Source organism: Puma concolor, chromosome E2 (genome assembly GCF_028749965.1).
Source record: "Puma concolor isolate L17-30 chromosome E2, mPumCon1.1.hap2, whole genome shotgun sequence".
NCBI lineage: Eukaryota > Metazoa > Chordata > Mammalia > Carnivora > Felidae > Puma > Puma concolor.
Window position 1 is genome coordinate 52,332,574 of NC_141681.1, and position 68,400 is coordinate 52,400,973.

Genomic DNA, 68,400 nt, shown 5'->3' on the forward strand with positions numbered 1-68,400 from the left:
GGAAGTGGGGGTGGGGGTGGGGGGTGAACCCAACAGGAAGGCGAAAGACAGGAGGGCTAGTTGGTTGCCATGCTAAAGTCAGGGCATTCCACCTCCATCCCCGAGGCCCCCGTTGAATCGAAAAGGATGGAAAGAGTGCGTCTGGAGGGAAAATCGGAGAATGCGCAGACCCCGGGGTCGGCGAGCTGACCATCCGCTCTCCAGCCGGGCTCCCGTCCCCAGCGCCCCTGCCAGCGGCGGCCGGTTGCCATGGCGACCGCGGGAGGCGCGCGGCCGGGCGGCGCGGGCGCAAGTGCGCAAGCGCGCGCTGCGACGCCGGCCTGGGCTCCGCGCAGCTGCAGGGCTCGAGGCGCCGCGTGACCCGTCCGGGGCCGGAGCGGACGCCGGCTCCTCGGCCCTTTTCGCCGGGAACAGCCGGCCTGGGTGGCCCGAGCTGGCGCCTGGCGAGCGGCTGCCTCCCCGGCGGCCTGTCCTCAGCCCGACCCGACCCGGGAGGCCGGGACGCGAGGCTGCAAGGAGCCCTGCCGGGCGGCCGCCACCCGCGGGGCGGGGCGCGGTTTTCGGCCGGTCGCGGAACACGTGTGAGCACCCGGGGCCCGGTTTGGGGAGGAGGGACCTGGGAAGGCGCGAGGCCCGCCGGGAGGCCCGCCGCGCTGGGGGCAGCAGAGATCCCTGAGCCCGGCCGTCTGCCGGGGAATCTGACCTCCCTCTCCTGTCACTTTACAGGATCAGTATTTGGGGCCCGCTGCAGCCCTCGTCCACCTTATAGACGGTTCGGTGCACGTGGGATTAGAGCCGCCAGGTGCCCGCCACCATGGCCATGAACCTTCTGGAGGACTGGTGCCGGGGTATGGAAGTGGACATCCACAGGTCCCTGTTGGTCACGGGCATCCCAGAGGACTGTGGTCAAGCAGAAATTGAGGAGACCTTGCATGGGGTCCTCTCCCCGCTGGGCCCGTACTTCGTGCTCAATAAGATTTTTCTGAGGGAAGAGAACGCCAAAGCTGCCCTAATTGAGGTGGGAGAGGGTGTGAGTCTCAGGGCCGTACCCCGGGAGTTCCCAGCAAGGGGGGGCGTCTGGAGAGTGGTTTGTAGAGACCCCACCCAGGATGCTGAGTTTTTAAAAAATCTGAATGAGTTCTTAGATGCCGAGGGGCGCACGTGGGAGGATGTGGTCCGCCTGCTCCAGCTCAGCCACCCCCCACGGCCCCAGAATCAGCGCCCGGAGAACTGGGCAGAAGCTTTGGGGGTGCTCCTGGGGACAGTGGTGCAAATCGTCTTCTACATGGATGCCGAGATCCGCAGCCGCGAGGAAGTGAGGGCGCAAGAGGTGACTGATGCCCAGGCCGTGGCAGCTTCAGCTTCAGCATCACGGAGGAAGGTCAAGAAGGAGCCAGGATGGGCTGCAGAAGTAGGGTCTGCTTTGAAGACGGAGAATCCCGACAGCTGGCATGACATGGAAGACGAAGGTGACCCCCCCAAACCTCTGGTTCGCAGAGCTGGAGCTAAAAGTCGCTCCAGGAGAAAGAAGCAGAAAAAAAACCCCAAGCAAGAGTCAGTGGCCTGGAAGAAACTCAAAGGCCACCATTCCAAGAGCTCAGCCGCCTTGGAGGGTCCTGAGGCCAATGGCGCGGAAAATATGGAGGCCTCAGAAGCTATCAGGAGCAACAGAAAGCCCTGTGTGAAGCAGGAGGAGTCGGCTTTGAAGAAGCCTGCGGGCAAATGTGCCTGGAAGGCTCCCAGCAAGCCATCCCGTGATGCCCAGTCAGAAGCTGTGAGTCCCGGAATTGCTTCCGGGTCAGACCAAGATGGCGGTCAGGAAGGCCCACCAAAGAAGAAGGCCGTGGGCTGGGCCTTGGCAAAGAGCCCTGCCCCCATGAGAAAGAAAAAGAAGGTAAGCTTGGGCCCTGTCTCTTACGTCCTTGTCGATTCGGAAGATGCCAAGAAAAAACCGATGATGGCAAAGAAAGGGCCAGCCGCAAGAGAGGCATCAGTTCAGAAGGCCCTCCGAGGCCCACAGCCCGCGGAGTTGCCAGCCTCGACCTCACAGGGCCCAGAGGCCGACCCAGAAGGCTCCCCTCGTGCCTCCAGTGGTGAGAACGACCACAGAAGTCATTTGGGGTGCGCCGACAAGTGGATGAGTGGGGAAGAGCCGGAGCGCCGGGTGGGGGCAGGTCAGGGGGTGCATGAGGAGGACCCCAGTGCAGTGGAAGAGGCAGATGAGGTTTTAGAGGGCGAGAGCCCTGACCTCCCTCCTAGGAGCCCCTGAAGGCCAACATGGGGGACACCGGTGGGCAGGCGGTGGCCACGCAGATCCGCCACCTCTCCTTTGTCGGTGACTGTCGCTGTGGTAGTCTCCATTCTGCCACTCCATCTGACCCAGCTCCCTTAATAAAAACCCAGTGGTTTGGAGTGATAATGATCAATGGGTCGTCAAGGTAGGTGGCTTTGAAGGTGGAGTTTTCTGGAGGCCTGGTTGGGGGATAGGAATGTTCAAGCACTGAAAAGGACCAAGGGAGTGAGAAGAAAACAAAAATTCCACAGGACACCCACTTCCCCTTTTGAGCTCTTCTAATCCACAGAACCCAGAAAGCTTTGATTTGGAGGACCACCCGTAGCTGGTTAGTTGAAAGGCGTCCAAGGAAGAAGTATCACGTTGGGAACAAAAGTTTTTTCTTATTGAGTGAACTTTTGACTCTTAAAGGACCCCGTTTGTAAAGATGTGGCTCTCAGAGGGGAAGTATCCGTGAGCTCTTAGGTGAGAGAGATTAAGGGAGGGAGGTACATTGCTCTGCTCTTTTCTCTGCCACGCCTGCTTTTGCACCTCCCCTTGACTCACCTTCAGAGGTTAGAGGGTCACTAAGATTGGGAAAATTCTAGAACATTTACCTTTACATACACAGGCGGGATCCCTGTTAACGGCCACCCGTGTTCTGCCTTTCTTCTTCATTCCCTGCTTTCTGGATGGCCAGCCAACCTCTGCATGCAGGGTCTGGCATATTCTCCCACCTTCTCTGTGTTTCCATCATGGGTAAGTTAAGCTGAGATCGTCCAAGCGGACCTGCCCGCCTTGCTCCTGCTGGTTTTCAGCTTCCATCCTCCAGTTAACTGGCCAGAGGGTGAGAAGGTCCCAAGAGTTAGTTTTAGGGGACTTAGGCCTTGACGTACTTGAGCTTTAGATTCTGTTAATAAAAGTGGTATTTGGATTCCCGTTTAGCGTCTGGCCGTCTCAGGACGCCCATGGGGAGAGGGGGTGATCAGTAGGGAAGGACTCAGGCGCTTCTGGCTTCCCAGCCCCTAATTCCATCCAGCGCCACCAAACTCTGTGTCTTTGGGGCTAAAGACCCTTCTCACGTAATCAGAGAGGGAAAAAATTCTTAAAAACTTGGCTGTTAATTTCTGTCATCCGAATAGACCAACATTCCTTGTCTCCCGTGTGTGTGTGTGTGTGTGTGTGTGTGTGTGTGTGTGTGTGTAGGGGGAGGGGGTGGGGTACCTGACACCATTGGTTTTCAAATAGTGTCCTGGGAGGCCCAAAGCATGCTCGAAGATGTAATCCAAACCTTTTTTTTCCCATGTATTTAATTTATTTATTTAATTTATTATTTTTTTGAAAGAGTGTGCGCCCATGCGGGGGAGGGGGAGGGACAGAGGCAGAGAGATTCTTAAGCAGGCTCCACGCCTGGCGCAGAGCCCTATCTCACAACCGTGAGATCATGACCTGAGCTGAAATCAAGTCGTCAGATGCCCAACCAACTGAGCCATCCAGGCTCCCCCATGTGTTGGGAAAATAAAGAAAAAAAAAGGTTCTTGCTTCAGCAGCACATATACTTAAAAAAAAAAAAAAAGCTGGAACTTAAACAGTCGTAAGCCAAACCAATCACATAGGAGACTATCAGAATATTACCTTGTGTTCATAAGTGAACTTGACTTTGTACAGCTCTCCCATGAGTTGTTTCTCCCATCCGTTTGCGTATAATTGAACTTGTAAACGTGGCGGCCGAGAAAGGTCGGAGGTGGGAGAGATTCAGTCACGTGCATGCCCTGTGACGACGTAACCCTCCGGAAGAAGTTTCCCTTTGTAATTCACACGCTCCTGTTAACTTTAGTTGTGTGATACCACATCCGTGTATTTGCCTAATATTGTCACGCGGTTTTAGCCCTTTCTGTGTTCAGGGGCCTCCCTTCTGTTTTTGTGATGGAGAACGTGAGCACTCGTTAGACGTTGTTAGTAATTCCGCTTTGAAAATAAATTTCTTCGTAACAGTTAATTTCAAAATCCTGGAGGAGTCTAACTGAAGGTGCAGGGGGAAAAAAAAGAAAAAAGAACCCGGCTTCTATCTGCAGCCCTTCCGCCGTGTGCCTCGAGGCTTTCCTTGGGTTTGTGCAGAACCGAACACAGGAGTGCACTTGCTCTCAAGCTGGGAAAGCCTGTGACTCTCCAGCACCCAGTTTCAAGGGCAGGTCCATTAAGGGCTTCATTGTGTTAACAGATCGACACCATGACGGGTAAATGTAAACATGTATGGTACAAAATAAAGTTTAGCAAATTAAGTAGCTGTTGGCTCTCTTGTAGGCTATGTCCTGGCTTATTTGAGAACAGGGTTCCCCCCCCCCACCCCCATCACCAGTGAACTACACACAGCGGCCCAGCCTGGCACCAGCTGTCGTCAGTCCTGCGAGGGTTGTCAGTTTTCCATGACAGAAGATGCCACCGAGGTGTCCTTTCTGCGCTATACCCTTCCACCGACGCGAAAGGGTGTCCCGCAGATCTTGGGGGTTTCTAGAAGTTTCGAAAACAGGTAACTGGTGACATGAATTTGTGTGAACATGTTAGTGTATTTTGAAAAGCGGCCGGAAGATGAAAACCCTTCCTTCCCCTCCCTTCAGACAGAGGCAGGTTTTCAGCTTAAAAATTCAGTTTTCTCCTGCCCAACGCCCTCCCCTGCCAGGGCTTCCTGAACCAGGGTGGCGGCTGCATCAGTCACCTGGGGTGTCTGTGAAAAGTACCATTCCTGGGCCCCACCTGCTGATCCGGGGTCGCTTGGAGGTGGCATTTGTGCTGGGAACCTGTATCCTCGGCAACTTCTGAGAATTCTCATGCACGCCCAGCGGAGCGGCTGGTGGAGAGCTCTGGACGGAGAAGTTTGCGCTTGAGGAAAGGGAAGGATCCTTCAGGGGCAAGGTTGGGGGTTTCTGAAAGGTGAAGGGAAGGGTCAGGGAGGGAAGATGCACAGGAGACCGAAGGGGAAACCAGCCTTTGGGGAAAGGGGATGGGGGGATGAGGCCCCAGGGAGGAGGCACATGGAAACCCGGTAATTGATCTGGTATTGACTGGGTGCAATTGATCTGGTATTGACTGGGTGCACCGTTCTCCCTTGGTGCAAAAGCCATATCTGGCCAACAACTTTACCTCCCAAGATGCAGTCAGTTACTCCCTCTAGTTCACCCAGCCCCGCAGCAGAGGCTGAAAGGCTGACACGGCCGGAAGTTGAGGGGACAGCCAGGGATGCCCCCCCCCCCCGCCCCGTGAGATGCAGGGGAAGTCCGCCACCTGCAAGGAAGCCCCTCAGCCCCTCTCACACGTGGGGGCAGCATCCTGTTCAGGGTCGTGCCTGGGAGCCACTGTGGGGGACCGGAGTGATCCCCAAGAGCCTCTGCATACACAGGCCGAGGCCCCGCAGGCAGTGTCTTCCCTCATCCGTGCTGTCCGCCCAGATGTGGTGGGCATCGACTGTGTGGCAGCCAGGAACAAGACAAAGACTCCCGCCCTCCCGGGCTGGCGTTCTGGTGGGAGGTAGACCGCGCATCCAGGGACGCTGACAGGTAAGGGGTGGTGGGTATGACGCTGAAACAAAGCGGGAGGGGGGTCCAGGTGAATGAGTGTGTGAGTGAGACAGAGTGTTGCTGTTTCAACGCAGCGGTCAGGGAGGGCGTCTCTGGGGAGGCGATACCCGAGGGAGGTGAGGGAGCCAGAGAGACGGCTGGCTGGTGGAACAGCATCCCAGACAGAGGGAAGAGTCAGCATGAAGGGGGGCAGGAGAATGCTGGTGTGTTTGAGAAAAAACAAGGAGGAGGGAGGTGTGGCCAGAGGGGGTGGCGAGGAGGACAGGAGGAGGTGAGGTCAGGGCCGTTTGGGAGGCTGATCTCTCAGGGATTGTGGGCTTCAGAAAGGGTTAGATTTTGGCTTCAGTCTGGGTGAGTCGGGAGCCATGGAGGTTCTGAGCAGAGGGTCAGGATCACACTTAGGTTTTCACAGGCTGCCTTTGGCTGCTGGTGGGGAATGGGGCTATGGGGTTGGGGGGTGGTGGGGGTGAGGGGAGAGCTGGAAACCCAGTGAGGATGTGACTGCAAGAGTGCTGCTGGCCCGGCTGGGGAACCCCGGAAGCTCTAGAAAGAGCTGCCAGTTATGTTGTTACAGGTCAAGAATAAAGATGTCAACTTACCCATGATCCATTTATCCTTGTTTTTTTCATTTTTAGGTAAAATGCTGCATATACGGTGAAATGCATACTCTTAAGCGAACTCAGTGGTGAGTTTTGACATAAAATTTACCATCTTCACCATTTTCATCTTTATTTTTTATTTTTTTAATGTTTATTTTTGAGAGAGAGAGAGGGAGAGAGCATGAGCGGGAGAGGGGGAGAGAGAGAATCACAGAATCGGAAGCAGGCTCCAGGCTCTGAGCTGTCAGCACAGAGCCCGATGCGGGACTCGAACCCACGAACTTCGCGATCATGACCTGCACCAAAGTCGGACGCTTAACCGACTGAGCCACCCAGGCGCCCCTCGACTTGTCATATTTTGAAGAAACGCCATGTTGGTTCTCATTGGGCTGCCTTGGTTTTAAAATCCCAGCCCAAGCATGCCCTCTACAATGCAGTTACAGAAGCGAGGGAGCTCAGCCACATGGCAGAAACTTCTCCGGCCCATCTACCAACTGCTTCAGTTTCACTGCCGGGATTATGAGGGAACCTGGAACCAATCTTACTGGCACGGTCTGGCATTATAGCTGACTCTGTGCCAATTGTCAGTTGAGGTGTTCTCCCGATACCGCTTTGTGGGAAGGAATGGAAGCAGTTGTCTGGGTTAAAGATTCAACACTGAAAACAAAACAAAACAAAACAAAACTACCGTGACTCCTCCAAGCCTCTGGATCGGGTTTAACTTGGGCATTTCCTGTATGTCCTGTGATTGCAGGACGAATGGCTTAACATTTTTACAGCTGGGGTAGCCAAGAAAATTCTAGAACAGACAAGGCAAGAGGATGGGCTTGTGGGTTGTTAAAAGATATTATACACATATGTTGTGAATCCAGAGTCACAGATGAACCAGTAGCACAGGAGAGCAAATCCAGGAAGAAACACATAGATTTGGGGCATTTCATTTGGTGGTTTTGCAGATCAGAGCGAAAAGAGAGATAAAGAGTGGTGTTGTGCCAGCAGCGGGGAAAGGGGCTAGTTTCCCTAAAAAAAAAATAAATGTGAGGGATACCTGGGTGGCTCAGTCGGTTAAGTGTCTGACTCTTAGGTCATGATCTCACGGCTTCATGGGTTAGAGCCCCACATCGGGCTCTGTGCTGGCAGTGTGGAGCCTTCTTGGGAATCTCTCTCTCCCTCTCTCTGTGCCCCTCCCCGACTCACGCTGTCTCCGTCTCTCTCAAAATAAAGAAAGAAACTTAAAAGAAAAAGAAACTGGACACATGGAAGAATAAAATACTTAAAGTGACATTACAAAAGTGATAGAAGAAAATATAGGTGAGTTCATCCATCATTCTGGTGTGAGAAAGCCTTTTCTAAGCAGGATATAAAACCTCAGGGCCATGAAAGGAAGAAAATCAATTGTCAACATAAAAATTTTAACCCACCTCACGGCAAACGTTACTATAAACAAAAAGACAAATGGCTCACATGGAAGATATTTGCACTATATATCACAGCAAAGATCTACTTTTTAAACTTTACTGACAACTAATTCAAATTAATAAGCAAAAGACAAACAACCTAATAGAAAAACGGGCAAAGCGTCTGAACAGGCAATCCACTAATGACTGAGAAATTGCCTCACCGCACTCACGTTGCGATCGACACAATCAAAACAAGGTAGCATTTTGCCACCTGATGGGCAAAAGGTTTTACACTGTACATATTCCCTGCTGCAAAAGTATCAGGGAGAAGTCTCATAGAGCATATTTGTTTGCTTAAGTTGAGGCCAAATTTCTGGAGTTTTTATTGACTTCTGACAATTACAACTAATACTTCCAAAGAACACTGGTAAACCTGTGTTGCTTTTACAAAATATCAATTTGATGGTGCTCCATCGGTTGCACCTTATATTTCCTTTTTTTGTATATATATATTTCCCCATATGAAAAAAATGCCACATCACGGACTTGTAAAAAGCACCCAAACGAATACATTATTTACTCCAAACGACATGAGCTAGTGTGGTCGGATTAAATCGTTCCCCCATAGATTACACAGTAATTCTATCTACCACTGCTTATCGATTTGCACTTTTTGTGATGGAAGGGGTGCTAGGGAAGACCAGAGAGCTGTGCTGATCTGTGCTAAAGCTCACCACAGGCCATGTCGGGGCCTGTCATGTTGCCCCCGGGAGTCCTGGCTCTACCCAGCGCATGTGTCCCGCTCAATGAAATGTCAGGTGCAGCTCTCACAGATCCGGTCCTGGCTCGTGTCCAGGCCTAATGGCCACGTACTAGCAAGAGAATGTGGGGCAGGTCTCTGCCAAGCAGCATGGTCTTAGGGATTATCTTAGTGCTTCGTGTGAGATGGGCATTTCTCCTGCGACTTTTGCAATTTCCAGGAAGATAAGGAGTTGTCGGAGGCTTAGTGCTTCCGTTATGATACCACGTTTCCTGGGATTTCCACTTTCAAGCTGCTGGCTCTGTTTAACCAGAGCCATATCCTGGGTTGACAACACGAGCTGTTGAAAGATTGTTCTCATATGAGAAGATACGGAAATGTCTGGGAAAGAATGTACTGGAGAGGAGCCACCCTATAATCCAAAAATACGTACACAACACATAAACGTGCAAACTTATTTTACGTAGTGTAATTCATTTAGAAGTGTAGAGTCTGTGCTTTTGGTCGCTGGAAAGACAGTAGGGGAAAAGAAAAGAGACAAACCACAAATTGGGAAAAATACTCACAGCACATGTAACAGACACAGGCTAGTTTGTTTACCAAAAGCTAATCATGGAGTAATTCGACAACCTGGCAGAAGAATACGCAAAGGACATGAACAGAGAGTTTAGAGGAAAGAAATCAAGATGGCTAATAAATGTGCGAAAACACAACGTTCAACACCATTCTTATTTAAGAATTAGAATCAAAAGCGATGAATTATATGGGGGTGCCTGGCCGGCCCAGTCAGTAGAGCATGGAACTCTTGATCTCAGGGTTGTAAGTTCGAGCTCCATGTTGGGTTTAGAGATTACTTACAAGTAAAATCTTTAAAAAAAAAAAAAAAAGTGTTTTTTAAAGCAATGAATTATACAGTTGTTCACCAATCAGAAATTTAAAAGTTGGGTAAAAACCCACTGCTGGTGAAGCTGTGGAGAAATGGGCAGTCTCACCCACTATTGGTGGGAAGGTGGATCTGTCCACTCTGGAGGGAGTCTAGATGCCTGTGATTTCAGGGCTGATGAAATCAATCATTGGGCATTCTTGGGATGAATTACCATGTGCTGAGGGGAAAAGCTTTCCAGGCCATCGTTTAAGGAGAAATTCACAAGAATGCATATTAAGACTGCATTTGTTTAAAGGTGAAAGATTTGTATGTGAATGCTCATCTGTGGGTAATTTATTCTCCGGAAGTGATAAGTAAATAAGCAGTAATAAGAAACGGTCACTGTTACATTTTGGAGAGAGGGACCACGGGAGGAATAGCGATATGGAGAGTCTTACTTTTCACATTATGCCTTTAAATACTCTTTGAATATTACAATCACACACACACACACAATAACTAATTAAACAATGAATGAATTAACTAATTAAAAGTAACAGAGAGGGGCGCCGGGTGGCTCAGTTGGTTAAGCATCTGACTTCGACTCAGGTCATGATCTCATAGCTCGTGAATTCGGGCCACACGTCGGGCTCTGTGCTGACAGCTCAGAGCCTGGAGCTTGCTTGGGATTCTCTCTGCCCTTCCTCTGCTCATGCTCTCTCTCTCTCTCTCTCTCTCTCTCTCTCAAAAATAAATAAAACATTAAAAATTTTTTTAATAAAATAGCAAGTAAAAATAAAATAAAAGATAAAATAAAAATAAAAACACTTAAAAAAAAAAAAAAGCTAAATTACCCCCAAGCCACATTCACGGATATTGCTAAGTTAACCAGTTTTTTCTACAGTTCTTACACGTGTCTGCTGCCGTTTCTGAACAAATATTTGCACTTCTTATAAAGTGTCTTTGTCTTGGAAAGTGTATCCCTGTGGACACCGGGTTTTAGATTAGGTTTGGGGTCCGCCATGCCCGTGCCTGAAAAACTCCGGCAGCTATTCCTGCAAAACACATGCCTTGTCTCGCTTCATTCAATGACAAGTAAACCGCGGGGGACAGCTGCCGTGAGCGTGATTAGTCCATAAAAGCAAATGGATGTGTAAGAACTGGGTGGGAGCTCATGTGCCGCGCGGGGGGGGGGGGGGGGGGCACAGGCTAGGGGCCTCCCCCTGACTTTGACATTCAGGCTAAGCAATGCGAACGGCTGTCAGTGGTCTTGAGAACATAACCAAAACCCAAAAGGTCTCTGCTACCTCTTCCAGCTCCTGGAAGCTAACGTAGGAGCGCGAGATGAAAACTTGTTGCCATGTGAGAGTAACGGAGAATTTTTGGAAAGGCGTGTAATGGCGAGGGGAGGGGGGTTGGCTGGGGTGCAGAGAAAGCCCCGTCCGACTGTAAGATGCATTATAAACGTATGGGATTCCTAACAACTTGGTGCCCCCATATACGAGATTTTCGGGGTGGATGAAGGCAGTATTGCAAGTCAGCAGGCGAGATCAGAAGCAAGGGGCCAAACCTTTGGAGAACAGAGAAATGAAAACCGGATTCCTGTGTTCCTTCCACGGAAATAAATTCCAAATGGGTCAAAAACTTAAATGCAAACCATGGAGGCTTCAAGGAGGCTCAAAACCAAAGCAAAACAAAACAGTGAATTGTGTTAACTATACTGGAAATAAAATAAAACGATAAAATAATAAAATAAAAGTAAAGCAAAATAAATATGAATTCATAGGCGCTCTTAGAAGTGGAGGAAATATTTTCCCAGGCAGAAAAACAAAACGCAGAAGGTATTAGAAGCAAGCTTGATACATTTATAGTCTAAAGCTTGTACGTGACCAAAGAATTCTAAAGGAAGATTTATTTATTTATTAAAAATTTTTTTTTCATTTTTGAAAGAGAGTGCGAGTGGGGGGAGGGGCAGAGAGAGGGAGACAGAGGATCCAAAGCGGGCTCCACGCCGACAGCAGAAAGCCAGATGCGGGGCTCGCACCCACAAACCTTGAGATCATGACCCGAGCCAAACCCAAGAGTCCGGAAGCGTAACTGACTGAGCCACCCAGGCGCCCCTCATAAAGAACGTTTTAAAAACTAACAAGCTGTGAATGCTGTATTTAAAATACTTCCGCTGATGTGTTTTTCCCCCTCTATTTTCAAAACTCTGTTTCTCTAATGTTTATTTATTTTTGAGAGAGAGAGAGAGAGAGACAGACAGAGCACGAGTGGGGGAGGAGCAGAGAGGGGGGACACACAATCAGAAGCAGGCTCCAGGCTCTGAGCTGTCAGCACAGAGCCCGACGCAGGGCTCGAACTCGCGAACCCCGAGATCGTGACCTGAGCCGATCTTGGACACTTAACTGACTGAGCCACCCAGGTGCTCCTCAAAACCTTTTTTTTTTTTTCTAAAGAAGTTTCTCTTTATTTTAACTAATTTCTGCACCCAATGCGGGGCTCGAACTCACAACCCCGAGATCAGGAGTCACTCGCTTTACTGACCCAGCCAGCCAGGCGCCCCCAAAACGTTCATTTATTGTATTTTTTTTTTTATTGTCTTTTTCTTGAATGTTTAAATGGTTGTTAAACGAGCGGGTCCCATTTTCTTTTCAACAATGTCCTGTCTCGTGCCCCTGGTTTTAACATTTATTTATTTTTGGGACAGAGAGAGACAGAGCATGAACGGGGGAGGGGCAGAGAGAGAGGGAGACACAGAATCGGAAACAGGCTCCAGGCTCTGAGCCATCAGCCCAGAGCCCGACGCAGGGCTCGAACTCACGGACCGCGAGATCGTGACCTGGCTGAAGTCGGACGCTCAACCGACTGCGCCACCCAGGCGCCCCTCGTGCCCCTGGTTTTAAACAGCTGCCTCTTCTGATCTCAGTTGCACAGATCCAGAAGGATTCAAAGTGTGACAGTGGGGGAATGTTTTGTTTGTTTATTTATTTAATTTCTGAGCAGAATTGCAACACTCTTGTCATTTGTTATCACAGATGAAAAAGTCATGAGGGAGATACCCTGACTTTGCCAGGATGGGGCCATTTAGAACAGCAAAACCCTTGTGTTCGAGCTCTTTCCACAGCCACTTGTTGCTATAGAGTTCTTATGTCACCATGGCTGAATAAATCCTGGACAGATGCTCCTGTCATTTCTCGGAGCCTGAGGAATGTGAGCAGGGTGGCAGCTGCCGGCCGGGACAGTCTCACATGTGCGGACGTGTTCGGGCGGGATATTCAGATAGGGCTCTGTGCCTTATTCGGGCAGCAGATTTACAAGAAGCGATCACGCCCGCAGAAAAAGAAAAAAGGAACAAAGAAGAAAGAAAGAAAAGAAAGAAAAAAAAGAAAGAAAGGAAGGAAGAAAGAAAGAGAAAGAAAGGAAGGAAGAGAAAAGAAAAAGAAAGAGAGAAAGAAAGAAAGAAAGAAAGAAAAGAAAGAAAGAAAAAGAAAAGAAAGGAAGGAAGAAAGAAAGGAAGGAAGAGAAAAGAAAAAGAAAGAGAAAGAAAGAAAGAAAGAAAGAACAAAAAGAAAGAAAGAGAAAGAAAAAGAAAAGAAAGAAAGGAATGAAGAAAGAGAAAGAAAGGAAGGAAGAGAAAAGAAAAAGAAAGAAAGAAAGAGAGAAAGAAAGAAAGAAAAGAAAGAAAAAAGAAAAAGAAAAGAAAGGAAGAAAGAAAGAAAGGAAGGAAGAGAAAAGAAAAAGAAAGAAAGAAAGAAAGAAAAGAAAAAGAAAGAAAAAGAAAAAGAAAGAAAGGAATGAAGAAAGAAAGAGAAAGGAAGGAAGAGAAAAGAAAAAGAAAGAAAGAAAGAAAGAAAGAGAAAAGAAAAAGAAAGAAAGAGACAGAAAGAAAGAAAAGAAAGAAAAAGAAAAAAAGAAACACTGTTGCTGCAGCCAGTAACGTGGTCTTGGCTTCTAGCACATTTTATTTTTAGGTTGTGGCGATTTGGTTTTTATTTAATCCGTGTGCCTATAAAGAAGGAAACAAGAAGTGACCCGCAACCCCACTGCCAAAATAGCCCCCCCGTGGACATTTGAAAACAAAATATGCACAGTGTTAGACATCCAAACTGGGCAGAATTGAAAAGAGGGCGCACTCCACCATCGCGCTCCTCTGCCGTCCCCCAAAACCAAGGCTCATAACACGTCCTCGCTTTCCCTTCCAAAGGGGAAAAAAATGCTTGTGTTTATACTAGCACGTCTCTGTGTGGGTGCATGCATTTGTGTGAATGTATATGTATTTATATGTGCCTCTATTTGCGTCTATATGTGTGTAAATGTTTGCATTTATGTGTATGTGTGTATGAACGTCTGTATATATATGTGAGTGTGTGCCCATGTATGTTTTCATGTATATGTGTGTATATGATTGTGTGATAACAGCAAGGCGTCTCAGGACCTCGCCTTGGAACTTACACTCCCTCACCTCTGCTCCCTGCTAGGGGTCAAAGCAGTCGCAAGACCCGCCCAGATCCAGGAGGCAGGAAGCGGACCGGCCCGGTCAATGGCAAAGGCACACAGCAAAGGGGTGTGGCCCAAGGAGGCGCGCTTTCTCCGGGGCCATTATTTTCACAATCCAGCACAGTGAATTATTGTACCGCATTTTCGGTGCTTTACTAGTTGCGTTGTGGATTCAAGGGTGTTTATCATAAACGGAACAAACAGATGGGTGCATACATAAAGCAGAAACTAAAGAGTGCCAGCGAAAACAGAAAGGGGTTTAGGAGTAACTGAATTCTCCGCATCGAGGTCCAGAATTAAAAACAAAAATCTCTATTTCTCGTTCACACTTCGTATATCCAGATCAAAGATGACTCATCATGGATGTTCCAGTTGATTTTGGAGCATCTCCTCCAACTTTTGAACAAGTTTTGTTAACGCTTCTTTATTTTTGAAAGAGACAAAGAGCGTGAGTGGGGGAAGGGCAGAGAGAGAGGGAGCCAGAGTCTGAAGTAGGCTCTAGGCTGTCAGCACAGAGCCCTACGCGGGGCTCGAACCCACGAACTCTGAGATCATGACCTGGGCCCAAATCAGGAGTAAGACACTTAACGGCCACCCAGGTGCCCCTTAAATACAGTTCTCAGTGGTCATTTTATCCAGTCTTTATCGTTTGTTCTTTCGTTACTTTAAAAATTAATTTCAGATTTGGTTGGCGGTCTGCCCTTCTCGAATGTGTGCGACCACATTCTCTGATATTTGCATTTACTACTCTTTTTAAATACGTGTAAGCCTTTCAAAGTTGGCTTCGTCACAAAATCAGCTGCTTTTATAATAATCATCTATTCTTTTAGCGTTTTACTCTTAAAACAAATTTTTTTAATGTTTACTTATTTTTGACAGAGAGAGAGAGAGAGACAGGGCACGAGCAGGGGAGGGGCAGAGAGAGAGGGAGACACAGGAACTGAAACAGGCTCCAGGCTCCGAGGTGTCAGCACGGAGCCCGATGCGGGGCTCGAACTCACGAACTGCAAGATCATGACCTAAGCCGAAGTCAGACACTCAACCGACTGAGCCACCCAGGTGCCCCTAGCATTTGGCTCTTAAACTACAAATTATTCTTTTATATTTCAACTGAAAGAATTTCAACATATAAACAACATGAGGAGAGTTTTTGTCCCTTGTTACACGAAGAGCTAAATTCTAAATGGGACACGGTGTGTTCAGATAACGACAGTCGATGGAAATGACGGTAGTGGCTGGGTCCCCACTACTGATGGGATTAGACGGATGGTCACCTAGGCAACCAGAGCATCGCTGATGCTGCTGGGCTCAGGGTGGGGCAGAGATGGCTGCTTGGCTCTCCAAACACTCAACCCGAAGGCTGGGGGGGCCAAAGTGTCACATCTTTCTGAAAAAGACCATGCTGATCCTGCCGTACATCTCATTGTTCCCTACCCTTTCCCATAGGTGTTTTGTCTCTGAGCTCTGTCCCTGTTGCTGTGTGGAAACAACTATTAAATTCCTATTCTGGAAAGTATTGTAAATGAGAAGGAAGGGACTCTGTCTGGTCCTCCTTCTTAATGATTGGAATTCAGATGTGATGACTGGAGCTTGAGCAGCCATGTTGGGCCATGAGGTGGAAGCTACCTGACAGAGAATGGCAGAGCCACAAGTTAAAAGGAGCTTGGGTCTCTCATGACTGTGGAGCCACATGCAGCCCTGAGCTGTCAGCCTTCAGATTTCTTCCCTCCCCCTCTCTCTCACATTAAGTATTCATATCTTTCACTTGAGTGGTGTACTAAATGCATTTCTTACCGTGCTCAAGGACCGTTAACATGTCCAAAGGAAACATCACAGGCATTACTAAACTGTAATTGGGAGAACTTCAGGGAAGTTGCATTGAATCTTTAGATGAATTGAAGAGAGAGGCACCTGGGCGTCTCAGCAGGTTAAATGTCCGACTTCGGCTCAGGTCATGATCTCACGGATTGTGGATTCAAGCCCCATGTCAGGCTCTGTGCTGACAGCTCAGGGCCTGGAACCCGCTTCGGATTCTGTGTCTCCCTCTCTCTCTCTGTCCCTCCCCTGGCTTGTGCTCTCTCTCTCTCTCTCTCTCAAAAATAAATAAACATTAAAAAAATTTTAATAAAACATTTAAAACCACGGCATCATACACCTTGCTTTATTATGTAAGCAATACCTCTTGAGGATTTCAGCCTATCATTTCACAGAAAAGGAATCTTTCCATGTCAGCATAGAGAGACGCCCTTCCTGAGATATATTTTTTTTTCTTTTTTTCTTAACACAGCAATTTGTTCCATACTATGGATGCTTAACTGTCCTCTATGAATGGATATTTGGTCTAACTGCAATCTTGGGCTAATGCTCTCTTTGCTTTTCAAACTCACACTCTTTGGGTTCTCCTGCCCCTCCGCTTGTACAATCCCTTTCCATGATTCCTCCTCTTCTGCCTGACATTGACCCCTAGTGGGGCCTGGGGGGTTGGGCCTCGACCATTTTCTCTCCCCTCTGAACACCCTCCGTCTAGATGATCTCATCCGGCTCCGTGGCTTAAAATTCCTCCCATGTCCCCATGGCTTCTAAATTTATACCCCACCCTATGTCTCCCCTGAACTCCTGGCTCGCGTGCCCAACTCTGCTTGGCAGTCTGCTGGGCATATCAAATTTAAGACCTCTAAAAATGGGACTCCTGATCTCCCACAATTCGTTTCTCCCTACAGCTTCCCCATCGTGGTGAATGAACCCACCACCACGTAAGCCAAAAACGAAGGCAGTAAAAAAATTTTTTTTAACCGAGGTGAAAGTCACATAGTAGAAAACGAACCCTTTGAAGTTGCACGTGAAGTGGCCTTTAGTGCATTCACAATCTTGTGCAACCATCACCTCCGTCTAGTTGCAAGAACTGTCATCCCCCACAAAGAAATCTCGACACCATGAAGCAGAGGGTCCCCCTTCTCCCCCTGCTCAGTCCCTGGCAGCCGCTGATCCACCTTCAAACTCCGGATTCATCTATGTTGGGTATCTAATCCAAGTGGAATCATGCAAAATGTGGTCTTTTGTGCATGATATCTGCAAAGTTCACCCAGTTGTAGTGTGTCTCAGTATTTCACTCTTTTTGGAGACTGAATATTATTCCATTATGTGGCTATACCTCATTTTGTTTATTCATTCATCCACACAATGGAGAGATCTAGGTCTGTAGGAAGGTACATGTATCATGTGCCCTGTATAACAGGGGCACCTGGGTGGCTCAGTCGGTTGAGGGTCCAACCCTTGGTTTCGGCTCAGGTCACGATCTCGTGGTTCATGAATTCGAGCCCCGCATCGGGCTCTGTGCTGACAGCTCAGAGCCTGGAGCCTGCTTCCGATTCTGTGTCTACTTCTCTCTCTCTCTCTCTCTCTGCCCCTTCCCCCACTTGCGCTCTGTCAAAAATAAACCCTAAAAAAAAAAAAAAAATGAGCAAAGGGTTTGCATCGACATTTCACCAAAGCGGATGTACAAAAAAGCACACGAAAAGACGCTCAACGTTACTAGTCCTCAAGGAAACGCAAATCAAAACCACCATGAGATAGCACTTTGCACCCACTAGGATGGTTATAATAATAATTAAAAAAAAAAAAAAAAAGCAAACAGGCATTAACAAGGGTTGGCAAGGAGGCAGAGTAGTTGGAGCCCTCGTGCGTCGCTGGTGGGAACGTCAGTAAGATGTTACCACAGCTGTGGAATTGCCACGCGATCCAGAAATTCCATTCCTGGGTATACACCAAGGTAATCGAAAGCGGAGGCTCGGATATCATAGCAGCGTCATTCACAACAGCCAAGAGGTGGAAGCAAAAAAAAAAAAAAAAAAAAAAATGTGTTTATTCCACACAATGCAGTATTTTTTTAAGCTTCTTAATTTTGAGAGAGACCAACAGAGAGCATGTCTCAGGGAGGAGCAGAGAGAGACAGAGAGGGAGGGAGCGAGAATCCCAAGCAGGCTCTGCGCTGTCGGCACAGAGCCCAAGGCGGGGGCTCAAACCCACGAACTGGGAGATCATGACGCGAGCTGAAGTCGGATGCTTAACTGACTGAGCTATCCAGGCGCCCCTGTGATGGCTACCTTTAAAAACTAATATATCTGGGGCGCCTGGGTGGCGCAGTCGGTTAAGCGTCCGACTTCAGCCAGGTCACGATCTCGCGGTCCGTGAGTTCGAGCCCCGCGTCAGGCTCTGGGCTGATGGCTCAGAGCCTGGAGCCTGTTTCCGATTCTGTGTCTCCCTCTCTCTCTGCCCCTCCCCCGTTCATGCTCTGTCTCTCTCTGTCCCAAAAATAAATAAATGTTGAAAAAAAAAATTAAAAAAAAAAAAAACTAATATATCTGTTGTAGTTATACGCATCCTTCAAGATCCCACCTCCACCAGGAAGCTTTCCTGGATGAGCCTAGGCAAGATTCATGGCTCCAAGCCCCCGTGGAACTTTAAACTGTGGCAAAACATGCCCCGGTTAGCGAATTCTGTATTTTACGCCCCACACCGGGGATCAGAACACATCTTCATGATAATTACAGGGCTCCTCTGTCTGACTGTCAACAGGCTGACCCAGCCTGTCCCAGCCACCAGACCAAGCTCCTAAAAGCAGAGCTTGTCTCACTCACTCAAGTATGCCCAGCACGTTGCCCAGAGCCTGGGACAGGAAAACTTCTCAGTGGATGTCGGGGGATCGAATCAATGGACCATTCTGCCTCCCGCTTCTCAATTTGGAATGTGCCTAAGCCCAGGGATATGGCGATGGCAATGGCACCCCAAGGACTCACGAATCTACGGCAGATTTTCCTTGACATCCCTCACAACACATAGTTAACGACAGTTTTTTTTTTCTTGTGATGAGAATTTTTCAGATCTCCTCTTAGCAACTTTCAGATATACGGTCCAGTGTTCTTAACGACAGTTACCATGCTGGACCTCGCATTCCCAGGACTCCTTTATGTTGTAAGAGGAAGGGTGTGTACCTTTTGACTACCTTAGCCAATCCCCATCCGTGGAAACCACTAGACTGTTCTCAGTTTTGGTGTTTCTTTTTTGTTTGTTTTTGCGTTTTTAAGATTCCACATATAAGTGAGATCATAAGGCATTCCCTCTCTCTCTCTCTGTCTATTTCACTCAGCATAATGCCCTCCAGATCTATCCTTGCTGTGGCAAATGGCAGGATTTCCTTCTTTTTAAATTTTTTTTTTAACGTTTATTTATTTTTGAGACAGAGAGAGACAGAGCATGAACAGGGGAGGAGCAGAGACAGAGGGAGACACAGAATCCGAAGCGGGCTCCAGGCTCCGAGCTATTAGCACAGAGCCCGACGCGGGGCTCGAACTCACGGACCGTGAGATCATGACCTGAGCCGAAGTCGGATGCTTAACCGACTGAGCCACCCAGGCGCCCCATCCCCCCGCCCTTTTTTTCCCCACGGTGGTTTGTTTTTTGAGGACCTTCCATAGCGGCTGCACCGATTTCCATTCCCGGGGGGGGGGGGGGGGGGGGGGAGCTGGGTGGTTCAGCCTGTTAAGCTTCTGACTTCGGCTTGGGTCATGATTTCAAGTTGGTGAGTTTGAGGCCCCCCTTCCCCCCTCCCCCTCCCCTTCCCCCTTCTCCCTCCCCCCTCCCCCCTCCAGACAGTGCGGAGCCTGCTTGGGATTCTCTCTCAGTCCCACTCTCTCTGCCCCTCCCTCACTGGCGCTTTCTCTCTCTCTCAAAATAAAGAAAAGAAACTTTTTTTAAAAAGTTACCAAATAGGGAGCTGGGGGTGGGGGGGGGGTTGCTAAAAAAATATCTATATGCCAGGTCTGTTCCTCTGTAGCTAGTATTGGGTTTGGGGTTTGTTGTTTTTAATGGGTTGGAAGCTTTTTTTTTTTTATTTATATTTTTATTTTGAGAGACAGAGACAGCGCGAGTGGGGGAAGGGCAGAGAGAGAGAGAGAGAGAGAGAGAGGGAAAGAGTGAGAGAGAATCCCAAGCAGGCTCCGAGCTGCCGGCACCCAGAGCCTATGCAGAGCCTGCCTCGGGGCAGCAAGGTGAGCCGGCAGATCAATGACAGCGTGTAGGAACCGCTGTGGGGCCTGGGGCCTGCGTAGACCTTCCCTCCGTAATGCCCATCTTGCCACCTAAATCCCATGCAAATCTCTCTTGCAGATAACTCTAAGCCAGAGGCACTTGGGGGAAAGGAATTCTGAGATGCATAAACCCAGCTTGGCTAAATGAGAACAAAATCACATGGTCCAGAGAAGGAAAGCCACCTGCCCAACATCACACAGCAACTGTCTGAAAAGAGCAGGAACTAAGCCAGGTGACACCCCCCCCCAGACCCCCTTTTCTCAGGGGACGGCGTGATGTTGTATGAGGTCGGATGTTTGGGCCCGGGAGTCAGGGCGCTGAAGAAGGAAGCCTTGGCTTTGCCATTCATTAGCTGTGTGGCCTTAGGTAACTGAATTAACTTCTCTGATCCCCAGTTTTCCTGACTATAAAACTGGGGACATTAATAGTATCCATGTCATCGGGCTGTTGCAAAATGAAATACATGTGCCAAGCTTAGCCTGGTGCCCGGCACATTATGAGAGTTGTGGGGGGGGGGGGGCATTCCTGTGTTACTGTTATTTCCAAGTGCCCTGCACTGCCGGGTCCATGGGTGATGGCACCTTCCCTCCCCCACCCGCCCTTGAAGTTTCGGTGTGGTCCTGTGATTTGCTTTGACCAACGAAAGGAGAGCAAGAGTCACCTGTGTCCCCTCCCAGTGGAAACATCCGGATGCTCCTTCGCGTGCGTCCCCCGTGCTCTCTCTTCCCTTGCTGTGGTGACCATGGGAACACACGTGACATGGAGATCAAAGCAGCCTGGGTCACTAAACCACGGCACGAAGGAGGTTGTCCCGAGAGGCATCTGGACCCACAGCCGACTTTGCACTTTGCCGGTGAGAAAAAAATAAAGCTTTCTTGTGTCAAACCACCGGGATGTGGGGGCTTAGCTGTTACTAGCCGCAGAACCTAATTTATCCTGACTGATACAGAAGTTAACCAGTGAATGTTAAAAGTACTAGAAACTGTTTTAGTAATTTAGTCATCGTATTTGTGATGGCATTTGTTTTTTACTTTAGAGACAGAGAGAGTACATGCGAGTAGGGAAGAGGGGCAGAGGGAGAGAGATTCTCTCTCTCTCTCTCTTTTTTTTTAAGTTTTATTTATTTACTTTGAGAGAGAGAGTGTGTGTGAGCCGGGGAGGGGCATAGAAAGGGGAAGAGAGAGAATCCCAAGCAGGCTTGTGCGGTCAGCACAGAGCCTGACACGGGGCTCGATCTCACGAACCGTGAGATCACGACCTGAGCTGAAATCAAGAGCCAGACACTTAACCGATGGGTCCACCCAGGCACCTCAAGAGAGAGAATCTTAAGCAGTTTCCACGGCCAGCATGGGGCCAAGCACGGCGTCTGGGGCTCCCCTGACCCCGGGATCATGACCTGAGCCAAAAGCGAGAGTCTGACGCCTAACCGACCGAGCCACCCAGGAACCCCCAGATTCTCTTATTTTGAAGGAAAGCCAGAAATCTGACTTTTCGTCTGATTTGGGAATTGAAAAGTTAGCTATCGATTCAAATTTTTGAGAAGTAGACGGAGCTAAATTAAAACCGGCCTGAAGTCCCATTTCCCAGGCTGAGGCTTGCCGTCGGTGGCCTCGGACCTGAACGATTCCCTCCAACTAACAATGGACCTTTGCCAAGACGTTGTCCAAGGTCATCCTATCACCAGGTGCCGCCCCGCGTTCTCGCTGACGTAACACTCCGTCATTCAGTGTGGACACTCACGGGTGGACGAGGGTGCCGTTGTGAGGTGCTGGGTGTAAAGTCTCACGGAGGGGCCACATTTGGAGTTCAGGTTGATTTCCAGTGAAAGGACTTTTCACATCCCGGGTCACCCCCGGGGTCCCCGCCAGTCCTGCCCTCAAGTTCACACATTCTACTTGTCCAGTCTGCTCCCAGGGTGACCAAGGGGGGGAAATACTTTGAGAGCTGGAGAAGTGTCTTTGAAACTTAAGCGAGAGAGAGAGAAAAATCGCACAATAAACGCCAGCCCAATATTGTGCCCACGTCATATATTACAATATAATTGTGGCCACGACAACTCCAAGGTGTGAAAAAGACAAAGCAAAAGGTTGTATGCAGTAAATACTCGTGACTCTTTCTGTGTTAATAAAGCTGCATTTTGGATGCGAGTTACAGAAGGTCCAGGTCAGATCAGCCTCAAACAATCAAGACAATATGCAGATTACATAAAGAACTACAAATCGATAAGGAAAAGATGACAATCTAATTTAAAAAAACAAACAAACAAGGGGCGACTGGGTGGTTCAGTCCGTTGGGTGACCGACTCTTGACTTCGGCTCAGGTCACGATCTCACGGTTCATGAGTTCGAGCCCTGCACTGGGCTCTGTGCTGACAGTGTGGAGCCTCTCTCTCTCTCTCTCTCTCTCTCTCTCTCTCTCTCTCTCGCCCCTCTTCTGCTCCCTCTCTGTCTCTGTCTCAAATATCCTCAACGTCACTGGCCATCAGGAATATTCAAGTTAAAAACACGAGACTCCACTCCCCAGACACTGTGCTGAGAAACACACCCAGGTTGCCCACGTGGAAAGTTCTGACAGTAGCTAGTGTTGGCGAGGACCCTGAGGGCCCCTGGCGGAGTGTATCTGGTCATAATCTCATAGTTCGTGGGTTCGAGCCCCCTCTCCTGGGCTCTATGCTCTATGCTGACAGCTCGAAGCCTGGAGCCTGCTTCAGATTCCATGTCTCCCTCTCTCTCTGCCCCTCCCCTGCTCACCCTCTGTCCCTCTCAAAAAATGGAATAAACATAAAAATAATTGTTTTAATCCTAAACTTCATTCTGATCGGACTGGGTTGAGGTATCCAGCCCTTAACCGATCTCTGTGAGCTGGGAGATGAAACACGCTGATTGGCTTAGGCCTGGGTTACCTGGGTGACCATTTCTGAACCAATCACTGTGGCAGGGGGGTGGGATTATGATGATTAGTCCAAGCTTATTGGCCCACTCTGGACCTGGGGGTTCGGAGGAAGTCAATCCAACTCAAACTTTATGGCTTTTGTTACTCGGCTGGGGAGGGGGGCCAATGGACATTGTGAAGGTGATCGTATGTGCAAGCCATTTCTTTTTCTTTTTTTTTAAATTAATTTATTTATTTTGAGAGAGAGAGAGAGCAAGTGGAGGAGGGAGAGAGAGAGAGAGAGAGAGAGAGAGAGAGAGAGAGAGAGAGAGAAGGAATCCCAAGCAGGCTCACTGTCAGCGCAGAGCCTGATGCAGGGGCTCAAACTCAGGAACGGGGTGGGGTGGGGGGGAGATCGTGACCTGAGCCCAAGTCGGACACTTAATGGACTGAGCCACTCAGGGGCCCCTCTTGTTTTCTTTTTTAAAAATACAGTTGAGGGGCTCCTGGGTGGCTCGGTCTGTTAAGCATCCAGCTTTGACTCAGGTCATGATCTCACGGTTGGTGGGTTCGAGCCCCGCCTCAGGCTCTGCGCTGACAGCTCGGAGCCTGGAGCCTGTTTCAAAAATGTATATATTTTGAAACAATCACAGACTTACAGGAAAGTTGCAAGTGGGGCACCAAGCATTCTGTTTCCCTCCTGAACCATTTTGAGAGAAAATGGCCCTGAATGTTGCAGTGGGTGTGTCCTTCAAAGACATTCCGAGGTAAAGACACTTATGTTGTTTTTGGTCCCTAAGTTTTAAAGAAAAAAAAAATTTTTAACGTTTATTTATTTTTGAGACAGAGACAGAGCATGAACGGCGGAGGATCAGAGAGAGAGGGAGACACAGAATCCGGAACAGAATCCTCCCCTGGTCCCTAAGTTGTATATGAGCCAACGTACAGCCCACATTCCTCCACCACACCTCCCATTTACTCACGTGTTTGTGTCTACACAGACTCCTGGATTCTGATTTTATCAGGGGGTTATGGTCTCATTTGTCACATCGGTGCTCAAATTGTCCCAGATGGGGCCAGCGGGAGCCCTCCGAGCTGGCTCTCGGTCCTTCCACCTGTTATCCTCATTCTTTGGCCATTTCCTGACTTTCTCGACCCCCCAAAAAGATGCTCCGGGATAACCTTGTATCTCCTCTGTCCCCTCTCCCTGGAATCAGCCATTCTCTCCAAGGAGAAAGGAGGGTGCTATTGAAGGCAGGGGGCTGACCCCTCACCCCTGAATGACCCCCTCCGACTCCGATTTCAATGCGGCTGGCCCCGGCCAATGGCAGAGGCGATGCTCTAGCGGTTGCCATGGAGACTTCTGGGGCGCCCGAGCCGAAGGAGGCGGTGACGTCACTGCGGGAACAAGTGCAGCGGCCACAGCCACATCCTTGTCTTCTCCGGGCCACGGGGCACTGAGGGCGGCCTCTGGGCCAGCCAGCCTGCCTTCTGGGCCCCCACCCACGACACCCCGGTGGCAGCAACCCCAGGGAGATCCGGCCTCCCAGATCCGTTGAGACCGCCAGGGCCGGCGAGACCTTTGGAGACCATCCCCAAGAAAGGACAGCGCATCTCCGGGCCCTCCTCGGTGCGGCCTTGCCCAGGCGGGGGGAGCCCCCAGCCGGCTGGCAGACTGCACCTCCATTTCACTCGGCCTCAGTCCCCGGGATCTCCTGAGAGCCCCCTCAGGGGAAGGTTACAAGAAGCCTGGACGCGGGGGCCCTGTGGGCAGGGCCAGGGGCCTCGTCGACTAGAGGGACCGACCGGGCCCCTTGCGGCCTCTCTCCGGCTCAGCCTTTTCGAGGGGATCGTGGCATCCTGGATCGCCTTCCGGATCCCCGAGGCAGCTCGGGGGTGCCCCAGCGGGCATACTGCTGCCTCCGCGAGCTGGGCAGGATGCTGTTCGGGGTGAAGGACATCGCCCTGTTGGAGCACGGGTGCAAGGCTCTGGAGGTGGACAGTTACAAGTCCCTGATGATCCTGGATATCCCGGAAGACTGCGACCACGAGGAATTCGAAGACATCATACGGGCCCCCCTGAGACCTCTGGGCAAGTTCGAAGTGGCTGGGAAGGCCTTTCTGGAAGAAGAGAGGTCCAAGGCAGCCATCATCAGGCTGGCGGAGGACATCAATTATGCCGTCATCCCCAGGGAGATCAAGGGCAAGGGCGGCCTGTGGAGGGTGGTCTACATGCCCCGGAAGCAGGACATTGAATTCCTGACCAAGCTGAACCTCTTCCTGCAGAGCGAGGGCAGGACGGTGGAGGACGTGGCCCGGGTCCTGAGGCAGGAATTGTGCCCCGCAGTGACGGGCCCCAGAGAGCCACCTGCCAGAAAGTGCCGCGCGCCCGGGGCCGGGGAGAAGCAGCCCGGGGCTGGGGCCACCGCCGGGGCGGATGCGGCGCCGCCTCTGGACTCCACGGAGAAGCCGAGCAAGCCTGGAGATGACAGGAGAGGCAAGAGGAAGCATAAGAAAAACCGGCGAAGGCACCATGCATCTGACAAGCTGTGAGGTGACATGGGGAGGGCGCGGGGCCGGGGGGGGGGGGGTGGGGGGCGCGGCAGAGTGGGAGGTGGGTGCCATCTGAGTGGGTGTGGGTGACGACTGGGTAGCCTCTGAATTCGTCTGGGGAATTTGAGGGAGTGTGGATAATACAAAGGATGGGGAATAGTACTCAAACGTGGAGGTCACTCTGAATGAGTGTCATCTGAGTGAGCCAGGGGGACATCTGACTGGCAGGGAGGGAGGGCGGCTCTTCTTATCCGAGTCAGCTTCTGGGTTACCTCTGCGTGGTGTGGTCCCTGTCCGGTTGAGCCTGGGTCATTCATTCATTCATTCGTTCTCACACACCTACTATGTCCCAGGCGCTGTTCTAGGAGCTGGGAGAAGCGAGTGGACCCAACGCAGATCCCTGCCTTCGTGGCACTCATAGAGGCTGGGGAACATTCGAGTCACGTGGGTACATCTGAGTGGGTGCGGGTGCCGTTTGAGCGGATGTAGGTAATATTTGCTTGCGCAAACTCACTCACTCAACCAATGTTTTCTGGGCACCCACGGGGTCCGAGGCACAGCTTCGGGCACTGGCCATACAGCCGGGAGCAAACGGACCCACGCCTTGCCCTGGCGACACTCACAATTCAGTATCCGAGTAGGTGCGGGGAACACCTGAGTCGCTTGAACAGACGAGTGACCCAGGTACCATTTGGATGTGTGGGTGGCATCTGAGTATGAACGGGATGTGGGCGTAGTGGGGGGCAACATGTAAGTGTGGGGGGAACACCTGGGTATGTGTGAGAGTGTCATTTGAGGGGACGAGGGTAACTTCTGGGTGAAGAAGGGTCTCAGAGACCCTCCAACAACGTCTGACAACCTGGAGACCCCAGAAGGTCGCAGGCTGAGCCCAGAAGCGCCTCTCGGGCTGTTTCCCTGGAGACCGAGGGCCGTCCTCCCCCTCCCCCACCGCGCATGAGCAGGTGTTTACAGGAAACGGAAGAGGAGAAACAGGGCCTGGGAGTCCAAGGTTGTGCAAGAGGTCTCGCGCCAGAATTGAGGAGAAGCCAAGAAGGAGGAACGTGTCAGGGAGCTCCCTGCTCTGGAGAAAGGCCACTGTCCCCTTCAGCACCGCCGTCCCCTCTCTGTGGGCTGAGGTTGGGGGACAGCGAAGCATGTGTTGCCAGGAAGAGACCCAGAACCTTCTGGCTTTCAGCCCTGCTGGAAATGCCGCCATTGCAAAGTCTAGACCCATTTTGGTTTTTCAGCGGTTTCGTTTGGTTTTTGGTTTTTGGTTGGTTTGCTGGGGGGGTTGTTTTTGGTTTTGTTGTTGTTGTTGTTGTTGTTTTGTCTTTTAAAAGGATGTACCTTGAATGTACCTCTGGCAGAAAGTCGTCCAGGGTGGACCACCCTGTTTTATACACGGCAAACAGAAACCATGCCTGACAAAGTGAGATGCCTGCTCGCCACACCTGAGGAGCTCCGTGCTCTGGCGCTTGACTCTCAAAAGCTGTCGCTGTTCCGTACTCGCTCGGTGTCCCTTACAGGGATGGTCAGACGGGGGACTCTTCTGCTCTGATTGGCGCCTGGGCTTGGGATGTGGGTCTCCCCAGATCCACCTCCAGAAGCTCTGACTTGCGCAGAGGGGGCGCTCGGCTCTACAGAGCAAAAGGCAAGACTCCCAGGAAAGAGTCCAAAAGGAGGTAAATAATTAAAGAGGTCACCTTCAAGGGTTATCGATTAACAACATGAACCTTGAGTCCCCCCCCCGTGACGGTGAAGAACAACAACAAAATTGGTCAGGTGACATCCAAATGCCCATGGGGAGACAGAGCTCTCATTCGGGGACGTCTGACCTGTGAGTCTGCAAACTTCCATTGGTTCAGGGATTTGCAAGGGTTTGAGCTGAATTTCTTTTTTTTTTTTTTTTAAATGCAATCTACACACACACACACACACACACACACACACACACACACACATAGAGGCTCAGATTCTTACCAACGAATTGTAATAGTGGACCCAGCCCCCCAATGTATTACTATGGTGGGCATCAGTCATGTCCGTGAATTCCAGCATCCAACCTCTGTTCTCATTTCTATGGGGCTGCCCCCCGTGGCCCCCTTAGCAGAGCCGAGAGGTGGAGATTCTCTCTCTACCCACCCCTTCACCTTGGCAGCCAAGGTGCAGGGTGCAGGACCCACCCTCAGGCGGTCAGAAATTCCTCTCAGGTCCTTGCATTCCCAGCAAGTGTCAAGACCGAAGGAGTTTCTAGAGTTTGCTTGCAGTGACAACCCAAAACCCGAAAGACTCTGATTTCTGTAAACTCCCCAAGCTGACTCTGCACCATCAGCCTCGACATCCCTTTTTGCTGTAAAGATTTCCCTGCCCTCCCCAACGTGTGTATTTGATCTTCTTGCCAAGTGCATCCAGGGTCTAGAAGTTTGTAGTTTTCTATTGATCTTTTCCGCCCTTGTAAGTTTCCAGCCTGGGCAAAGCCACTCACAGTGTATCTTTCTACTGTGTTCACCGTTTCCTTTTCCTCTGAGTCCCAAGTGGAACAAATGCTACACAGACCTCAGGCACGTTTGTTTGTTGCATGCCGTTCTCCCATCGAGGCACAATCATTGCATCGTAACAAGGGACAGCGTGACATTTCTTACCGTCTTATCGCAGTGTCAGGGCTCTTCTTTGTGCTGATTGTGAGGTTCAGGTGTTTCCTCTCCACCGTTCATACTTGTGATCCACGACGTTGCGTGGTCGTTCAACGTGGCCCCTGAAACCAAATCTACCGCTTCTCAAGGTTTTCTGGAAGAATTTCCGGACAGAGCAAAGCAAGCGGTTGTGCAGAACTGTTAACGGTTTGAAGCCAGTTATCTGTGACTCGAGGCATGGCTGGCACACAGCAAATCCTGAGCGAAAATTCCCCAGGGGATGGGACACGCTGGCTGGGAGAAGCCTGCGGCTGGCCTCTGTAAACCCCTCATTTTCGAAAGCGGGTTCAGCTAAAACCCTCCATCATTCTTTGCGGCTCAGGCCCTATTGTACAAATATGAACGTGTAAAATAAACGTTTGCGGATGCACTCACGGCATGCTCTTTGATATGTGGGGGGAATCCATGGGAGATCTCATTTGGAGAAACAATCTATTGCCAAAACAACATTTGGGGCTTGTTTTTTAAAGTTTATTTATTTTGAGAGAGAGCGTGCACGTGGAGAGAGGCGGAGAGAGAGAAAACCAACCCCAAGCAGGCTGTGGGCGCAGAGCCTGATGCAGGGCTCGATCTCACCACCGAGAGATCGTGACCTGAGCTAAAATCGAGAGTCAGACGCTTAACCGACTGAGCCAGCCACATGCCCCTAAAAAAGCATTTTGAAAACTGCGTCCATGAGTTGCCTGAAGTTTTCCAGGGCTGGATGATTTTTGGTAAGGGGCGTCATCCTATCTCATGGCCAACGGAACACAAAACACGCACCGCTCTTCTCTCTCAGTGGCTCCCAGGGGCTGAGGGAAAAGGTGAAATGGTTTATCTGGGATAAAAACAAGATCCAGTCCGTGTTCCAGGGACTGTGCCCAGTTTTCAGTACTCATTAATTCATTGTATCTTCCCAACCCCCAAGGTATGGCAGTATGGATCCACAATCCCTTATCCAAAACCCTTGGGCCAGAGGTGCTTCAGAATTCAGAGAGTTGGAATTCAGGGATTTCAGAAAAGTGAGACAGTGTCTATGTTTTATATTGTGTAATTCACCCCATGGACAGGTTGGGGCACCTCCCATAATCAAGCCTATGATATTCGTGTTCTGCAGGGAAATGTAGGATTTTGACATTAACGGAAATAAATTAAGACTATAACTAGCCCCGTGTCCTCCTAGATCTTGTCTCTAAATGTTTTCCTCCTTCTTGCGGGGGAGGGGGGGGGTGATGCAAAGCTCTCGGCATTTTTTGGACCTCAGAAGGTTAGGGATGATGAGTTGTTCTACTCACACTACGGATAAGGAACATGAAGCTCAGGTTAGATGACCTGCCGGAACCACACACGAAAGCTCAAGAAGGACCGAAGCCCGGGTCTTTCTGTGGACAGTCTGTGCTCCTGACGCAGGGCTGGGTCTCTCTGCGGCTCCTCCAACAGTGCTCCCTGAGGACCACGGATCCTGAAGGAGGGCTCTGAACCTTGGAGAGGCCAAGCTGTATCCGATTCCCATGGGACTGGCGCTGGTGATTCCCCATGGGTTCCCCAGATTGCCTCTCTGTGCTTCTGCACCCTGCTCTGCGCCCTGGGAGACCGACCACCCTGCACTACATTACCCAAGCTCCTTTGCCCATGACTTCCGGATGGGATCAGCCAATGGGAGGCAGCAGCGGAGGCGGGGGGGGGGGGGGGGGCGGGAGGAGAGAGAGAGGTCGGGGTGTTTCTTCCCCGCTCTCTCGCTGCTGGGCTCCCTCTGTTTTCTGGAAATTGTCGTATCCTTGTACGGTGATACATCTGTCTGTGTGGTCACTCCTCTGCCCACACTCCTCCCTGACTTCCATCCCCCTTCAGAAAGAAGCTCGACATCTTCATAACCCGCCCACCTCAGCACGCCATCTGACGACACTAGCCATCCCCAGACACGCTCCTAGCCACCTCAGAACCTTTGCCCCGTGCTATTGCCTCTGCCTGGGACACTCTTGTATGACTCCCACTGACTCTTACCCCTTAGGTCCCTTTTTCCAGGAAGCCTTCCAGGCCACTCCCGGGATAGATTGTTCCCCCTAGTTTATCTCCTTATAGCTCCCCTGTATTTTTCTGGCTTGGTATGTCTCCCGATGGTGATTAATTTATTTGTATAGATCTGTTGAATGCCAGTCTTCCTTGTAAGACTATGAGCTCCCAGAAGGCAGGGCTGGGTCTATCTCGTTGCCCACTATATCCTCTGGGCCCAGCACTGTATCTGGCACATAGTAGGTACTCAAGAAATGCATATACAGGTGTGACTGTTTTCATATAGGTTGTATTTTCATTCAGAAACAGTAAAGCCATGAGATAAGGAGATGGCTATCATTGAAAAGATAGTTAGGGGCACCTGGGTGGCTCAGTCGGTTGAGCGTCCGACTTTGGCTCAGGTCATGATCTCCCGGTTGTGAGTTCGAGCCCCAAGTCGGGCTCTGTGCTGACGGCTCAGAGCCCGGAACCTGCTTCGGATTCTCTGTCTCTCTTTCTCTCTGCCCCACCCCCGCTTGCACTCTGTCTCTCAAAAATGAAAAGCATTAAAAAAATTTTTTTGAGGGGCGCCTGGGTGGCGCAGTCGGTTAAGCGTCCGACTTCAGCCAGGTCACGATCTCGCGGTCCGGGAGTTCGAGCCCCGCGTCAGGCATCTGGGCTCTGATGGCTCGGAGCCTGGAGCCTGTTTCCGATTCTGTGTCTCCCTCTCTCTCTGCCCCTCCCCCGTTCATGCTCTGTCTCTCTCTGTCCCAAAAATAAATAAACGTTGAAAAAAAAATTTTTTTTGAAAGAAAGAAAAGATAGTTTGTTACATTCCATATTCTATCAAGAGGATGGGACATGTCACACCACGGGGTGCCATATGACAAAACACCAGCATTGGTCAGGAGGCAGAGGGAGGAACAGGGGAAACCGTGGGCAAGAACTTTTATTGTGGTTTCTGCGGGAAGGAATGGGTGAGGCAGGGTAAGCAGTTTTATGATTGGCTAGGTTGAATAATTTCAGCAGATTCTGGGGTGTGGGGGCTGTCCCTTCTTGTCCGGGACCTGGCCCCGGGGTGAACAGAGCAGGTGGGTGGTGCCAGAGTGTGAGGGCCTGATAAAGGACATAGCTGGGGGTGTGGGGTCTGGGCTGGTCGGTTTGCATTCAAGGAACATGCTCCAAGGCCGGCACCGCTTACTTTCTCTAGAAATTTCTTAACCCTGGAGGGGCAGCCCCTCAAGAGTCAGCGAGGCCCCAGACATCAGAGAGGCAGAATACGGAAAATAGGGGCACCTCAGTGGCGCAGTCGGTTAGGCATCTGCCTCTTGATTTCGGCTCAGGTCATGGTCTCACGGTAGTGGGATCGAGCCCCACGTCGGGCTCGGCACCTACAGCGAAGAGCCTGCTTGGGGTTCTCTCTCTCTCTCTCTCTGCCCCTTCTCCATCTCTTGAAATAAATAAACATTAAAAAAGAATACGGAAAATAAAAGACACAGTTGTTACGATAACACACATAGAACACAGACAAATATCTATGCACGTCAATAGTGGAACTGAATCTGAAATTCCTCGCATTGGCTCACTAGGCAACCTGCTAGTTCAGGAAGCAGATGCATCTGTCCCGTGTATGGTGAAGAACAGAGTTGGACCTATGGCCTGGGTTCAAGTCCCAACTCCTCCGCTTCCCAGAGCATGGGCCTGGGCAAGCCACCTGACCTCCTGTGTCTCAGGTTGCTTACTTATAAAATGGGGATAGTGGTAACTTAGTTCCCCAAGGGTGGGGAGGAGTGTACCCATGCAGACCTGTGAACGACTTAGCACAGCGGCTAAGAGGGAGAAAGCTGTTGAGTGTTGGCCACTGGGATCCTGGGTCTGGTGACTGTTGTGTTTCGCACGGACAAAGAATGCATTAACCTGGTTTTACATCCCAGACTCCTGAACTAAATGTGTCCCCAGCTTCCTCAGAAGACAATCTGGTCTCTGTGTAACGACAAGTGGCTGCTTTGGAACCTGAACAGAGTAGCAAATACACCGAGGTAATACCCCTCGGGAGACAGTACCCGACCCGCGCCCCCAGCATCAACAGGACACATGACAGAGAGTGTCCAAGGCTTCAGAGCTGCGCAGACAGACCTGGGTTCAAATCCTGCCACCTGGGTTCAGACTCTGCCACCGACTAGCTGTGTGCCTTCAGGGAGGTGACTTCACCTCTCTGGGCCTCGGTCTCCTCATTGGTAAAGTGGGGCTAATATGACCCATGCCACAGTTTCTTTGCAGCAGAGAGAATACAGACCCACAGGCTCTGGGGGCGCCTGGGTGGCTCAGTCGGTTGAGCGTCCGACTTCAGCTCAGGTCACGATCTCGCGGTCTGTGAGTTCGAGCCCCGTGTCGGGCTCTGGGCTGATGGCCCAGAGCCTGGAGCCTGCTTCCCATTCTGTGCCTCCCTCTCTCTCTGCCCCTCCCCCGTTCATGCTCTGTCTCTCTCTGTCTCAAAAATAAATAAACGTTAAAAAAAATTTAAAAAAAAAAAGGCAAAAAAAAAAAAAAAAAAAGAAGACGAAGAAAAAAGAAAACTCCTGAAAAAGGAACCCTCTAGGGACAGAAATCAGATCTGTGGTTGGGAGTAGGCAGAAGGGGGATGCCACGGAAGACACTAAGGAACTTTCTGGGGGGTGATTGAGTCTTCCATATCTTTTCTTTTTTTTTTAATGTTTCTTTATTCTTGAGAGAGTCATAGAAGCAGGTAACACCCGTACCTGATTCTGGGGGTCAGGAGACTACAACGGTAACACCTTCACTTGGGGGATGATGGTTCTTGAAAGACAAGGTCACAGAAGAAAACGTGGATGTTTTCATTTGGAATTTTTCTCATCCGAGGCTGGGGAATTACCCGCCACACCGCCGGGGTCTAGATTTGTTCCTTGTGCCTGTGGTAACAAATTACCACAAACCGGACAGCTCAGAAGAGCAGCAGTTTATTCCCTCGTGGTCCTGGGGGCCAGAAGTTCAACACCAAGGTGTCTGTGAAGCTGAGCTCCCTGTGAAGCCTCTAGGAGAGGATCCTTCCTTCCTTCTTCCAGCTTCTGGTGGCTCCTGGTGTTTTCTGGGGCGCCTGGGTGGCTCAGTTGGTTAAGCGACGGACTCTCGGTTTCAGCTCATGTCATGAGCTCACTGTTCACGAGTTCGAGCCCTGCATTGGGCTCTGTAGGTAGCGCGGAGCCTGCTGGGGATTCTTTCTCACTCTCTCCCTCTCTCTCTGTCCCTCCCCTGCTCACATTCTCTCTCTCAAAATAAATAAACTTTAAAAAAAAAAAAAAAAAGGACACTCCTGATGCCCCACCCAGATAATCTAGGGTAATCTCATCTCAAAATCCTTCATTACATCTGCAAAGATCCTTTTCCAAATAAAGTAACAATTTCAAATTCCAGGGATTTGGACTTGAAATCTGTCGGTAGCCACTATTCAAACTATTACAGGATCTCTGCAACTCCCAGAGTCCCTCTTTTAAGGGTCCCTCTATGTTGCTCAAATGGGAGAAACCCTAATGTCCAACGTGGCTCTTTGCAGGTGCTGTGTGGTATTTCCAAGTTCCTTCCCTGCTTCTGCCCAGCCCCACCAACCATCACCTCTGTCAGAGTCACTTGGAGAGATTTTTTTAAATGTTAATTCATTTATTTTTGAGAGAGAGAGAGGGAGATTGTGAGTGGGGGAGGGGCAGAGGGAGAAGGAGAGCATCCGAAGCAGGCTCCACACTGACAGCAGAGAGCCTGACGAGGGGCTCAAACTCACGAACCCTGAGATCATGACCTGAACTGAAGTTGGACGCTTAAGCGACTAAGCCACCCAGGCGCCCCAGGGAGATTATTTTTTTTTAACACAGTACCCCGCTCCCCACCCTAAGATGTTCTTATCCAATAGGGTGGGCTCGGGAAATTGAGTGATTTCTAAAACTCTCCCCAGTGATTCTAATGTGCAAACCAGATTTGCGAATCACTGCCTTAGAGAAACGTGCCGCGTGAATGAATGAATGAATGAATGAATGATTTTTCAAAAGCACAGCTATTCTAACTGCTGGCTTTGCTTCTACACTTGCCAAACAAACTCCAGATTCTGGGTTGAAGAGGGGAGAGGCAGGGGTGGCCCGATATGCGGCTCGTTCTGGTGGTCAGAACGTGGATCACAAGGCTGCTTCCTGCCTTGTTTGTTGAGCACCTACTACGTCTTGTCAATTAACCCACTGATTAAAAACTGTAGATAATTAACATCCTGTTCATTCCAGACAGGGATCTGATTTCTGGGCATTGGAGATGGAGGACAAGTCTAGTGACTGTGCCAAGGTTACAAATGTCACCTGGGGCGGCCGGGGCGGTGGGGGAGGAAGTCTTCACGGATTGCCCACCAACCTTGTTCCCCATCCCCAACCTGCCACAGGCAACTGAGAAAATAAAGGAACCGTTAAAGGTATAGGGGGTGGAACGTAAGGAACCTGAGTGTTTCAAGGCTCTGTCACTTACTAGCTGTGTGGCTTTCTTTGGCCTCATCAGAAAAATGGGAATAAATACTTTAAGAGGGGTTCTAAGGAGGAAAAGAAAAAAAAATGCATAGGGACAGAGACAATGTAGGTGTCCAAAGTGAATAATTATCAGTATTATCATGTTCCCTGCTTTCGGGCATACCGACGAAGGGGGGAGTTGTCACAAAAAAAGAAAATCAAGATTGATCTGCATACACAGATACAGAAAGGCTTCAAGACAGGCTATGAAGTGAAAAAAGCAAAATTTATAGTTAATAGATCTGGTGCAATCCTCTCGTTCATTCACTCAACAAACATTTTGAGCGCCTGGGGTGCCTGGGAGGCTCAGTCGGTTGAGTGTCTGACTAACTCAGGTCATGATCTTGTGGACCCTGAGTTGGAGCCCCACGTTGGGCTCTGTGCTGAGGGCTCAGAGCCTGGAGCCTGTTTTTGATTCTGTGTCTCCCTCTCTCTTATTCTCTGCCCACCTCCTCGCTGTGCTCTGTCTCTCTCTCTGTCTCTCTCTGACTCAAAAATAAATAAACGTTTGGGGCGCCTGGGTGGCGCAGTCGGTTAAGCGTCCGACTTCAGCCAGGTCACGATCTCGCGGTCCGTGAGTTCGAGCCCCGCGTCAGGCTCTGGGCTGATGGCTCGGAGCCTGGAGCCTGTTTCCGATTCTGTGTCTCCCTCTCTCTCTGCCCCTCCCCCGTTCATGCTCTGTCTCTCTCTGTCCCCAAAATAAATAAAAAACGTTGAAAAAAAATTAAAAAAAATAATAAATAAACGTTTAAAAAATTTTTTTAAATATTTTGAGCACCTGTCAGTACTGTTCCAGGTTCTGAGAATTTAACAGCGAACAAACTAGAAAAATAGCCCACCCCTCATGGGGCATGTATTCTAATAGTGTGAGACAACAAATAAATAAGAAAATACTAGGAAGTGGTAAGTACTATGATAAAAATAATTCAGAATGATGTGGAAAATCCACCCTCCCCCGGGGGAAATTCTGAAATTACACATGTAAGCTTTATTTTATTTTATTTATTTATTTATTTATTATTTTTTTGGAAAAGTATTTTTTTGGAAAAGTACAGAGGTATTTCACTGTGGTTACTTTGGGGCAGGGGGAGGCTGGAGGCTGGCAGAGGGAGACTTGTTTTTCATTTTATACCTTTCTCTAACTTCATTTTCTCTCTTCTTTTTTTTTTTTTTTTTTTTAAGTTTGTTTTAGAGAGACAGAGAGAGGGAGAACAATCGGGGGGAGGAACAGAGAGAGAGGGAGAGAGAGAGAATCCCAAGCAGTCTCTCTGCACAGGGCTCGAACCCAGATCATGACCTGAGCCAAAATCAAGAGTCAGACACTCAACCGACTGAGCCACCCAGGCGCCCCAGGGTTGGCAATTTTTGTAAGAATGTTGACCGTTTGAGGTTTTCATTTCTAAGATAACGTTCCTCTCCCTCCTCCCCCCCCCCCCCAAGCTTTTTACCAATTACAGAAACCAAATGTCTCATCTGCGAGAGGTCATTCCGCTCGCAAGTCTTGACTTTTCCGACTTGGATTCTTAAACCAGTATTTCTCAAATGGGGAGCCTCGGGATTCTTAGTTTCGGGTGGCTTTTCAGGGAGGCTGATTGGGGAATCGGGCCTAGAGAAAGGAGACGAAGCCTAGAAAAGGCTCTGCCCCGCCCCCGCCGCCCCAGCCCTCCCCTCCCCTCCGCGGGCAGACTTGCGCTGCGGAGCGCGTCTCCTCGTTGCCGGGGAGACCGCTCGCGAGGCTCCAAACCTCGCACCAGGGAGGGGCGGGGCGGTGGGAAGCTGGGCGGGGCCTCAGCGCGCCCGCCGGGAAGGAGCTGGTGTGAGCGAGAAAATCCGGCAAAGCCCAGCGGCCTGGCTCTGCAAAGGCGAAAACAACCCGAATGAGCCAATACTTGTGCACAGGCCTCGCGGAGATCCTCACCAACCCCTGCCCGCCGAGCATCTCCCTTCCCTTCCCTCTCTCTCTACACATCTGCCTGGTTCCTTCAAGAATTAAATAAAATCCCACGTCGTGAGTTAAATACAATCACATGTATTCATGGGGCGCTTGGGTGGCTCAGTCGGTTAGGCAGCCGACGCTTGATTTCGGCTCTGATCGTGATCTCACGGTTTGTGGGTTCCAGCCCCACACTGGGCTCTGTGCTCACAGCTCCCAGCTTTTTTCGGATCCTGTGTCTCCTGCTCTCTGCCCCTTCCCCACTTGTTCCCCCCCGCTTCGCTCTCTCTCAAAAAAAAAAGTTAAAAAAAATTTTTTTAATTACATGTGTTCATTTTTACACTTTGTATTTATGTCATTATTTCACAGGTTTTTTTTTTTAACTATTGCTGAAATTTTTCTTTTTAAACAGATTGTATATTTCATTGTAATTGGTTTCCTTTGTAATCCAGTGAATGTAATTCCTTTTTTTTTTTTTAAATGTTTATTTATTTTGGGGAGAGAGACAGAATGCGAGCGGGGGAGGGGTAGAGAGAGAGGGAGACACAGAATCCGAAGCAGGCTCCAGGCTCTGAGCTGTCAGGACAGAGCCGGATGCGGGGCTCAGTCTCACCAACTGGCAAGATCATGACCTGAGCGGAAGTGGAACCTTAACCGAGTCACCCAGGAGTCCCAGTGGACGCAATTCTATGCACTGAAAAACTTTATCTTGAAATGCAACCCGTAGCACTTAGGAAGGGTTGGGCACCTGGGCGTCTCAGTCGGTTGAGCTACTGACCAGCTCAGGTCACGATCTCACGGTCTGTGAGTTCAAGCCCTGAGTCGGGCCCTATGCTGACAGCTCAGAGCCTGGAGCCTGCTTTGGGTTCTGTGCCTCCCTCTCTCTCTGCCCCTCTCCCGCTCATGCTCTGTCTCAGAAATAAACATTAAAAAAAATTTCTTTTAAAAGAAAGGGTTAAGGATTCCTCAGATGAAGGGCCTTGGAGAGGGTAGAGGCCACCTTATATTTGGCGGGTGTAGGGAGTGTAGAATGACCTTGAGCAGAGGGAAATTGCCAAGAGAAGGTGGGCCCATAACATTCTGGGCATTGGGAGCAGCAAGTGCAAAGGCCCTGAGGCTGGTGTCTCTGATGAACAGCGAAGAGGCAGGTGTGTCTGGAGGTGAAGGAGTCAGCGAGGAGGAGAGAAGGAAAGCGGAGGAGGTGTGCTAGGGCTTTGTGGACGGTGGTGAGGACTTCGATTTTACTGAGTAAACTGGAGGAGTTTTGAAAGAATAGAGACGGCGCTGACTTATGTTGTTAAAAGATCCCTCCAGCTGCCGGGTTGGGGAGGATTGCAGGCGGTGAGAGGGGAGCAAGGAGCTGTTTGCATGGGTCCAGTGACCTTGTAGCTCTGAGAATTCATTCTGGGCCCATTCAGCAGGGTGCCTGCTTCCAAGGAAACTCTCCAGGCAAGTTAAATGTTACTATTACCAATGCCACCGTGATGCGTACTCTTGCTCAGCTACCTGCCTCAGAGTTCTCTGAGTGGGGCCCCCTGTGTGGGGCACATCCTGGGCCCCACATCCCAGGGATACCGACCTACTATGTCCGTCTGAGTCTGAGGACCTTTGAGTTAATTTAACTTAGTGAACATTTTTTTTTTTTGAACATTTCTGACAGCTAAAAATCCAAGCAATAATTCAAGCAAGAAGATAAAGAGTAAAAAATGCAGGTCTCCGCCACCTCTGGGGATCTCCAGTCTCCCTCCCCAGAAACAGTCACTGTTGGTAGTGGTTTTTTTTTTTTTTTTTTAATGTTTATTTTTGAGAGAGACAGAGAGAGACAGAGTGAGCAGGGGCAGGGGAGGGGCAGAGAGAGAGGGAGACACCGAACTGGAAGCAGGCTCCCGGTTCTGCACACTGCCAGCACAGAGCCCGACGCAGGGCTTGAACTCACCAACTGTGAGATCATGACCTGAGCCAACCGACTGGGCCACCCAGGAGCCCCTGTCAGTGTTTGTCCCTGTGAGGAGTACATGCACACACCTAGGTCCTTTGCCTCCCCCCCCCCCCACACACACACATCATACTGTTTCAGATTCAAAGCCAGGTCCCATCGCTTCCGGTAGTGGGACCTTGAGGCAGGGATCTTACATTCTCAGCTATAAAATCAGAATCATCACCACTCTACCTGCATCATAGTGTTATAGTGAGGATGTCATGAGTTGATTCGTAGAAAGCACCTACAACCGTACCTAGGACACACGAAACCTGACCATCTTTCTTTCCACTAGGTACTTCTTTTTACGTGGCTGCATAGTATTTCACTGGGAGAACAGGTCAACCGGGCCAGTCCCTCCTGATGAACACTGAGGTCCATTCATTCACGCGAACATCTTTACTGAGCCCCTACTGTGTGCGGAGTCCCGCGCTGGAGGCTGGCACAAGAACCAATTTCTCCGCCAGTGGCCTTCAAAAGGACTGCCCCGTTAGCGCACCCACCTTCCAGGGCTTGGCTGGAACCCGCACGTTTAGAATGGCAGGTTGGGGAACTGCCGCCTTTCTGGGGAAAGGCGCTGACGTGGGCCTCGGCGGGCGGTCGGCTGGGAAGCGATGGCCCCAGCGAGGCCCGCAGCGCGGCCACACCCCTGTGCGGGAGGGGAGCGAGGGCGCCCCGAAGGGAGTGGACAGCCCCCCTGTCAGTCTTCCCGAGTCGGGGAGTGTAAGATGAGAAGGGGGAAGGTGGGCCTCACCCTCGGGGAGAGCGAGGAGGAACTTCCTGCCCGCGCGCGCTCCTCGGTGCCGAGCGCACGGGCTGGGAGGCCGTAGGCGCGTCAAGGTCAGCCTGGACGGGGGTGGCTGCCTGCCTGGGGGCGGGAGACCCTCCCGGGGGGGGGGGCTGGGCTGCGGCCTCCGAGCGCCTCGGCCATATTGAACAGCCACGGCTGAGTCGTCTTTGTCTGCGAAGTCCTCTCCCAAGCTGCAGGCGAGTCCCCGAGGCAGGAAGAGCCACGGGGCAGCCCGTGCGCCCCAACTCGGAGCCCGTGCACCGCGTTCGCAGCTGGCCGGTGGGCTTTGAGCCTCGGGACCCATCTCACCCCCGGCCCACGTAAGCATCCCCGGGGGTTGATTCCCGCCACTCCTTGGTGGGGAGCCGGACTTGACCAAGACTGGACTCGGTTGCGGGCAGAGAAGTTAGGAGGGGCTGGCTCCTCCTTGGCTGGAGAGGTGAGACCCTCCGGGCAGTTCGGCCGCGACCCCCCACCCCCAAGACCCAGGCCTACTTGTAGTTTGGGGTCGTTGCCCCCACCCCAGCTTTCACCCTGGAGATCTTAAAGACCCTCGAGAAAAGCCACGTGGGGGGCTGGTTCCCCTGGGGCTTCCTCCCATCCCCCGACTGCCTGATCCTGTGGAGCGTCCCAGATGTCTGCAAAGACGTGGATCTGGATGTCCTCGTGGAAGCCTTGAAACCCGTGGGGACCTTTAAGAAGATTGGCAAGGTGTTCCGCAGGGAGGAGGACTCCACGGTGGGGATGCTGCAGATCGGGGAGGACGTCGACTATTTGCTCATCCCCCGGGAGGTCAGGCTGGCCGGGGGCGTGTGGAGGGTCATCTCCAAGCCGGCCACCAAAGAGGCCGAATTTCGGGAGCGGCTGACCCAGTTTCTGGAGGAAGAAGGCCGCACGCTGGAGGACGTGGCCCGCATCATCGAGAAGAGCACCCCACACCCGCCCCAGCCCCCCAAAAAGCCCAAGGAGCCCCGAGTGAGGAGGAGAGTCCCGCAAATGGTGACCCCTCCCCCGCGGCTGGTCGTGGGCACCTATGACAGCAGCAACGCCAGCGACAGCGAGTTCAGTGACTTCGAGACCTCCGGAGGCAAGGGCGACAAGGGTCACAACGGCCCGGGGCGCAGCAGGAGGGTGCGCAAAATGCCTGTCAGTTACCTGGGCAGCAAATTTCTGGGGAGCGACCTGGAAAGCGGGGATGACGAGGAACTGGTGGAGGCCTTCCTGCAGCGAGGGGAGAAGAAGCCCAGCGCGCCACCTGCCCGCCGCCGCGTGAACCTGCCGGTGCCCATGTTTGAGGACAACCCCAGGCCGCAGCTGTCCAAGGCGGACAGGTGGCGAGAGTACGTCAGCCAGGTGTCCTGGGGGAAGCTGAAGCGGAGGGTGAAGGGCTGGGCGCCGAGGTCCAGCCCCGAGGTGGGCGAGGCCCGGCAGGCCTCTCCCAGGGTGGAGAGGGACGGGGCATGGGCGCCAGGCAGGGCCAGCCTGGGGGATAATGTGGGCAACGCAGGAGGCGGCCAGGCGCCCGAGACTGCCCCAAGACGATGGAGGCCCAGAATCAACTGGGCCTCTTTCCGCCGTCGTAGGAGGGAGGAGGCAGCAGCATCCACAGTTCAGGTGGCAGAGGCTGCAGACGGTCAGAGGGCAGAGGCTGCAGACGATCAGGGGGCAGAGGCTGCAGACGATCAGAGGGCAGAGGCTGCAGACGATCAGGGGGCAGAGGCAGCAGACGACCAGAGGGCAGAGGCTGCAGACGATCAGGGGGCAGAGGCTGCAGACGATCAGGGGGCAGAGGCTGCAGGTAATCAGAGGGTGGAGGCTATAGCTAATCAGAGGGCAGAGGCCATACCCGTCCAGGGGGCAGAGGCCGAGGATAATCTCGGGGCAGAAGCCATAGCTGTCCAGAGGGCAGAGGCTGCAAATAATCGGAGGGAAGGGGCTGCAGATAATCAGAGGGCAGAGGCCCCAGTTGTCCAGGAAGCTGAAGCCTCAGCTGCCCGGGTGGCCACAGGGGCAACCCAGGGAGCTAGGGCCCGGAAACAGGTCAAGACAGTGAGGTTCCAGACTCCTGGACGTTTCTCATGGTTTCGCAGGCGGCGGAGAGCCTTCTGGCACACTCCTCGGTTGCCAACCCTGCCGGAGAGAGTCCCCAGGGCAGGCGAGGCCAGGAGCCTTAGGGTGTTGAGGGCAGAGGCCAGAGCAGAAGCGGAGCAGGGAGAACGAGAAGACCAGCTGTGAGGTGAGGGCAGGGGTGCCCCGGACCACACCGCCACCGGCCACGTTCTCGGCCTCGCAAGGCACGGTCCTCCTCTCCCGCACTTGGATGGAGACGCTCTTCCTGCCTCCGTACTTGAAAATGGAGGTTGGGGCGCCTGGGTGGCTCAGTCGGTTGGGCATCCGACTTCGGCTCAGGTCATGATCTCGCGGTTTGTGAGTTCGAGCCCCGCGTGGGGCTCTGTGCTGACAGCTCGGAGCCTGCTTCGGATTCTGTGTCTCCCTCTCTCTCTCTGCCCCTCCCCTGCTTGCGCTCTGTCTCTCAATAATAAATAAACGTTAAAAAAAATTTTTAAAAGAAAGAAAATGGAGGTGAAGCAAGGGCCAGGCCGTGGACCTCCCCCCTCTACCCCACATCCCTCTTTCTTGTTAAAATTCGTTCATGCATTGAGTTTTTTTAAATACAGACTCTTTCTGGACACCCAAAGAATGTAAAGAAAGAGACCCATGGGGAAGAGTTGCATCACCTGTGATCTGAACTTGCTCATATGCAGCTTTAGGTGCTCGGCTTGAAAAAAAAAAAAAAAAGGGGGGGGGAAAGGCTGGGGAGAAATTCCCTCCCCTCCCCCTTCACCCTCTCCTTTCTGCCTGCGCACTTAGCATTGACGGCCTCCTTGAACTTAAAAAATGGGCGCAAGCCAACATGCAAATAAAAATGTTTACAAAGCGATGTTTTCCTGGCTTTGGACCTGGCCTCTGAGGAATGCGCCAGGGTGATCTCGTCACTCCCTTGTGTCCCCTCCAGCCCCACCCTCTAAGATGGTGACCTGTGTTTATGTTGCTTTGTGGGCCATTCCCTCCCTTCCCGCTGTGCCCCCTGGGTTCGGGCCCAGGGCCCGCAGTTCACACATTTCACCTGACCCTGGTTACAAGGTAGAGAAGAAAGGGACCGTGTCCAAAATTCAGATCCCGGGGCCCTTCACACCAGAGCTGCGGATTCGCTGAAGGTGGCTGTGTGGCCCAGGGATCTGTTTCCATTAAGCCCCACCAACATCCCCAGGGGCAGACTGGCCACAGGCCACATCGGAACCGCTTTGCAGGGCGCCTGGGTGGCTCAGTCCGTCAAGCGTCCTTGACTTCAGCTCAGGTCATGATCACGATGGCGGTTCGCAGGTTCGAGCCTCACGTCGGGCTCTGTGCCGACAGCTCGGAGCCCGGAGCCCGCTTTGGATTCTGTGTCTCCCTCGCTCTCCGCCCCTCCCCAGCTCGCGCTCTGTCTCTCAAAAATGAATATACGTTAAAAAAAACTCTTTGCAATAGAAACAGTCCAAAAAGCAGGATTGCGGCGTAGCACGTAGTGGGCTGTGACTGGCGCTTATAATCAGGGAGAGATTGGGTTGCTAAGGCCCCATGGGCACTGGCGGGCATCTCTCTGTGTCTCCCAACCCCAACTCCACCAGTGAAAACCAGCAAATGGCCACACCCCAGCCTAGCTGAAGGCCGGAGGAAAGGGAGGTCGTGGTGCAGGGAGGCCTGAAGGCCAGCCCTGTCCTGTGCCTGCACTCCTGGCCTGAGCTTCTCAGTTTTGTTTTGGAACTAAAGAATGACATGCTGTCACCTGCTCCCTCCCCGGAAGTAGTCGCTGCTAAGAGGCCCTTTGCACCTGTGGGGTTTGGAAGAAAGACAGGGTGTGGACCCCACCGGGAGGGATGGACTTGGCTGCGGGCGAGGGAATAACCAGGCTGGACCCGGCCATTCCAGGAGTGCCCAGCCTTCCGGCATCCAGGTGGTGGTGGCCTGGGGTCTGTGGCTGCTGCCCATCTGCGAGAACAGCAGCCACGTGACCACAGGGGGCCTAGCCGGGTTGGGTTGCTGGAAGGTGACAGAAGGTGGGAGCAGAGATTGCCAGAGACACCAGGAGAGGCTCAGGGGTCTGGGGCAAAGCCAAACACCCACCGATTCTCGGTTTGTCGCTCGCACCCCAGTGTTAGAGGCACGAGCATAAATCAAGGCCCGGAAAGCAGAGGTCCCTGGGGTTACCTGAAATTCTACCAGGGTTTTTATACTATTTTTTTTTAAGCTTATTTATTTTGAGAGAGAGAGCGCACACAAAGGGGAGGGGCAGAGGGAGGGAGGCAGAGAATCCCAAGCAGGCTCCACGACGTCAGGGCTGAGCCCAACACGAGGCTCAAACTCACAAACCGTGAGATCACGACCTGAGCCAGAATCAAGATTCCCATGCTTGACCGTCGGAGCCACCCAGGTGCCCCAATACTATTTATAATCCAAGGGGATTTCATTTACTGCTTGAAGGGCCCAGTCCCCAAATGCAACCCACCTGATGCCTCCAGGACTGTGGTTTCAAACATACCAGGATTTTCTTGGAGAGAAGCCCCAGAAAACTAGAATGTCGTCTCCAGACCAGGCTTTATCTGGATGTGCCCAGCCACCCCTAGACGTCCCCAAAGGGAAAAATAATGGAACGCCTCCACCCTGCAACACGGTGGTGTGATATGACAGGAGAAACCTGTTATGGGGGGACATTCGGGGGGACAGAGTAAGGAGGGATTTGGAGCCTGGGTCACCCCTAGCACCAACCCTTACAAGCTGTGCAAACTTGGCTGGTTACTTAACCTCTTTGTGCCCCTACTTACTCATCTGAAAGGGGGATCTTTATAGATACGGAGCTTTCCTCCCAGGGCTGCTGAAGGACTCAAGGAGGTATAATATGTTGGAATTCATATCCGCGCCAATGGACATCATCTGTCCTATTCCTGTTATACACCAGAGGCGGTCAGTTCCTCACGAGACATCTCAGCCCTGATTGGGGCCCCGGGGACGGTGGTTTCCCCATCCTGGCTGGTGTGGAATGACCCGGGAGCTTTCAACCCCCCCCCCCCCCCCCCAGCCCGCACGCTCAGACACGCTCACCGAACTGGGCAGGTGTGGCTGGGGCATCCAGAGCCCTAAGGCTTCCAGATGATTCCACTGTGCACCCGGGACTGCGAACGGATCCCCCCAGGGCTCCGGGAGATAATCAGACCCCACAGCAGGCCCGTCTCAAGCTGGGCGTGCATCAGAATCATCTGGAAGGCCTTCTAAGACACAGACTTGCAGGATCCCAACCCCAAGTCATTCCTTCCGTCTGGGGTGGGCTCAAGGATATGCATCTCTAGCTCCAGCGTTGGCTGCTACTGCTGATCTCGGGACCTCCCCTGACGGGCCGCTGCCTGACGTTCAAAGGCCACGTGGAACTTTGGCCCTTTAAGGTCCTGGGCCAGTGGCTGCAGCCTCCGGCGCCCTCCGGGGGAGCCCGCGCCGCGCGCCGTTAACCAGCGGTCCTGGGGCGCCCCCTGGCGGGAGGCGCGGGAGCCGCAGGTCGTGCGGGCTCTCTCCCCTCTGGCGAGGGGTGGGACGTGGGCAGGGGGCGGCGCCGGCCGGCCCCGGAGCCCTCGACCTCCCCTCCGGAAGATGTGGGAGCCGACCCCATTCCCAGGAGCGCCGGGACCCGAGCTGGCCGACGGGGCGGACGGGTCCGGCCCGAGCGGACGGGCCGAGGTGGGGTCGGGGACGGGGTAAAGGGACACCGCGGCCACGTGGTCTGGAACGGTTCCGCGGTTCCGCGAGGGAGCCCCGGAGGAGGACGAATCCGGGTTCGAGCTCCCTTGCCCCGCCCCGGAGCCTCCCTTTCCTCGTCTGGGAAATGGCAGTGAAAACCTGCCTTCCTCCAATTCCGCCACGCCTGTTCTGTGCGCAGAATCCAATAAGGACGCACACGACGGCCCGAATCTCTCCCCCACCAACTGACCCCGCGGGGACACAAACAGCGCGGGAGGCTGGCCCCGGTGGGGACCGTGATCCCACGTGAGCGACCCCTAGATTCGCGCCTCCCGAAGGAGCCTCCCTCGGGCACCGGCCCGCCCCAGCCCTCACCTCTTCGGGTCTTCGCCCAAAGGTCGCCTTGTCAGCGAGGGCTGCCTGGCCCCCCGCCCCCGAACTAGGCGCCGATCGCAAACCCTGCGCCGCGCATGCTCGCCCCGCGGCCTCCTGGTGTTGTGCATCAGCGTGCACTTCTCCGGCAGCGTCTTTTGTCCGTCCCCGGGCCCACGACGCTCCGCAAGGGTCTGCACTTGGCGTGCGTCCTGCCGCCGCGCCAGCGCCGAGCACCGGGCCTGGCTCCGGGTCCCGCGCGGCCCGCCCCGTCCCTCCCGCCTCCTCCGGCCGCCACCGAGAGGTGTCCTCGGTGTCCTCGGGGCCGCGGGCCCTCGGGCGCGGGGGACAGCAGGGGGGCGGGGGACGCTCTCCGGGAGCCGCTCGCGCTGCGGCGTGGGCGGCAGGGACGCGGGCCCGGGACTCCCGGGTCCCTCCTCGGGGAAGTCTGCTGCTTGGTGGAACCCTTTAGCGCGGCGACCTGGGCTCCGGGCTGCGGCGGTACCTCCCCCGGGGGCCCTGGGCCACCTGCCCTGTCCTTCTGCACTTTGGCCCGCGATGGCCGCATCACCCATTCCCCCACGAACCCCCCCCCCCACACAGATACAGTCCGTGGGTCATGTGGAAACACGTGGGTGTGGCAGGAGGCTGTCAGAGCTCTGAAAAAGGGGGCATGTGAGGGGAGGGTTACATTTTTCGCAGGGTGGTCAGGGAAGCCCTCCCTGGGACTGGGACAGTTGAACAAAGGCTGGAATGAAGTGAAGGATGGAGCCGTGCCAATATCCTGGGGAGAAGCACTCCAGGCCACGGGAGGGGGGGGGGGTGGGGGGGGCAGCAGGTGCAAAGGCCCTGAGGCAGGAAAAAGCCCCAAATGTTAATCTGTGGGGACAAAGAAAAACTCTAAAGGGTTTGGGGAAGAGAGACACCGAATCACACATCAGACTGATCTAAAAGGGCCCCTCTGTGCCCTGTAGCCATGTATGGATGAGGACTCCGAAGGGAGGCAGGACCCCCAGGGAGGAGTGGAGATAGTTCCCCTCAGTCTGGGTCCATGGCAGATCTATGGCACAAGGGCCAGGGGACAGGCCTTGAGCTGAAGCGTGGGAGTTGGGTGCTGGGCATAGACAGCAACAGGCCACAGAGCAGGGTGAAGCATCCACCCTGAGGTGGGAGGTGGAGAAGGAGGCCAGGAGTGGGGGCAGAGAAAAGTCGAAGCATGGCAGGATTTATACGGCTGCAGTTAGGCCAGGGGCCTGGGTGGCGGTACGGCCACGGAAGGACACTGGGGGCAAAGCAGAGATGGGGCAGTCCCAGGGTGGTGACCCAACCTCAGACACTTCCCTCCCCCTTCGTCCAGAGCACATTGAGACCAGACCAGAAGGCTCCATTCGCTTTCCTGAGGGGCCCCAGGGGACAGGGGCTCCAGGAGAGGAGCTCAGAGATGCTCCGCCCTCTTGCCCCGCCCCCAGGCGGCTGCAGAGGCCACTCAGACCAGGGCCATCGCCCCCTGGGAGGACAGGCTTCCTCCCCAGCCCCAGGGCATCCTGACTGCTGCCAGGTGATCTCAGTCACTGTCCCATGGAGGTCCCTGCAGCCCTGAGGGAGACTCCTTCCCGTGCAACTGAAGCATTCTGGTGTCCCGAGGTGAGGGTAGGACAGTGCAGTCTGGCCGTGGGGACACCCCCAGGCCCCTGTGCCTTCCTGGAGACGTGGAGGGAGGGCCCTCCTGGCACGATGGGCCCGTCACCGCCTGGGGACTGGAACTCTGGCCCAGGCACACACGCAGCCCCAGGACGAGGGGACGAGAAACAGCAGCCAGTCCAGAACATGGGTCCACTTCCCCACCCAGACACCGCCGGGCACCGAAGCAGCTACGCGGGGACAGCAGGTGCTGACCGGACAGCGCGGAGCCGAGAGCCTGGGGGATCAGGGCTGGGCTGCAGCTCCCTCCTGGGGACATTCCGTCCTCTCAACACAAGACCCTGGGCGGCTCCTGCACTGGCTGGACTGGCCCTGCCCCCTCAGGCGCCGCCTCAGGGTCCTTCCCGTGTTTAATTCACTCAGAGAGAGAAACGGGGACCCTTCATCCTCTTAAGCCGGGGCTGCAAAGCCAGCGCCTAGGGGTCGGTCAGCCCACGGGACCCGAGGAAGGGGACAGCTGTAGGGACAACGGGGATGGGGGTGAGGGGACCCCAAGCCTGTTGGAAGTGCGCTGCCCTCACTGCCACGGACAGAAGCCAGAAATCGGGATTTTATGTGATCTACCCAGAGGTGAAAATTTTGGCCAATAATTGAGATGTCTGGGAATCCCTGGGAGGCCTGAGTGGCAGATTCAGCCCCGGACGGTGGCAGGTGGCCGGCTTTGGCCTTGAGGAGCTGGGTCCCTTGTCTCAGCTGTGGCTGAGGGGGGCAGGGCTGCTGCTCTTTCCCTTTCTTTCTCCTCCTCCTCCCCTGCCCCCACCCTTCCCACCTCTCCTCTCTCCTCTTCTCCCACAGGACCTCTCCCCTCCCCTAGGGGCTGCCGCCTCTGCCCCTCACATTCCTCTTTCTGGAATCATCTCCTCCCCCAAGCAGGGAGGATCAGCCTTCAGGCCTCGGCTACACGTGGGGAGAGTGGGTGTCAACCCACTGCCCAGCTGGGTGGCGGGGACTCCATCCCAGATCCCAGGCCCCCGTGAGACTGGCTGGAGTGGGGGGACAGTGGCCCACAGACGCTGGCCAGAAGCAGGTCTCCGCAACCCTGGGGGCCTCGCGGAGAGCCAGAAGGAACTCTCTGGCATGGCTGGCCTCCCCACTGCCCCATGTCCCCCCACGTTCACCCCCCCCATGCTAACCGGGTGCCACCTGGGTGGCCCGAGACACCGGCCCATCACCTGGGGCTGCTGCCTTCCGGAGGGGCCGAATCTCTGTCCTTCTTCCCTGGGATCGTCCCGCCACCTGCAAAGGAGGGACAGAGAGGGACCCTGGAGGCCGGCGGCGGGTGGCTCAGCAGAGCGCGGGTCCCAGGGTGAAGCCGGGAGGCCGCCTCTGTCGCGGGCTTCGGGGAGGGGGTTGCCGGGATGGGGGGGTGAGGCGGCGCGTCTCCGGGTTCCCCTAGCGGCACTGGGGGGGGGGGGTGTCAGCCTCTGGCCGCCACGACCCTTCTCACTAGCGGCCGACTTGGAGACGGGGGTGGGGGAGGGTGAGCAGCTGACCCCTGGCCTCGCCGGCCTCCGCAAGGGCCCCGGCGCCCCTTCTTTTCCCGGTTCACCGCCTTCCCCTCGGCAGCGACGCCAGCCCCACCCCACCCCACCCCCACCCTGCCGCGGCCTCCGCCTCCGCCTCCCCTGCCCCCACCCCGGCTCCTGCCCGAGCCCGACGGGGCGGCGCCCGCTTGGCCCGCGGCCTCCTGGACGCCCCGGCCTCGGGCCCCGACTCCCCGCTCCCCACGGCCTCCGGCGCCGCCTCCGAGCCCGCGCCCGGCTCGCCTCCCGCGCGCCCGCACCTCCCTCCTTCCCAGGCGCCTTCCTTGGCGTCGCTCGTCAGCCCCGCCGGGTCCCCGCGCCCGTGGAGGGGGGCTCGGGCTCGGCCAGGCTGGAAATGCGCTCCCGGCGGCTCCCGCGGCCCGCGGCCTTCCGCAGGACCACGGCGTCCACCCGGCGGCCCGCCTCGTCCACCTTCCCGCGGGCTCCCCGAGTGTCCCGGCGCCGGACGGGCAAGACCGCGGGGAGGGCCTCGCTTGTCGCTCCAGCCCAGTGACTCCATCACCCAAGCGACTTTCAGCATCTCCCCTCCCCGCCACGGGCCCACGGGGCCCGCGGGTCCGCACAGGCCGCCATGGCCACAAACTCGGACTGTCCACCCTCTCGTCTCCTGGCTCCCCGTTTCGCTGTGACTGGCTTTCGGGAGCGTCGCTGTCCCTGGGCTCCTGCTGCCACGTGTCTCTCACCGCCAGCAGGGCCGCTAAAGCCGGGCCGCGCCCCCGTGGGCGCCGGGCTTCTCCCCTGTGGAGGCTGAGGGCCTCGCCCCCGGGGCTCTGCCTCCGCCCGCTCCTGCTTGGCTTTGTCCGTCCCGTCACCAGGGCCAAGAACTCGCGGGGACCCGCTCCTCCGCCCGCGTCGCTCTGCAGGGTCCACTCCTTCTTCCTGAGCTCCTTGGCGGCCTCCTGGAGCGGGCGTGGAGCGCTCAGGTCGTCCTGGGCTAGCTCCTGGATCACCATCCCCAGAGAGTCGTCGGACTCCCGCCTGGCTCTCTCTCCTGGCCCTTCTGGGCCCACCTGTTGCCTCTGGCTGGGTTTCTGGGAGCCGAGCCCGGAGGCCCTTCCCTGGGGGGAGCCGGCCTTCCTGGGGGTGGGCCCTGAGCCCTGGGCCTGGGTCTCCGAAGCCAAGCAGGAGAGGGGGATGTGTCCCCGGGGCCTGCAGCGCCCGCGGCCTGCCTCCGAGGGCCTCTCATCCAGCAGCAGGCCTTTCATCTGCCTCAGGACCCTTGTGTCCTCCGCGCGGTCGTGACACAGAACCCTCCGGACGCCGCCCTTGCCCGGGATCTGTCTGGGCACGGAGGCGTGATTTATGGCCTCCGCAAACTCCACCGGGCGGCCTCGGCCTTCTGGTCCCTCCTGGCCCTAGTGTTGCACAGCCTGCACGTGCCGGGGCGGGGGTGGGTGGGCAGGAAGGCCGGCTGCAAGACGGCTTGGACGGCTGCCTCCTCCAGGCCCTCTGGGATGCCGGTGACCAGTAGGGCCCCGTGCATGTCCGCGCGCAGCCCCCTGCCCCAGTGGCGCAAAGCCTGGAGGCCATGGTGCCTCCTGCCCACGGGCACAGATCGCCGGGCGGGGGGAAGCCCGCAGCGGACTCGGGCTGGGGCGCCCTGTGCAAATCCGGCCCTGGAACAGCGCTGCAGGCCTTGGGGTTCAGGTTCCAGCGAATGTGGCAAGGTTGAGACCTGGGGGTCTCGGGGTTCCCTCTGCCTCTAGCCGGCTGATGCGGTGGCCTTTCTGACACCCCCTCTCCTGGGCTGTTGGAGGATCCGCGGGGGGGGATCCACCGGCCGAGTCTGGGCGCTCACCTGCTCTCCAAGCCGAGCAGTGGTGAGGCGACCCGACTTCTAGGTCCTACGCCTGCGCGGATGGGCGCGCCCCTCCCCCAGCTGGGCCGGGTCTCCGTGGTAACGCTGCGGGTTGGAGCGGGAGTCAGCGTGGCTGGGGTCCAAAGTGCTGCTCCAAAGGACAGGAGGAAAGGAGGACGTGGAGACAGGTGGTCCCACCTGCACTGATGAGCCCAAAAAGGCCAAATCCACAGGCGACAGCGAGACGTCAGGACCGGACCTCCACGGTCCCCTTCGGGACAGTCCAGGTTTCAGCCGGGTGTAATCCCGTCCCCTGTGTACAGGTGGAAGTCAGGATGTGACGCCGAAGTCTAGGAGGCCTTGGCCTCACACAGTGGTACCAGGACTCATTCTCGGGGAAGGAGCCCTGTTCAGCGTGACGGGTGTCACCCACGCGTCAGTAAGGGTCCGCGGGCTTCACATGTGAGGTGTATATATCACTGAGGGTATACAGACCTCATTCCCGGAGACCACGCTTCATTCTTGCTCGTATTCCTGGGTCGGAAATGGCACCTACAATCAGTCATGTGTGTGTATATATATCTATATCATTTTGTATGTGTATGATCTTCAGTGAGATCAGACCTGAATTCCGGTTCCCAGAGAGAGCATTTGCCCCTGGCCGGGGGCCATTCACGGGTGTGAATATCACAGGTACTCTAGACACGTTTCTTTCACATCGTTTATCTGCCCACTCTATGTAAATCAGGCTCTGTGGTCCAGCCGTCCCATGTCTATCCTGGTTCTCCTTCTCCCGTCCCCCCGCCTCCCCCAATCCCGGGAAGGTTTCTGAACTGCCCCCAGGCCTGGGTTCCGCTCCTCTGTTACATGGCAATAACCATGAACCCTACCTCCTAGGACTCTGATGGGGGTTAAAGTGGAGGGTCCATGAAAGAAAGCCCTTTGGAACAGATGCTGGCCCAGAGTGGGTGTTCCCTAGAAGGTCACCGCCGTGGAAATCATTTATTGAGGACTTAGCATTATATAAGCATTTGTTAAATAAAATGAGGCATCCAAACACCTTGGGCTTTTTTTTTTTTTTTCTTTTTTCTTTCTCTTTTATGTAGGAAGAGAGTTTATAGCAATGTTACCATGGCTACGGGGGGGGGGGAACCAAACTGCTTACTCACTTCCCTACTAACCCCCCTGAAGCCCTTCCTATTTTCCCTGCTTTTCCCTTCTCTTACCTTCCTGATCCCCCAGTGGATGGGACCCTTGTCTCCAGAGCAAAGTGGTCCAACAGAAATCTAATTGGAGCCCCAAAGGCAAGCCACATGTGTCATGTTGAATTTGCTCTGGCCGCCTTCAGTAAAAATACAAGGAAGCCGGGGGATTTCAGTTCATTCTAAGAACAGGCTTCACGGGGCGCCTGGGTGGCTCAGTCGGGTAAGCAACCGACTTCAGCTCAGGTCACGACCTCACGGCTCAGTTCCTGAGTTCGAGCCCCGCGTGAGCGCCGAGCCTGCTTTGGATCTTCTGTCCTCCTCTCCCTCTCTGCCCCTCCCCTGCTCGCCCTATCTTAACAATAAAATAAAATCTTTTTTTTTTTTTTTAAAGAATGGATTTCATGTATCCTGAAATGTACACAATACGACCACTTACGTATCATCAATTTGAAACAATTATTTTTTTTTAATTTATTATTCTTGAGGGAGGGAGAGAGAGAGAGGGAGAGAAGGAATCCCAAGGAGGTTCCTTGCTGGGACGCCCGTGAACAGCCCTGACTTGTTCCATATCTTCCATGCCCCTCAGATGTACCACCAGGCATTCACGTCTGTGCAGAATCGATTTACAAGGATCTGAGCCCAGAATCCAACTCTGCTTTATACATAAACACGATGCATCTTTTTTTTTTTTTTTAAAGTTTTTTTCGGGGTGCCTGGGTGGCGCAGTCGGTTAAGCGTCCGACTTCAGCCAGGTCACGATCTCGCGGTCCGTGAGTTCCAGCCCCGCGTCGGGCTCTGGGCTGATGGCTCGGAGCCTGGAGCCTGTTTCCGATTCTGTGTCTCCTTCTCTGTCTGCCCCTCCCCCGTTCATGCTCTGTCTCTCTCTGTCCCAAAAATAAAAATAAAAACGTTGAAAAAAAAAAGTTTTTTTCATTTTTGAGACACAGAGAGAGAGAGAGACAGAGCGCAAGCAGGGGAGGGGCAGAGAGAGAGGGAGACACAGAATCTGAAGCAGGCTCCAGGCTTCGAGCTGTCAGCACAGAGCCCCACGCGGGGCTCGAACCCACAAACCGTGAGATCCTGAACTTGTTACGGAACTGGGCTGGAACGCTGGCAGAAAAACCAAGCGGCACTCAGAGATCTTGGTGGATCGGAGATTCATTTAACACCGGCGGGCTCAGAGGAGACCGTTTCTCCAAAGATCTGAGCCCCGAATGCGAGCGGGAAGGGTAATTTATAGTTGTAAGCCTCCATATTTCGGGGTGGGGGGGGGAGGGTTCGCGCACGCAGCAAAGGAAGAAGAATCTGGACGAGGGGTCTCTAAGCTAGAGACCAGAGTTTGTTTTAGCCCCATGGGCCACCTTTGGCGTATTTTATTCACTTGTCCAACAACGTGAGCTGAAGTTGGACGCTTAACCGACTGAACCACCCAGGCGCCCCCACGACACGTCTTTCCAAACACGGTTTTCATTGCCACTGACCATGCCCGCTTTTACTCTAGTGTCTGTGCCCCGCTTCCAAGTAATTCCATCTGGCCTCCCCTCCCCTTACCTCTACATCCACACTTGGTCACGAACGGCAGGTGCGATCATCTGTCCTCTTCACCCCACTTTCTGGCTGCTGTGTCCCCCCAGAAGCTGGCCCCATTCATTTCTCTCCCGGGGAGGGGGGGGGGCGGGAAGTGGGGCAGAGTGGGTGGGGACATGGTCCCAGAAGCCAAGTAGAGAATTAGAGAGTCTCAGAAACCTCCGGAAGAAGACTGTGGCACCCAAGAAACGGAAACATTGCAGAAGCTCCAGGGCACAGGATCGGAGTAGGCCTTGAACTCTGAGCCCTGTGAGCGAACGATCACACGGGCCCCAGCCAGGCAGGGCGATAGGAAGCCCCCGAATGTCCTGCCCAGCCCTGGCTGTGGCCTCCACGGTTCCCATAGAAACAGCTGGAAGAGAAGGGCGTATCAAATGCTTGGCACAATTCTTCTCCCACCTCCCTGTGTCTGAGGGGAAGGAAAACAGAACAAAACAAAAAACCCGAGCCTACGTGTTAAGTGGTAAAAGCAACCATTGAGACAGGGGTTCTCATAGTGTGCTCCAGGAACCCTTAGGGGTTCCCAGAGGCATTTCAGGGGGTCCACGGGATCAAACCCGTGGTCACGAGAGGACTAACGCGTTATTTGCCTTTTTCACTCTCAGTCTCTCACCAGTGTTCGGTGGAATTCTCCAGAGGCTACGCGGCGTGGCGATGTTGCAACTGGCTGAACGCAAAAGCAGGTAGGAGAATCCAGTAACCTCTGTTGAATCAGGCACGAAGGAGATTTGCAAGAACGTAACACAACGCCATTCTCCTCTTGAATTGGTTGATTTGGGAAAATAATAGCTATTTAATTTATTTATTTATTTATTTAGTTTTTTAATGTTTTTATGCATCTTTGAGAGAAAGAGAGAGACAGAGCGCGAGCAGGGGAGGGGCAGAGAGAGAGGGAGACACGGAATCGGAAGCAGGCTCCGGGCTCTGAGCCATCAGCGCAGAGCCCGACGCAGGCCTCGAACCCACGGACCGCGAGATCATAACCTGAGCCGAAGTCAGACGCTTCACCGACTGAGCCAGCCGGGCGCCCCTGGATAACTTGTCTGAGAGCTGTTCCCCCGCTTTGGTTACTCAAAGCGTCCTTTGCTTAGAGCCCTTGTGGGTAACGTGTCTCAGAGCGACCGTCGTTAATATGTCTCGTCTGTAATTCTGCCCGCCGGGTGGAGTCCCACAACGAGAACTCAGCCCATTTCACCTTTTTATCGTCCCCTCCTCCAAGGCGAGACACCGATCACGGTTTTAAGACACGGCTGCAAGTTCCGGGTCGTCCCTAGAGGTGGGGGTCCGCATCCCCCTTCCTTGAACCTGAACCGGGGCGAGCTTTGCGGCTGCCCCCAGTGATAACGTGTGGCGGGAAGGATGTCCTGGGGCTTCCAAGGCCAGCAACAGAAGGCTTTTGTGTGCAACTCAGCTGCCGGGCTGCGAGGAAGCCTGATTCACACGGATAGACCACTTGGAGGCACGCCGGTCCTCCGGTCAGGCCACCCCACACCAGGCCCTGGTCACAGGAGAGACGAAGCTTCCAAGGGCTCCCAGACCTTTGACGTTGGTGTCACCTCAACCAAGGCCCCAGACCTCGTAGGGCTGAGAGAAGCTGTTCCCAACGGTGCCCTTTCAGCGCTGTTGACCGCAGAATCCGTGAGCGTAAGCAAAAGTTGTGGTTTTATGGCACGAAGTTGGGGCTGGCGGGGTACCCAGCAGAAGTACGGGGCACACGCCTGTCTGCATCTCTCCCGCCTCCCTGCCCCCCACCCCACGCTGCTAAAGACGTGACGATCCACACCCTCGCCCCATCCTCTTGGGCCGAGTGGGACAGTCCCTGGCACGCGTCCCAGATGCAGATTGCCGGGAGGTAGGGTCTGTGGACTGCTCCCTCTCCCAAGTCCCCCAAGCCACCCAGTGCAAGGACTGTCCCCATTCACGCCCCCACCGTTAGCGCTTGAGGATTCCCGGGCCCCGACCCCCTCTCCCAACGCGGGATGTTATCCAGCCTTCGAAGATTTTTCTGTCTAATGAGTGAAAGGTGATGGCTCCTTCCTTGTTCCCTTCCCGCCGTTGTAGGACCTGCCATTTGCCCAAGACGGGGGACAGAGTTGGGGGAGAGGGTCCCAGGCAGGACACCGTGGTCTCAGGTTCAAGGATCGGATCTATCTCGCCCGGGGGCACGGGGGGGGGTGGGGGGGGGACCCGAGCGGGCTGGTGTCAGAGGTTTGCTCCATTCAAGTTGAGGCATTGGGCTCGCACCTGCCCATGACACGATCCCACTGACACACAGACCGACACGTTTACAAAAACCCCTGCACCCCTCACACACACCCACCTCTAACACACATCACACACAGCTAGAGACATACACAGAAACCCAGTGTCCACTATCCCTCGCCCACTCTCGCCCCGCTGTGGGAGCCAGGAGGTCGTTCCTGCCCGTGCAAGGACAGAGCCCGCCCCAAGTGGCCTGCCAGACTCTCTCTCAATCCCAGCAGAGCCACCCGGAACTCGCCCTAGGGCGGGGGGGGGGGGGGGGGGGGCAGGGAGCTCACACCCGTCCTCCACAAGGCGTCACAAACTTGACCCTGCCTCTCCCCTTTCTATGGCTCCAGTGCAGTCCTGCCCTCCTCCCCGGGGGTCTGTCCAGCCTGGAGCACAGGGGTCGCGCGTGAAGCTCCCCTCGGGAGGGATCCCTGTGTCCCCCCACCCCACCGCCCAAGGGACTGTGAACCCCAGGAGGGCAGGGCCTGGGCTGTCTCAGTCGTGGCTGGGTCTCCCGCTAGGCGGGAGCAGGCTCTGTGAGAGCGTGTGGGGAAGGAAGATTAGCAAAGAAAGCCAGGAGAAAGGAGGGGAGAGGAGGAAGAAGAGAGGGAGGAAGGATCTGTAAAGCTCTGGCTTCATTCTTTTCTGAGCTGTGTCCCCAAGTGCCCACCAGAGGGCGCTCTGAGCCAGCACATCCCTCCTGCAGGGCCTCAGGCTCCCCGACAGACAAAAACGGATCATAACGAAGAGGATTGCCGCGGAGCCCTTCTACCCAAAGCCCTACTGCGTCTTAGGAGTGCGCTGCAGCCGCCAGGCGCCTAACTCCACGCAGCAGCTCAGAGTAACTTACAAAGGAGGAAAGCGAGGCTCAGAGGCGTTGTTTAACTTTCCCAGGGTCACACGGCACCTAAACTGAAAAGAAGCTTCCAGCTCTGAGCTTGGTGACCCAACAAAGTTGTGCTCCTTGGTCACATCCGCCAGTCCCCATGGGCCTGGCCCTGACACTCCCCCCCCCGCCGCCTTTAGACACACTCCGCACCCCCCCCCCCCCCCACCATTCCATCTGGCCACTGGGGCCCTTGTAAACCAACCACCTGGAAGGCACTTCTTCCCTTATGCTACCCCTCAGAGGGCCACCTCCTCCCTTCAGGCTCAGCTCGGTGTCACCTCCCGCAGGAGGGAGAGCAGCGACCCTCACCCAGGAGATGCGCAGCTGTTCTGGGGAGGGAGCCGCTGTTCCCTGACCCAGAACCGGCTTCAGCTCTTCCGACCCATTTCCTCCTGAGAATCCAGGCCTTTCCCTGATAATGCTCATGTCTCTATGTGATTGTGGGAACCACGGACCAGGTGGTTCCTGTGGGGACCACTAACCCTCACACACCCAAGCCTGGCCAATCAGAGAACTCATTCCCCTTCCCAATCTCTGTGATTGCAGGCACGTGACCCAACTGGTCCAATGGGAGTCGGTCCTCAGTCTCTGGCTGAATAAATGAATGAAAGGGCCCTGGAACCAGCCATGCCTGAAGGCAATCAACCGGAACATTTATAGTAACACAAGCCGATGAATTCCAGGGTAATTTGGGTTTCCAAATAATTTGGGATTAATCCAGGATAATTTGGGTTTCTGCACTTGGGACCCAACGAGTGCTGTGTAATGTGCCCCCTAAAACATTCTGCAAGCCCTGCCCCAAGAGAAGGTGCACAGTGGGGCTCTCTGTGCCTGCCAGATTACACCTCTGGCTCCAAGGGCTGGCATAGGGCTTGGAGGGATAAAGAAAAGGGTCTTCCCGATTTCTCAGCACCACCACTTGCCATATGTTCTTGGGGCTTCTTGCTTCCCTCCAGGGACCCCAGGTCTCATACCAACAGGGGACCAGTGAAGGCAGTCTCACTGCCCCCGCTGGAGCAGACCATCAGCGAGCAATTTGTCAGACATGGCATGCTTGGGCAGACTGGCATCTCGGCCACAGGTAGGCTGAGCAGAAAGACATAACTGAGGGCACCTGGGTAGCTCAGTCGGGTAAGCATCTGACTTGGGCTCAGGTCATGCTCTCACGGTTCGGGAGTTCGAGCCCTGCTTCGGGCAAGACCCGCTTCTCTCTCTCTCTCTTTCTCTCTCTCTGATCCTCATGGGATTCTCTTTCTCTCTCTGCCCTTCACTCACGTGTTCCCTCCCCCCACCCCCCTCAGAAAATAGAGGGACGCCCGGGTGGCTTAGTCAGATAAATGTCCAACTTCAGCTCAGGTCATGATCTCACAGTTCGTGAGTTCGAGCCCCACGTCGGGTCTGTGATCACAGCACAGCACAGAGCCTGCTTCAGATTCTGTATCCCCTCTCTCTCTCTGCCCCTCCCCCACTCAAACATTGCCTCTTTCAAAAATACATAAACCTAAAAAAGAAAAAGAATATCACTGGTTTCACATCTCATATCTTGCCCAGATAGAAGGAGGGGCGTTCCTCCTGTGGTCTGGGACTGGCTCACCACCACGGTGTGCCCAGAGAGGAGGGGTGGGCAGGGGAGAGGAGGGGCAAGGCCTGGGGCTTGAGGAGACCGTTCTGGAAGCATCGTGGGGTGCGGCAGCCCTGAAACACACTGGGGGAGCGCTTTGAGTGTCCATGGGGGCAGTTATTGAGATATTATTAAAGTGAGCTCCTAGGGGTCCCTATGATATGATTATTAGTGGTGTCCCAGGGGCTCTCCCTGGAAGCCCAAAGCCCCGCCCGCTCAGCCTGGGTCTCATCCGGCCACCTCTGGGCATGCAGCCCTGCCTGAGCAAGGCTTCTCTTGCCCTGTCACACCCAGCTTTAGCTTCAGTTCAGACCCTGCCCTCCGGCCCTGAATATTAAACTCACCCCAGATGCAGAGTAAACCCCCCCCCCCATTAAAAGCCCGGTTCCAGGAGATTGGCCCCGGGTCAGTGAGACCCAGTTCTCTGGGTGAGATGCACCGTCCTGAATCATGAAAGGGCCCAGTGAGCTCTTTAACACAAATGCTCAGCCCCTGGCAACAGCCTAAAAGTGGTTGCCATGGAGATGGCAACAGCCACCTCAGAGAGACGGATGCCAGCACCAGGCTTGGCAGAGAGAAACTGCCAGAATGAAGAAGAAGGCGGTGCCTGTTTCACACTTGGCTGGATCTGGAGACCAGGGATCCAACCCAGGAGGGGCCAGCAGTTGGGGGGAGGGGGTGGGGGAGGGTGCTGCTCCCAGACACCTCACCCAGGCTGGTCTCACAGCCAAGCCTGCAGGGAGCCTGGTCAAACCAGCAAAGACTCATAAGCTCCCCCCCCATCCTCCAACAGCCCAAGAGAGGGAGTGTCAGAAAGGCCGCTGCATCAGCCGGCTAGAGGCAGAGGGAACCCCGAGACCCCCAGCTCTCAGCCTTGCCACATTCGCTGGAACCTGAACCCCAAGGCCTGCAGCGCTGTTCCAGGGCCGGATTTGCACAGGGCGCCCCAGCCCGAGTCCGCTGCGGGCTTCCCCCCGCCTGGTGATCTGTGCCCGTGGGCAGGAGGCACCATGGGCGCGAGGCTTTTGTGCCACTGGGGCAGGGGGCTGCGTGCGGACATGCACGGGGCCCTACTGGTCACCGGCATCCCGGAGGACCTGGAGGAGGCGGCCGTCCAAGCCGTCTTGCAGCCGGCCTTCTTGCCCACCCACCCCCGCCCCGGCACGTGCAGGCTGTGCAACACTAGGGCCAGGAGGGACCAGAAGGCCGAGGCCGCCCGGTGGAGTTTGCGGAGGCCATAAATCACGCCTCTGTGCCCAGACAGATCCCGGGCAAGGGCGGCGTCCGGAGGGTTCTGTGTCACGACCGCGCGGAGGACACAAGGGTCCTGAGGCAGATGAAAGGCCTGCTGCTGGATGAGAGGCCCTCGGAGGCAGGCCGCGGGCGCTGCAGGCCCCGGGGACACATCCCCCTCTCCTGCTTGGCTTCGGAGACCCAGGCCCAGGGCTCAGGGCCCGCCCCCAGGAAGGGCGGCTACCCCCAGGGAAGGGCCTCCGGGCTCGGCTCGCAGAAACCCAGCTGGGCCCAGAAGGGCCAGGAGAGAGAGCCAGGCGGGAGTCCGACGACTCTCTGGGGATGGTGATCCAGGAGCTAGCCCAGGACGACCTGAGCGCTCCACGCCCGCTCCAGGAGGCCGCCAAGGAGCTCAGGAAGAAGGAGTGGACCCTGCAGAGCGACGCGGGCGGAGGAGCGGGTCCCCGCGAGTTCTTGGCCCTGGTGACGGGACGGACAAAGCCAAGCAGGAGCGGGCGGAGGCAGAGCCCCGGGGGCGAGGCCCTCAGCCTCCACAGGGGAGAAGCCCGGCGCCCAGGGGGGCGCGGCCCGGCTTTAGCGGCCCTGCTGGCGGTGAGAGACACGTGGCAGCAGGAGCCCAGGGACAGCGACGCTCCCGAAAGCCAGTCACAGCGAAAGGGGGAGCCAGGAGACGAGAGGGTGGACAGTCCGAGTTTGTGGCCATGGCGGCCTGTGCGGACCCGCGGGCCCCGTGGGCCCGTGGCGGGGAGGGGAGATGCTGAAAGTCGCTTGGGTGATGGAGTCACTGGGCTGGAGCGACAAGCGAGGCCCTCCCCGCGGTCTTGCCCGTCCGGCGCCGGGACACTCGGGGAGCCCGCGGGAAGGTGGACGAGGCGGGCCGCCGGGTGGACGCCGTGGTCCTGCGGAAGGCCGCGGGCCGCGGGAGCCGCCGGGAGCGCATTTCCAGCCTGGCGGAGCCCGAGCCCCCCTCCACGGGCGCGGGGACCCGGCGGGGCTGACGAGCGACGCCAAGGAAGGCGCCTGGGAAGGAGGGAGGTGCGGGCGCGCGGGAGGCGAGCCGGGCGCGGGCTCGGAGGCGGCGCCGGAGGCCGTGGGGAGCGGGGAGTCGGGGCCCGAGGCCGGGGCGTCCAGGAGGCCGCGGGCCAAGCGGGCGCCGCCCCGTCGGGCTCGGGCAGGAGCCGGGGTGGGGGCAGGGGAGGCGGAGGCGGAGGCCGCGGCAGGGTGGGGGTGGGGTGGGGTGGGGCTGGCGTGGCTTCCGAGGGGAAGGCGGTGAACCGGGAAAAGAAGGGGCGCCGGGGCCCTTGCGGAGGCCGGCGAGGCCAGGGGTCAGCTGCTCACCCTCCCCCACCCCCGTCTCCAAGTCGGCCGCTAGTGAGAAGGGTCGTGGCGGCCAGAGACTGACACCCCCCCCCCCCAGTGCCGCTAGGGGAACCCGGAGACGCGCCGCCTCACCCCCGCATCCCGGCAACCCCCTCCCCGACGCCCTGCGACAGAGGCGGCCTCCCGGCTTCACCCTGGGACCCGCGCTCTGCTGAGCCACCCGCCGCCGGCCTCCCGAGTCCCTCTCTGTCCCTCCTTTGCAGGTGGCGGGACGATCCCCAGGGAAGAAGGAGAGAGATTCGGCCCCTCCGGAAGGCAGCAGCCCCAGGTGATGGGCCGGTGTCTCGGGCCACCCAGGTGGCACCCGGTTAGCATGGGGGGGGGTGAACGTGGGGGGACATGGGGCAGTGGGGAGGCCAGCCATGCCAGAGAGTTCCTTCTGGCTCTCCGCGAGGCCCCCAGGGTTGCGGAGACCTGCTTCTGGCCAGCGTCTGTGGGCCACTGTCCCCCCACTCCAGCCAGTCTCACGCGGGCCTGGGATCTGGGATGGAGTCCCCGCCACCCAGCTGGGCAGTGGGTTGACACCCACTCTCCCCACGTGTAGCCGAGGCCTGAAGGCTGATCCTCCCTGCTTGGGGGAGGAGATGACTCCAGAAAGAGGAATGTGAGGGGCAGAGGCGGCAGCCCCTAGGGGAGGGGAGAGGTCCTGTGGGAGAAGAGGAGAGAGGAGAGGTGGGAAGGGTGGGGGCAGGGGAGGAGGAGGAGGAAGAAAGGGAAAGAGCAGCAGCCCTGCCCCCCTCAGCCACAGCTGAGACAAGGGACCCAGCTCCTCAAGGCCAAGGCCGGCCACCTGCCACCGTCCGGGGCTGAATCTGCCACTCAGGCCTCCCAGGGATTCCCAGACATCTCAATTATTGGCCAAAATTTGCATCTCTGGGTAGATCACATAAAATCCCGATTTCTGGCTTCTGTCCGTGGCAGTGAGGGCAGCGCACTTCCAACAGGCCTGGGGTCCCCTCACCCCCCATCCCCGTTGTCCCTACAGCTGTCCCCTTCCTCGGGTCCCGTGGGCTGACCGACCCCTAGGCGCTGGCTTTGCAGCCCCGGCTTAAGAGGATGAAGGGTCCCCGTTTCTCTCTCTGAGTGAATTAAACACGGGAAGGACCCTGAGGCGGCGCCTGAGGGGGCAGGGCCAGTCCAGCCAGTGCAGGAGCCGCCCAGGGTCTTGTGTTGAGAGGACGGAATGTCCCCAGGAGGGAGCTGCAGCCCAGCCCTGATCCCCCAGGCTCTCGGCTCCGCGCTGTCCGGTCAGCACCTGCTGTCCCCGCGTAGCTGCTTCGGTGCCCGGCGGTGTCTGGGTGGGGAAGTGGACCCTCGTTCTGGGCTGGCTGCTGTTTCTCGTCCCCTCGTCCTGGGGCTGCGTGTGTGCCTGGGCCAGAGTTCCAGTCCCCAGGCGGTGACGGGCCCATCGTGCCAGGAGGGCCCTCCCTCCACGTCTCCAGGAAGGCACAGGGGCCTGGGGGTGTCCCCACGGCCGGACTGCACTGTCCTACCCCCACCTCGGGACACCAGAATGCTTCAGTTACACGGGAAGGAGTCTCCTTCAGGGCTGCAGGGACCTCCATGGGACAGTGACTGAGATCACCTGGCAGCAGTCAGGATGCCCTGGGGCTGGGGAGGAAGCCTGTCCTCCCAGGGGGCGATGGCCCTGGTCTGAGTGGCCTCTGCAGCCACCTGGGGGCGGGGCAGGAGGGCGGAGCATCTCTGAGCTCCTCTCCTGGAGCCCCTGTCCCCTGGGGCCCCTCAGGAAAGCGAATGGAGCCTTCTGGTCTGGTCTCAATGTGCTCTGGACGAAGGGGGAGGGGAGTGTCTGAGGTTGGGCCACCACCCTGGGACTGCCCTGTCACCAATCTGCAGCCTGTTCCCCCCCCCCCACACCCACCACTCCCCGCCCCGGGTCGCCTCACCCAGTACAAGCCTTGTCCACACCCAGGCTTCTCAGGCCCAGAGCAGGGACGCGTTTGTAATTTGGAGATAAGAGGGCCCCACGTTCAAGGCTGATAACCCACTTGGCCCCCTGGTCCTTGGTCTGTGCTCTAGCGGGGATTCTAGCCAGCGACCCTCTGATGGCTGGGTGCTGGCCATATGGGTTTTAAGTATTTTTGTGTCATTTCTGCCTCCAGCCGTCCTCTCTGGACGAAGGAGAGAAGGGACCGGCCGAGGAAGCGGATTGGAAATGGGCTTCCCCAGCTCCAGGCTGGACACACTGATGCAACTGAGAGCTCTGAAATTGAGTGGGTGCAGAGTGGGGAGACGCGAAACCTTTTCATTTTGTGTCCGCACCTGTATGGACCACCTACAGTCTTCTTTTCCCATCCCTCAATGACTCCTTGGGCCCAGCCCAATCACATTCGGTGGGAGAAAAGTCCCTCCAATCCTGTTTATTTTTTAAAATGAAAAAAAAAATTTTTTTGACATTCATTTAATTTTCGAGAGAGGGAGAGAGAGTGTGTGTGTGTGTGTGTGTGTGTGTGTGTGTATATGTGCAAGCGGGGAAGGGGCAGAGAGAGAGGGAGACACAGAATCCGAAGCGGGCTCCAGGCTCCGAGCCGTCAGCACAGAGCCCCATGCGGGGCTCGAACTCCCGAACCGCGAGATCGTGACCTGAGCCGAAGTCGGCCGCTCAACTGACTGAGCCTCTCCCAGGCACCCCCATCCAATTCTGTTTCAAACTCCATCCTCCTTCTGTCTCTTTCTCCAGCTGTGGTCCCAGGACTGACCCCACTGTATTCACCGTGGGTGAAGGCCATGCAGGGAGACACGTGTCTCGGATCCGTCCTATCAATGCCAAGGTTCCTCGGTGGGCTTTATGGCTTCTTCAGCCACCACCGACTCCGATTCCAAGTTCTGTTGCTACAGCGTTCATGAAGCACAGGTATGGAATCTTTGGACGTGATTAGGGATGAAGGGAAAATCATAAAACAAGGAGGATAACAGATACTCTATCCCCCTAAGTGATACTTCTCCCAAGAAATTAACAGAGTGTATTCCCTGGAACCAGGACGGGGAACCACGAAGAGTCTGTACGGGTCACCTATTGCTGGGTTGGAAATTGTCCCCAAGCCTAGCAGCGTAAAGCAACAATGTGGGTTCCTATCTCACATTTTCTGAGGGTCAGGAATCTGGGAGCTGCCTCTGGGTGCTTCTGGCTCGAGGTCTGTCCTGAACGTGCAATCAGGATGTCGGCGTGGGGCCGCTGTCATCCGAAGGCTTGTCCGGGGCCGGAGGGCGTGCTTCCCAGTTGGCTCACTCCCCGTGGCTGTTGGCTGGACAGCCAGTGCCTCTCGTCACGTAGGCCTCCCTGTGGGACTGACGCGGCAGTCGGCTTCCCCCAGGACGCGCGTTGGCAGAGGGAGAGCACGGAGGCCTCGAGGCCTTCTCATACGATGCCTCAGAAGCCACACGCAGCCATTCCTGCCTATTTCCATTTGTTGAAAGTGAGCCTCTGTGTCCAGACCTCACTCACGGGGAGTAGACGTAAGCTCCACCTCTGGAAGGGGAGAGCATCCGAGAGTGTGTGGGCAGAGTCTGAAAGCAGCACGGAGATCCTGACCATTCCTGGTTCATCTTCTGCCTGACTCATGAAAGTGAGAGCCACACATGCAGCGGGGGACACGTGGCTCCCTCAGAAGTTCCCGCGAAAGCAACGGGCTAGCTGATTTTCTCCAATTCTCCATCCCAGCGCGGGCTCCTGCATTAGGATTTGGCTTGGGGGTAAGTGGTAAAAGGTCTGTAATGGCCTCACGGGCAAATTCCTTCTTTTCTGGAAAGCACCTTCTGCCTGTGCAGGAATCTGCAGTTTCTGCCCTGTCTAGATCTAGGGAACAGTGAGACAGGCAGTGAAATTACAGCGGAGAATCAGTACAGGGCAAAAAAGGAAGCCCAGTGCACCATTAAAGAGATTTTCTGGGACGAGTCACAGAATCTTCAGCATATAGTGGCTCACACACAGGCAAGAAAGTCAAGCAGTGGAAGTTGCTGGGGTTTGAATTAGCAGCCCAACAATGTCAGTTTCAGAGTCTGTGATTCTCCTGGGCTCTCCTCACAGGAGGAGAGTCACAAGATAGCTGCAGCAGCTCCAGACATCACATCACACACCGTGTTCAAAGACAGGAAGCAGGGGACCGCAGAAAGCAGGACATTTCTCTTCGTTAAGGGTGGGAACACCTTCTCCCAGAATTCCTCAGCAGCCTCCTTTTATATACCTTTGGCCAGTACTGAGTCGCTTGACTACCCCCTGACCAGGGTGAGGCTGATTAAGGTCAAAAAAGCTCACTCTTTCTTTCTTTCTTTCTTTCTTTCTTTCTTTCTTTCTTTCTTTCTTTCTTTCTTTCTCTCCTTTCCTTCTTTCTTTCTTTCTCTCCTTCTTTCCTTCTTTCTTTCCTTCTTCCCTTCTTTCTTTCTCTCCTTCTTTCCTTCTTTCTTTCTTTCAATGTTTATTTTTTAGAGAGAGAGAGAGAGAATGCGCACAAGTGGGGAGGAACAGCGAGAGAGGAAGACCGAGGATCCAAAGTGGGCTCTGTGCTGACAGTGCAGAGGCCAAAGTAGGGCTCAACCTCACAAACAGGGAGATCGTGACCTGAGCTAAAGTCAGACGCTTAACCGACTGAGCCACCCAGGCACCCCCAAAGAAGTTCTGTCTTCTACTTGAACAAAATCTAGAGGTGCCTAGAGTCCCTGTTCGGCCCACTTCTCTCCCTCACATCAGCTGCCTGGTCTCTCTATGGATATTTGAGTTTGGGAGCCCTGCTCGAGTGTGAGCACGGGTCAGCTAGGGATGTTTGGTTACAAATCAGAGAAAACCAAACTGATAGCAGGCATAAAGATGTAAAGATATTTCTTAGTTTCTTAATTACAGCTTTGGAGGAAAGAGGCTTCTGGGTTTAGTTAGCAGGTCAAGTATGCTATTGAGAACCCAGAATTGTTCTATTCCTCCAATTGTTGCTCTTTGCCTTCCAGTTTATTGCCTCATGGTCACAACATGGCTGCTGAGCTCCGGACATCACCTTCTCCCACAACAGGGAAAAAAATGGATAGGTGGGGTGGTGACAGCCCTCTCCTATCCTGCTTCTCCTCTTTTATCCAGTCACAAACCTATTTCCCAAAAGCGGCCAGCACACTCATTGGCCAGAACTGGGTCACTGCCTACCTGCCCCTACAAAGGAGTCTAGGAAACAGGAGAGCTGGCTTTTTTCACCACTTTGGTATGAGGTGGTAAATGGGAGAGGAGTTGTTAGTGGCTGTTAGATCAGCCAATCAACACTATTGGTGGCGGACATGACCTCATGCCCACTGCAAGAATAATTTTTAAACATTGAGAGAGAAAGAGAGAGAGAGATGGAGATATTCTTTCTCTCCCACAGTGGCGGTGGGAGAGATACTATTTCGCATCATAAAATCCATCTACAGAATCAGCTTCCGGGGGGGGGGGGGGAAGAATCGGCTTCAAGAAGGTGACAGATTGAAACCATTCCCCAAGCATCTATCTGGTTTTCCTGTACAGCCAGTAGCCGCCGTTACCAACCTCGCCGGTTCCCTTGTTCACTTAAGCCTGTCCTTGGAAAGAATTTGAACAAGAGCCTGGGAGAGTCTCTTAGAAATTGTTGCAATAGCCGAAGAAAAACGGCCCCCCAAGGCAGCCTACGTTTCTGGTTGGCCGGCTCCCTTGGCTGTTTGTTGCCATGGTGACGACGAGGTTAACCGGCCTCTATTTTTTTAAAGACTAAATCATCGTGGGTCTTCTCCGTCACATCAGGAAAGGATCACTTCCCTTCCACGAGCACGTTGAAATAAGAGCCCAAGGCTCTTCTAGATTTGTTGTTTCTGGACCCCAAAATAGCCACCCTTCCTCTGATCGTTCCTTCCATCAGAAGCGAAGTTTCTACGGAACAGTGTTTCTCCCACTCATCCTGATGTGTCCAATGTCAAGGGCGTTCATGTAGGAGGGACGGAGCTGAGGACTTGGCTGGGGTGCCCGGTGGCTGGGCTGGTGAAGCGTCCGACTTCGGCTCGGGTCGTGATCTCGCGGTCCGTGGGTTCGAGGCCCGCGTCGGGCTCTGTGCTGACGGCTCGGAGCCTGGAGCCTGCTTCAGATTCTGTGTCTCCCTCTCTCTCTCTCTGATCTTCTCCCATTCATGCTCTGTCTCTCTCTGTCTCAAAAATGAATAAACGTTTAAAAAAATTAAAAAAATATATATATATTTTCTAGGGGCACCTGGGTGGCTCAGTCAGTTAAGCATCCCACTTCAGCTCAGGTCACAATCTCACAGCTCATAAGTTCGAGCCCCGCGTGGGGCTCTGTGCTGACGGCTCGGAGCCTGGAGCCTGCTTCCGATTCTGTGTCTCCCTCTCTCTCTGCCCCTCCCCCATTCATGCTCTGTCTCTCTCTGTCCCAAAAATAAATAAACGTTGAAAAAAAAAATTTTTTTTAAAGGCTGCTGTCATCTCGAGGCGGAAGACTGCTTCCAAGCTCACTCACCTGGCCGTGGGCAGGCGTCAGGGGCTCGCAGGCTGTTGGGGACAGACATGAGTCCCCGCCCCTGGGCCTGTCCATCCAGCAGCTCCCAATATGGCAGCCAGGCCCCGCAAGACAGAGAGTGTGGCCAGGACAGAAGTCAGTCTTTTTGTAACCTAATCCCTGAAGGGGCATCCTGTCCCTTTCACCATTTATTTGTTAGAAGCCTGTCACCAGGTCCAGCCTACACTCACAGGGGCATAGACCCCAGGATCGTGCGAATACCAGGAGGCCATGCTAGAGGTCGCCTCTCCTAAGGAGACAGGCTAAGGTGATAATCAATGTGACCAGGGCTCCATCTGGTGGGAAGGGATGGCGAATGGCAGGGGACGTGACAAGACGGGAAGTTTTATTTCTTTTTTTTAAATTTTTTTTTCAACGTTTATTTATTTTGGGGACAGAGAGAGACAGAGCATGAACGGGGGAGGGGCAGAGAGAGAGGGAGACACAGAATCGGAAACAGGCTCCAGGCTCCGAGCCATCAGCCCAGAGCCTGACGCGGGGCTCGAACTCACAGACCGCGAGATCATGACCTGGCTGAAGTCGGACGCTTAACCGACTGCGCCACCCAGGCGCCCCTGGGAAGTTTTATTTCTAACAAATTTTTTTTGAGAGAGAGAGAGAGAGAGCATGCACACAGGAGCAGTGGCAGGGAGGGAGGGAGAGAGAATCCCAAGCAGGCGCCACGCTCAGCGCGGAACCCGACCGGGGGCTCGATCTCACCGCCGCAAGATCGTGACCCGAGCTGAAATCGGGAAGTTGGGCGCTTGACCGACTGAGCCACCCAGGTGCCCCATAACAATTTTAACTTCGTAGTTGCGTTGCCAGAAAAAACACAGGATGACTAGTTAAGTTTGAATTTTGAAAAACAAAAAATTTTTTTGGTATAAAGTATAAGTATATCCCATGCAACACTTGGGATATACTTATACTAAAAATAATGCATTGAGCATCCAGGGAGGGGGCATCCAGGAGGCCTTTGGCCACCCAAGGCTAGAGCTCAGAGAGAGGGCTGTATGGTTCGCAGAATCCTGACCCCCGAGAAATAGCTACATCCTAATCCCCGGGATCCATGAATGTTACTCTCCATGGCAAAAAAGGAATGTGTGGCTA

General features: G+C 54.4%; 5 protein-coding genes and 2 long non-coding RNA genes across 10 annotated transcripts; 6 read left to right on the forward strand and 1 right to left on the reverse strand.

Moving 5' to 3' along the window:
- Positions 1-330: 330 nt before the first annotated feature.
- Positions 331-4,557, forward strand: PNMA8A (PNMA family member 8A). The gene is made up of 2 exons (XM_086690174.1): positions 331-581; positions 727-4,557. Exon 2 carries the CDS (start codon positions 815-817, stop codon positions 2,267-2,269), a length of 1,455 nt encoding a protein of 484 aa, XP_086546300.1. The 5' UTR covers positions 331-581; positions 727-814; the 3' UTR covers positions 2,270-4,557.
- Positions 4,558-24,397: 19,840 nt separating this feature from the next.
- Positions 24,398-57,193, forward strand: PNMA8C (PNMA family member 8C). Of its 3 annotated transcripts, XR_015244967.1 has the most exons (3): positions 24,398-25,483; positions 53,985-55,023; positions 57,065-57,193. XR_015244967.1 is itself a non-coding variant. In XM_086690177.1 (2 exons), the coding sequence occupies exon 1, from the start codon at positions 24,868-24,870 to the stop codon at positions 25,480-25,482; it is 615 nt and encodes a 204-aa protein (XP_086546303.1). In that variant the 5' UTR covers positions 24,398-24,867; the 3' UTR covers position 25,483; positions 53,985-55,401. The 3 variants fall into 3 exon arrangements, 2 of the variants coding, with proteins under 2 accessions (XP_086546303.1, XP_086546302.1); XM_086690177.1 differs by lacking the exon at positions 57,065-57,193 and having other exon boundaries at positions 53,985-55,401; XM_086690176.1 differs by lacking the exons at positions 53,985-55,023; positions 57,065-57,193 and adding an exon at positions 38,909-39,058.
- LOC147573681 (uncharacterized) lies at positions 25,538-28,545 on the forward strand. Its single transcript, XR_015244966.1, has 2 exons — positions 25,538-27,164; positions 28,265-28,545. It is a non-coding gene; the product is annotated as an uncharacterized LOC147573681 (long non-coding RNA).
- On the forward strand, positions 39,124-42,344 carry CCDC8 (coiled-coil domain containing 8 subunit of 3M complex). The gene has a single exon (XM_086690175.1). The coding sequence runs from the start codon at positions 40,148-40,150 to the stop codon at positions 41,636-41,638; it is 1,491 nt and encodes a 496-aa protein (XP_086546301.1). The 5' UTR covers positions 39,124-40,147; the 3' UTR covers positions 41,639-42,344.
- Positions 47,662-50,552, reverse strand: LOC147573683 (uncharacterized). Its single transcript, XM_086688649.1, has 2 exons — positions 48,881-50,552; positions 47,662-47,702 (listed from the first exon to the last, which is right to left on the reverse strand). The coding sequence occupies exons 1-2, from the start codon at positions 49,992-49,994 to the stop codon at positions 47,662-47,664; spliced, it is 1,155 nt and encodes a 384-aa protein (XP_086544775.1). The 5' UTR covers positions 49,995-50,552.
- A 2,004-nt stretch (positions 57,194-59,197) lies between the features above and the next one.
- LOC112850748 (paraneoplastic antigen-like protein 8B) lies at positions 59,198-60,391 on the forward strand. The gene is given in 6 exon segments (XM_086688651.1): positions 59,198-59,354; positions 59,357-59,608; positions 59,650-60,081; positions 60,084-60,133; positions 60,136-60,209; positions 60,211-60,391. Coding segments are annotated over 6 exon segments (1,146 nt in total).
- Positions 60,392-63,498: 3,107 nt separating this feature from the next.
- Positions 63,499-66,192, forward strand: LOC147573684 (uncharacterized). 2 transcript variants are annotated; one of them, XR_015244969.1, is made up of 3 exons: positions 63,499-63,648; positions 64,212-64,487; positions 65,733-66,192. It is a non-coding gene; the product is annotated as an uncharacterized LOC147573684 (long non-coding RNA). The 2 variants fall into 2 exon arrangements; XR_015244968.1 differs by having other exon boundaries at positions 64,229-64,487.
- The last annotated feature ends 2,208 nt before the right edge of the window (positions 66,193-68,400 follow it).

Bases quoted from the DNA above. Each gene is read 5' to 3' on its own strand.
- PNMA8A (XM_086690174.1), top strand. From the start codon at position 815: ATGGCCATGAACCTTCTGGAGGACTGGTGCCGGGGTATGGAAGTGGAC.
- CCDC8 (XM_086690175.1), top strand. From the start codon at position 40,148: ATGCTGCAGATCGGGGAGGACGTCGACTATTTGCTCATCCCCCGGGAG.
- PNMA8C (XM_086690177.1), top strand. From the start codon at position 24,868: ATGCTGTTCGGGGTGAAGGACATCGCCCTGTTGGAGCACGGGTGCAAG.
- LOC147573683 (XM_086688649.1), bottom strand. From the start codon at position 49,994: ATGAAAGGCCTGCTGCTGGATGAGAGGCCCTCGGAGGCAGGCCGCGGG. The intron at 47,703-48,880 runs GTGGGGGCAGGG...TTGTCCCTACAG, and splicing joins GGGCTCGGGCAGGAGCCGGG to CTGTCCCCTTCCTCGGGTCC.